Genomic DNA, 71,030 nt, shown 5'->3' with positions numbered 1-71,030 from the left:
TCAGGCCAAAGTGAAGATGGATGATGGACATCGGGATATGGAAACAACCGCATCTAAAAGGGGAAGAAATCTCCAAGAGCTGGCTGCACGCGCGTTGGAGGAACCGGACCAGCTCCACCCCAGAGTCAGGGAAGAAATGGCCATGAAATAGTAAATTCCACAGCAAATATTTGAAATTAATCATCTGTGGCGGTTTAGAAGTGATGCTGGAAAACAGCAATTTAAAGGCAAGATTAAGATGCCCTGGGCAACTGCTCTGCTTGTCTGTGGTACGTCTGCCAAACGAAATACTTGCCAGAGAATTCTGCAAGCTTTCCTGAATAACTGAATTTCTGGGTAAAGGAGAGGCATTCAGTCATGTCTCACCAGATGTTAGTGCTTTTTTTTTGTAACGGTGTTCCATGTGAAATTAATAGTTAAAATGGAGAACACGATACCTGGGGAGGAAACTGTGAGAGGAGTAACAGATGGACTAAAGGAGATCCCAGTGCTCTCTCTCAGGGAGGAGTTTCTCAGGCTACAAGGGACATCACTCCTGGAGATACTCACATTTCAGTCTTGGTGCTCATTTAGTATTTCTGGCTTTTCAGCTCTGGGATTTGCTGCTCTTAGAGAAAACACCATGGGAGTACATTTTCTCCCAGCGTTTCCAGCTGCAAATACCCTGGCTCTCTCCTGGGACCATCCTGGCCAGGATGTCCCTGGGCTCAGGAGGGGACCAGACAGTGAATAACCGAGCACCAATCCACAGTGGGGAGCCAACACGATGGAAACCAGCCCTAAACGGATGGAAAACACCAAAAGGCTGTTTAAACAAAATTGCTTTTCCCTCTCTACTTTGAAGTGAGAAGGTGTTGAATAACCACACCTTGGGGTGCTCGATTCCACCCTCCCTGGGTGGACACTGCTGCAGTGGTCAGCAGGTCCCAGGGTGGTGGAGCAGGAGATGGTGCTTTGCTGGGCTCCTTCCAGAAGGCTCTGAGGGGATTTGGGCAAAATATGCTGCAAACCAGAAACCCCAGGAGAGCTGTGGGTGGGTGCAATGACTTCTGACCCCACCTGGGCAGCCTGAGCCTGCCGGGCATTTGGAATGAGGGAGCAAGAGCCACATGTGAGCCACATCTGTCTTTTAAGGATGAATAACCTTACCGTTAGAGGGGAAAGAAAATTGCTTAATGGTCAACAGGAAAACGATCAAAAATGAAAGCTTATGAGGCCAAAGTCCACCCCCCACCCCAGTCACTGGGCACTCTTCCTCAAAAATGAACTTCTTCTGACACCTATTATTAATTGTTAATTATTATTTGGCAGCTTGCCATGGCCTGGACGCAGAGCCCACAAGAAGGCACCTCTCCCACCACGCACCTGCAGCACCGAGCCATGGGCTTTGATGAGCTCCCCGAAACACTAGATAGCAATGAGGACCAAGAGTATCATGAAATAACTGAAACGGGGTCACCCAGAAACCACGACATCCAACGCCACGAGTCACTTCCGCACAGCTCAGCCCACCCGAAGACGCTTTCTGCCGAAACCCTCTGCTTTGCATGTCAGGCAGCAATGGTCAGGAGCTGGTGAGTGGGAACCTCACCAAGCAGCACCGTCCCCGGGGACCGGCAGCACGTCACACAGCCTGAGCATCGGTGACATGCTGCACTCTCCAACTGCCCCGGACACGCTGACACGCATGTATTTTTTTTTTTTCCAGGAAAAAAGGATTCCCTACTGATGCAGCAGGTCTCTTCCCACCAGGTCCCTGCCAAGAAAAGCAGTCGGTTAAGCAAGAGGAATGAAAGCAGATCTGCTGTGACCTCCGTCCCTTTGCCCCGGGCTGCTGTGCCCTGAGGCTTGCGGAGGTGACGCTGCTTTTGAATTGCGTACCACAGCACCCCTAACCAAAAATAGTTGCTGCAAGGCCCCCAAAGCTGTAAATAATAGTGGCAGTAGTAAGAGTAATAGCAATAATAATTATCATACTATCAACCAAGCTTACATATCCACCAGCAAACCCATCCGTTTGTGGCAGCTCACTTATTTCCAACCAGGAGACGTTGCTATAGGCAACATGGCAACGCGATCTGCTGTCTGGCAGAGCAGAATTGAAAAGGGAGTTGCACACGTGTCATGGCACGTAACGTTTCCACAGCAAAAAATCCACCTAGCGATCACCGAGCACTTCCCCGGGGCAAAGGGACCTGCCTCTGCGGCACCCTGGAGACAGCTGCCGTCCAGCCCCAGGGAGGGAGGTGCGCTGAGACAAGACCCTTAGACCCCCGTTGTCCCCTGGAAGGTGTAAAATTGGTCCTGGCTCCTGCCAGTACACCTACAGGCCTCGGGGCAGCCAGCAAGGCTGGAAGCAAGCCCACCACTTGAGTGGAATTCCTTGCTGTCCTTGAGACTGGCCCAAAGCACCTCCTCAGCTCAGCAGGGAGCTGGAGGGGGATCGGCCCTTCAGCTTGCCTTAGGCTATGGATAAATCACAAACCTTTTATTTTTCATCCACAGAGCCATAAAATTAATCCCTGAAGAGCAAGTGGAGGACCCTGGAGAGGTTCTGGGTTTGGGACCCTCCTTTTCACTCACTTCTTGGTGTCCCCCAGCCACCTCACACCAGGCACTGCCTGGGGGACCTCATCCCACCAAGACCTCCAAACCAGCTGCAGGAGGTACCTCTGCACCAGAGGAGCAGGCAGGTACCTGACCACCAGCTGGGCGAAAATGTTAAACAGCCTCACCTGGGGTGCTACACCCTCAAAAAAAAGAAAAGGGCAAGGGGGTAAGCTCAAACGCTGGACCTCTGGTTGCCCACAGCACGAAATTATTTGCCTGTTGGCCCTCTGCTCCAGCCAGCTCTGGCCAGGGTGAAACCAGAGCCCAGCTCTGGGCACACTCCGGGGGCCGTGTATGAAAGGCACAGGGACAGATCGGCACAGCCTGGCTCCTCCTGCCCTGCGGGCTCCTCCAGCGCTATCCCAGCAGATTTCATGCTCTCAGACACCCACGTGTTCTCGTGAGCCACCACCCAGACACCCAACACTCCTCGGCTTTGTGCATGGAAAACCCCAGACCAGCAGGTTAAGGCACAGCCCTCACTTTATGGTGGAAACTTGAATAAAAATTAAAAAAACCCACCAGTCAAACTAACGATAATGCCTGTGAGCCCCAGGAGCGCTGTGAGGAAGAACTGGCCCAAGCACTAGGTGGTGGGGACGTGGCTGTATGGGAGGGAGCAGCCCTGGGAGTGGTGGCATCTACAACGCCTGTCCCCTTTTTCTGGGTCCCACAGCCATCCCCCCGCATCCCAGACACACGTCTTCACCTGGCACAGCCACCAGGGAGGAGTCATCTCCTGCTAAGCTAGGCTGGCAGGATCCATCCATCCCATAGCACTGGTCCAGCCTTACCATCTTGGCTGGGAAATATGGTGGGAAGCAGGTGCTGAACGTTACATGGGAGGTGCACACTCAAGACACATTTCCCCAGGTCCAGGAGCACCAGCACATGTTGGCATTTGCATAAGGTGATTTTGGAACAGCAGTGCCAAAAATAGGGGTGATGGATGCTGCTGAAGTCAGCAAAGACCAAATCAAGGTCACAGAACCACAGAATGACAGGGGTTGGAAGGGACCTCTGGAGATCATCTAGTCCAACCCCCTGCCAGAGCAGGGTCACCCAGAGCAGGTTGCACAGGAACGCGTCCAGGTGGGTTTTGACTGTCTCCAGAGACGGAGACTCCACCACCTCTCTGGGCAGCCTGTGCCAGGGCTCTGCCACCCTCAAAGTAAAGAAGTTCCTCCTCAGGTTTAGGTGGAACTTCCGATGCTCAAGTTTGTGCCCATTACCTCTTGTCCTGTCACTGGGCACCTCTGAAAAGAGCCTGGCCCCATCCTCCTGACACCCACCCTTCCTCGGGGTTGGAGTCAGACATGGAGAAGGCCGAATCAAGGTCTTCAGGGTTGGACCCAGCGGTGGAGTATGGCCACGGCTGCATGGTATTATTCCTTCCCATCAGTGATGCTGAGCCAGAGCATCCCAGCACAGGGCGACATTACCCATGGAGCTGGGACAGAGCTGTCCCCTGTGGGCAGGGAGGGACTTTGGCGTGGGATGGGGTCTGAGGGGGCAGAAAGCTGCCTCTGGAAGAACCACGGTGATTCCTGGGTGAGACGCCAGGGCTGCCAGGAGGCCCTTCGTCTCCAAAAACTGCTTATTGTTTCCAAAAGCCAACAAAGCAAATCTTCCCTCCGGTTTAGCTGTCCTGCGCTGGGATGCTCAACTCCAGGGAGTGATCAAAGGGAAGCGGGGAGAGGAAATGAGTCAGGAAAAGAACATTTCTTTGGCACGGGGAGTAACGGGAAGGGTTTGCACCGGGCATGGGCTAGTGCAATGGGACAATGGTTGCCCTGCTCGCTGCCCCTTCAGCCCTTAGCCACTCCAAAGCCAAGAAGAGTAATAGAACTGGTCATTCTTGTATAAATAACAGCTTTTTCACTTTTCTTCTGGTTTTCCAAAGAAAGAGGGTTCTATTCCTGGAAAAGATATTGACTTAATAGAAAGTGACCTTCATGTAAAACACAACTTCTGTATAAACAGAGATTATCCTAAATATTATTAAAATATTAGTCTGTGTTATCATGACCCAGCGTTTTTCATAAATACCAGACAGCAGTTTCAATAGAAGCTGAAAGCTTGCCTCTTCTTTGTCTCCTGAAGATGGGTTTTCTTTGACCCTTCTGAATCAGCGAGTTGAAATGTTTTACTTGACTCAATGTTTTATTTTCCCCCAAACTTTTAAAATACTTGGAGGCACGTGGAAAGGGAGCAGGGTGCCGTACCCTTGCCTCAGTCGCTTTTGAGCCGTTTGCTCAATCATTTTAAAAGGAAAACACAAGCAAAAGGCACTGTTTAAACAAGGCACCGAAAAATCTGATGCTGCCCTTCGTTGCTAATGAGAGTTGTCCTCTGCCAGATAAACACTGCTCATCAGAGAGGAGTCAAAAAACGCAGCGTGTAAATTGAGCAGGGACAAGAAAACAGATCGTTTATATTAAAGGAGCTTGTTTTCATTTCTTTCCCTTGGGATCTCTGGCCTTGCCATGACCCGTCGGGCTGTGTCTTACAGCCTGGAACGTGGAAGAGCCCCCTGGGCTGGAACAACAAAGAGGCCGTTGCAAGAGATATCCCTGATGGGGTTGTTTTGTCTTGCCGTGATCCCTGCATCATATCAGGGTAGCATTGAAGGATTGCAAAGATGCAGCCGAGCGAGCCCGAGGCTTGGCTTTGGGATCTGAATGCTTCAAAGCAAGGAAAAAAATTTGGGGGGTGTTTTCATGAGCATCGGACTCCTTCCACCTGCCTGGCATTGAGGAGAAGGAGTGACCCTGTGTTTCCAGGCAGGCTTGTGCCCTCCCAGCTGCACCCCGGTGAGTCCTGCTGACGGTGGGAGCCTTGTGAGAACGAGCTTTTGGCTAACGGAAACCCAGCAGGTAGCCCTGGGTGAAAATGCTTTCAGAGAAACAAGGTATTGGCATAACATCACTCCAATCTTCAAAAAAGGCAAGAAGGAGGACCCAGGGAACTACAGACCAGTTAGTCTCACCTCCGTCCCTGGGAAGGTAATGGAGCGACTCATTCTGGATGTCATCTCCAAACACGTTGAGGAACAGGAAGTTATCAGAAGTGCTCAACATGGATTTACCAAGGGTAAATCATGGTTGGCCAATCTGATAGCTTTCTATGATGTTATAACTGGTTCGCTGGATGAGGGGAGAGCCGTAGATGTCATCTACCTTGACTTTAGCAAGGCTTTTGACACTGTCTCCCATAACATCCTCCTTAGGAAGCTGAGGAAATATGGGCTAGATGAGGTGACAGTGAGGTGGATGGAGACCTGGCTGAGTGACAGAACTCAGAGGGTTGTGATCAGCGGCATAGAGTCTAGTTGGAGGCCTGTAACCAGTGGTGTCCCCCAGGGGTCAATACTCGGTCCAATTTTGTTCCGTATATTCATTAATGACCTGGATGATGGGACAGAGTGTATCCTCAGCAAGTTTGCTGATGATACCAAACTGGGAGGGGTGGCTGACACTCCGGAGGGCCGTGCTGCCATCCAGCGTGACCTGGACAGGCTGGAGAGCTGGGCAGAGAAGAATCTAATGAGGTTCAACAAAAGCAAGTGCAAGGTCCTGCACCTGGGGAAGAAGAATGCTAAGCACCAGTATAGGTTAGGGGTGGACCTGCTGGGAAGTAGTTCTGAGGAGAAGGATCTGGGGGTCCTGGTAGACAGTAAATTATCCATGAGCCAACAATGTGCCCTTGTTGCCAAAAAGGCCAATGGAATCCTGGGCTGCACAGGGAAGAGTGTGGCCAGCAGGTCGAAGGAGGTCATTCTCCCCCTCTACTCTGCACTGGTGAGGCCACAACTGGAGTACTGCGTCCAGTTTTGGGCTCCCCAGTTCAAGAGAGACAGGGGACTACTGGAGAGAGTCCAGCATAGGGCAACTAAGATGATGGAGGGACAGGAGCATCTCCCTTATGAGGAAAGGCTGAGAGAGCTGGCACTCTTTAGCCTGGAGAAGAGAAGGCTGAGGGGAGACCTTATTATGGCATACAAGTATCTAAAGGGTGGGTTGAAGGAGGATGGTGCCAGACTCTTTTCAATGGTTCCCAGTGACAGGACGAGGGGCAATGGGCACAAGCTGGAACATAGGAAGTTACGTTCAAATACACGGAAAAACTTCATTACGGTGAGGGTGACAGAGCACTGGAACAGGCTGCCCAGGGAGGTTGTGGAGTCCCCTACTCTGGAGACTTTCAAGACCCACCTGGATGCAGTCCTGAGTAATGTGCTCTGGGCAATCCTGCTCTAGCAGGGGAGTTGGACTAGATGATCTCTAGAGGTCCCTTCCAACTCTGAAGATTCTGTGTGTGTGATAACGACAAACACATGGACCTGGGGGAATTCAAACCGCACAGCTCGAAACGTTAAAATGTCATAAGTAAGTGAGCAGGAGAAAATAAACGAGAAGGCTTCAAGGTGACTTCTTGGAAATGAGTTTTTGCGGTGGGTGGGGAGCCGGGGTCTGCAGGGCTGGTTGCAGTGTGCTGGGTTTCCCCACCACACCGTCCCCATGCTGGAGGGCTTCCGCACACGTCCCCTAGGGAACGGCATTGTCCCCTGTGGTACAGGGTGTCCTGGAAAGCGGCTTGGTCGGCCTCTCCTCTCAGTGCTGAAGTGAAGACTCAAAGGTCTCAGCGGAGAGGAGCACAGCCACGCTTTCTCTTCTCTTTTCACATCCCCTTTTTCGGGTGTTGTCTTCAGCTTTCCATCCCTGCGAGAGCTGCTTAACTCCCCTAAAAGAAACCCAGCGAAGCAGAGGAGAACGTATGCGCGTGTTCTATGGGTGCTCTCCTCCTTCCCCAGAGGTGCAGTGTTTGAAACTCTCATTCTGCACCCAAATCACAACTGCTGCACCTTCTGCTGCCTCCAAGAACAACTATGAAGAGGTATGGCAGAGCCGTGAGTGCTTTCTGTCACTCTCTAGTACCACCGTATCGGTAGCCACGGAGAGAGAGAATGAAAGCAACCCACGCAGATCTGCAGGGCCACCCCAGCCCACAGCGACTCCCCGTCCAGCGCGCTCTAACGCCTGTACATCAGTTGTCACAAGGTCTGAACATTTGACCCGACTAAAACATCACTGCAGTCAAATCATACCCATTTTGCCAGATCACGAGTGTGGAGGGGTACCCTGTCTTGCTCCTCAGGCAGAGCACACGCCGACCAGAAAGCTTAGCGATATGGTTTAGTGATGGGTTTTGTCAGAGTTAGGTCGATGGTTGGACTCGATGATCTGAAAGGTCCCTTCCAACCTAGGCAGTTCTATGAGTCTGTGATTCTAAGAACCCCAAGCTCCCTTTTCTGCTCTACCAGCTGAAGCAACCATGATCCCTTCACAACACAGCTGTCACATACTCCTTGCTTTTGAAGGCAACCAAAAAGTTTTATTGTTATCCTCCACCCTTTTTGCAGAGACAGGAGGAGCCAATTTCAGCTCCTCTGGCCATTTATCCTTCATGAAAAACTAGCTCTTGGGAGAGCTGGCTTTTAGTGCTGCATTAACGTAAACCTCCAAGGAGGTGTGAAGCCAATGGTGTTGCCCTACCAATGCGTCAATGAGTGTCCCAGCAGTTCGCAGAGGCTCTGTGAGGACCAGGCCCACATTGTATAGATGTTCCTGCCTCTGAGGCTTAAGCTCACAGGATAAAGCAGCTACCTTGTCCTGCCTGTCACTCACTAACGTTCGCCAGTGATGCACCCACGCTCCTGAGGAGCTACAGGCGTCCTGGTCAGGAACGTGTCCTGGGCTCTGTTTGTGAGCTTCCTCACCATGGAAAGGTGAACACACTTGTAAAATTCCACATCGTGGTCACTGGGATGAGTGAGGGGGTGCTTACAGGTATTTTAGAGGACCGGATTAGATTTCAGCATAATCCTGGTAAACGGGGAAGTCTCCTCCGCCCCGACCTGAAGACAGCCTTAAAAGACAACTACAATGTTGGAGAGGCCCAGCCGAAGGCAGAAAAATCCATCCAGGAACAAGCAGCCCTTGATGGGGCTGTGGCTACATGGCAGCACAGAGTAGTGGCAACCGAACCGCCGTGCAAGGCAGCCATCACCTCGAGTCACATCCACACGCACCGCTCCACCGCCCCGGTGCTCCGCGGACGGGCTCAGGGCCTCGAATTGTGAGAGTTTCATTTTTCCTCCTCGTTCCTCCCCTCCAACTGTGCCTTCAACGGCAGCGGTGTGCAAGCACCGAGGGCAAAGGAAACATCTGCTACAGGAGTGACAGGTACGAGCTGGAGCCACCATTCCTAACGCATCTGTCATGGTCGGCGCGCGAGCATTAATTGTTACGGCAAAGGTCTCCCCAGCCGTGGTGCCCCATGCCAAGCCACATCGGCGTGCACAAGGCAGCGCCTGCAGATGGCCAGCCTTGCTCAGTTCCCAGCTCAGAATAAAAAGGCAGAGGAAGCTTTGGGAGTATCTTCACACTTTCTGAGCCACCTGGATATTGCTTTAAAACGACCAGCTATGTTCTGTCCTACTGAATGCTGGATTTTTAAAAAAAAAAAAAAAAAAAAAGTCTCTGCTGCTTTGTATTTCTGTAAAATTTAGGCATTACAGGGGAAAGAAGAGAATTTAACGCCAGGAGTAAAAACCAAGCCCTGGACTCGCTCCTCTGCTGGCAGGAATTGGTTTAGCTGAAGCCCTAGTGCTGGTCCCACCATGTCCTTCACACCCCCACCCTGCTCCCCCCACGTCTCCGCTGTTTCTGCTGCATCGGGGAAGAAAACCTGCGGGGAGTTTTTAACCTGCTTTCCTCAGGAAGAGCAGCCACTGGGTTAGTCCCATATTGATGCCATTCGGCATCACCCCCTCCCTCCAGAGCCCAGCTGCCACCTCTGGTTTGCAGCTGGTGCCCTCAGACACTCCATTATTCCCCGTCCCTGCGGCTGGCGGGGGCGGCTCGTCCCACCAGACTCCCCTCGCTCGGCAGGAAAAGACGCGGCTGACTCTTAGGATGTTCAGGATATTCCAAAAAAAGTCTTTGGTTTATTGTTATTTCCACTTCGAAAACACATTTCACTAAAAAAAGAATTCCAAGTATTTAGAAACAACTTGGTCTCGCTCTCCCATTGACAGCGGCGAGGACCAAGAATAACTCCACCGCAGCCAGCGGTGTAACGCTGGGATAAAACCGGAGCCCTGCCAGTCACGGGATTAATGTCTCAGAGCTCTGGTTTTCGAGCATCCTGGGACAGAAATTAGATCTTCAAAAGCTCCCTTTCAGACACTTCTTAACTGACCACAATTTCAGACGTTGCTCAGCATTTCCCCGCAGATGTTGAGTGCTTTGGAAACCTGTTGACAGGCCCCTGAACTGGTTGTCAACAGAGCAACAATCTGTGCCGAAGCTCTGGATGAAACTCATCCTTTGTGGCAGCTGAAACAAGTTCTGCTGAGCTGTCGAGAGCGGACAAACAAGTCCATCTGGTCCTAGTTATCACCTCTTCCGCTAAGGCACATTACAGGAGTGGGAAGAGCTTCTCCCTGTCTATATTTCTCTGCTCATCTTTCCTGCTCATCCGTCCCACTCCTTCCCATCCCTTGATTTCTTCCCTTTACTTCTTTTCACATTTTCCTTATTCCTTTTCTTTAAGTTTCTGCATCTGCTAGTTCTGCACCATGTCCGCCTCCAGTTAGCATGGTCCGAATGCCCTCCAGGTCTTCTGTCAAGTCCCCCCTTGTACCAAAGCGCCCGGTGGCATCTCTCCGTTTTCTTGCAACACGCTTACCCCAGTTCTCAGATTTGATATTTTTGGCAAGGAGCAACTATCGGGGAAAAAATGGATAAAATTAAATAACAAACCCACTCCAAACCAACAAACGCTGTGAGGAGACAGCCAGCCAGGCTGCAGCAGCATGACAAGGAAAGGCTTTATCCATAAACGCTCCCATCTGGAACCATCGCTTGCTGGTAGCTTTCTATTAAAAGGAAGAGCAAAATTAAAAGTATGTTTCTGAGACAGATCTCTGCTAATTGACCAAAAATGTTGCCATTGACAATGCGTAATTTTAATAAAGTCTTAATGCTAAAGGCTGGAACTCCCAATGCTGACCTCCTGCAGGAGTTTGACCTGGAAAGCAGAAGCCCAGGCAGGCCAGTGCCACCCCAGGCATGTCCCTGAGGGTGGTCGCATCCCCCCGCCGTGCCCACCGCCCACCGCAGCGTGGGGCAGCCTCTGCCTGCTCCAACACACGCCTTTTCTGCACCGTTTCCTTCATCTCGCTTCAACGCTCCACCCAGACTGACAGAACACATCGCCGCCCAGGTCCTGCCACAGGACCACGGCTGGCCAATAGTCTCCACACTGAGGGGCCCACGGGTGTGTAAGCCATGAACTCGCCCAAGGGACCAACGCTGAGCTCCCTCTATCCCCTGCCCCCAGCAATATTAATTCAAACCTCCTGCATCCCTGCTGTGACCGCCGAGGCCATCAGATGCCCTAAGCTGGGTCCTCGCCTTGTTCCCCATGGTTCAGCGCTGGAGGGGTGAAGGTGCACCCCTTAATGGAGCCGGTCGGAGCTGGGATGCCAGCACCTTGTTCTCTGCTCCAGGGGAGCCAGGGTTTGGACTGGAAGGGTTTACACGCCTCAGCCACTCCTGCAAATTCACACAAAGCGAACCCTGCTCTCCTCACGTCTCAGAGCAGGGCCGAAATCATTGCTTCACCCCTTAGCTTCACGCCTGACTCCACAAATATAACAAGATCCGCAGCAGAAGTCCATCAAGGGGAATGAAAACCAGGCCACCATCCTGGAAATAGACTCCAGGAGTCCTGGTTACCATCCCCTGCTCTAACGCCTACGTAACACCATCTTGCTTTTATCCTTTATTGGAACAAATGGTAGAAAGGGGTATTACATAAAGAAGGACTTTAATTTGCCTTTTTTTTATTTCTTTGGCTCTGGAATTTTCTAAAGTCATTCCTTCTCTCACTGTCTGCACTGAAAGAGAGAATATACATTTTTAAAAAGCCATTATCTGAAGAGGAAGCATAAATTAAAGTAGGAGGTGAGCAAAAAACAGCTATAGATTTCAACGTCTATGAATAATTTCTAAAGCTCTCAGAAAACATGATTCATTATTGTCACCATCAGCTTACCTGTGCCTCCAACTGAAATTAATTCAGCCCTAAAAGTCTGAAACCAGAAAGCGAGTCCAATGAAGCATCATCCTCCAAACCAAACCCCAACGTTCACCGTCTTTGCTGCACTGCCCAAAACAAGTCTTCCAGTAAGAAACATGATGAACCCATATATTGCTACCAGAATATCACACACCAGGCTGGAGGGCTGGTAAACAGCACCCAAGAGCATCAGCCTTTGCAAACTAGGTCATGAGTTTGGCTACCTGACTGGTTTTATTCAAGACCATTGTCGTCCAAAGGGACCATGACATTTTCGTGACGTTGGTCTACACCAGAAGGACAAATTCAGCCATGACACCAAGACAGCACATCTGGGGCTCCTACCAGGCGCATGGGAATGCAGGACATCCAGGGTGCATGAAGACCAGAGGAAGGATTCATGGGGATTTCAGTCAGAACAGACTTTTCTTTCAGAGAGTTAATTTATCCTGCAGTGAGAATATCCAACAGCTTAGCCCCAGGATTCAATCATCCACCCAAGTGATGGTTCAGGAATTGATGCTTCAGCAGAGCGCACCGTCCACGCACCCCACCAATCCCAACAACTCATAGAATCATAGAATCTTCATGGTTGGAAAGGACCTTTGAGATCATCGAGTTCAACCATACACACACAAAAAAAAAAAAAAAAAAACAAACAAAAAAACAAAAAACAAAACCCCAAAAAAAACCCAAAAAAAACCCCTCAAAAGCCCCAAAACACACAACCAACAATCTCTGCCCTTCAGAGCATGCCCTGAAGTGCCACATCTAGACGTTTCTTAAACACCTCTAGGGATGGTGACTCAACCACCTCCCTGGGCAGGCTGTTCCAGTGCCTGACCACTCTTTCAGTGAAGTCATTCTTCCTAATATCCAATCTAAACCTCCCCTGCCGCAACTTCAGACCATTTCCTCTGGTCCTGTCATTATTCACCTGGGAAAAGAGGCCAACACCCACCTCTCTCCAACCTCCTTTCAGGGAGTTGTAGAGGGCAATGAGGTCTCCCCTCAGCCTCCTCTTCTCCAAGCTAAACATGCCCAGCTCCCTCAGCCTCTCCTCACATGACCTGGTCTCCAGACCCCTCATCACTGGTAGCTCATGTGCCACCAAGTCCAACTGGGCCACCCCAAAGGACGGAGGTCCACCCCTGGGGACCCCATCTAAAAGCAAGCAGGCCAACTGGCGGATCTATCCTCCACCAGATCGAACTTACAGCTTGTTCTCCTGGTGCAGTAAAAATAACCCTTTTCCACTGGAGGACCACCAGCTGCTTGAAATCCTGTCCGCTGGAAATAACTCGGTTCAGAAATGAAGCAGAGGCAGAGCTGTAGGCAAGGCAGCGGGCGGGTACCGAGGGGAGAAGGGCTCACCCCTTGGCTCCCAAATACAATTTTTTGTGGGACTGAATGGTCCATCTCTATCCTGCCCTTCACCCAAACTTCTGAGCATTTAGGCTTCAGAACACAGCCTGCCGTACAGCCTCCGTGCGCATAAAACCTATCATAACAGATCTTGATGGTCAGCTACAAAATTATATTATAGCGTGATTTAGAAATCATCGTCTTTTCCTACCCAGATGCTACTGATTTCAACAGAGAGCCATCAGACTTACCCACTTTCCCGGTTTCACTTTTCTGCCTCCTGTACAGTGCCCCTTCCCTCCGCTGCAGAAGGCATTTCTCAGCCTTGGTGGCAAACTGGGATTTGGATTAGGAGATACGATTTGCTTAGATCTAGACGACTCTTCCGTCTGGTTAGAGCTGCACTAGGAACATTAGAATTCCCAGTGGTTTTATGCATGTGATTTTTTTTTTTTTTTTTTTTTAGATCACCAAGCCGCAGTTCCCACTTGAAAGATCAAATTTTGATACGATCAGCGACATTAATCTTATGCTCCTGAACCGCAGGTCAGAGGTTGCAAAGGGGGGAAAAACCCCCTCCTACTGCACATATATGTGTTTATTGTATCTCTTTGAACTGAAGCAATTTAAGAACTAGATATAGTCACTGTTTAATTTTCAGTCTTATTTCCCTGCCAGTCACAGTATCATGGTCATTCTTCTTCAATTACATGCCATGATATTCCCCCCCTTGGAAAAGAAAGCAAAGTCAAGCCTGAAATTCCTAAAAGCCAACCTGTATTATCTTAGTCAAAGGAAGAAAGCAGCGCAACGGTAAAATGTATCTGTGATTAAGCAACATACGGATTCGTGCTTATTTATTTATTCATTTGAAATGAGTGACTTGGACACCTATGGAAACATCATTCTACTTTCTGCTTATCCCCAATTCCAAAAAAATGAGCTGAGAGGAGCCTTTCTTAGGAAACATGACTTTTCCAAACACGCCTATCTGTGCTCTGCTTGAGCCACATCTTGGGGGACGTAAAGTATGGTAATGACGCTGTGTTTGCTTTTATGGTTAAATGTGACAACGTGTCAGTCTGCCAAGGGAAAAAGTAGCTGAACTCACAACAAAATATACATTTTCTTTCTTTGGAAAAAGCATCCCAAAATTGTTCTCCCAAACAAGCAAGACAAAATGTGGCAGGAAGTTTTGCTCTCGACCAACAACTAACTAAATTCCATTCTAAAAGCTGACAGGAGACGGAAGGAGGACTTCCATGGATGGAAAAATTTCTGTGGGTGTTTTCTTTCCCCTGGCCCTGAATCTCTATTGCAGAGCACCAGGCACTGAGAAAGAAAGAAAACCAGAGAAGCTCGTACATGCATTTCTGACTTTCCTTAGAAGAGAATTAAGGCTTCAGGCACGAAGTAGCTGGGACTGCAGACAGGAATAAACACTTGAGCCTGAAGCACTTTCTAAGCATCAGCAGGTCCCTTCAAGGCTTCAGTCCTACAGATCATCCTTTGAAGTGAAGCGCTTCAAGGCAACATCCCCCGTCCATTTGATGGTTTGACCCTGTGCTCAGATCTCTCCTCCAGCATGAAAGACTTTAAGGTATTTGTGGCTGTAGGAAAAAGCAGAGAGAAATTTCAGGAGTTCCGTGGGAACCGACCCAGGCACGGCTGACAGGAGACACCGGGCTGTCACCACACCGAGCACCAGCTCGGCTGCTCACCAGGCACCCAAAGGTAAATCGAGCAAGTATCAGGTCACCTCCGCCCCAGGATTTTATTTCAAACAAAATCCAAGTTAACAAAGGAACCGGAACTCACCAGAATGGCTTTTTTTAAATAATAATAAAAAAATATTAAAAATTCATAGGATGACTACATGGTATCTATGGCTATGTAAAATCCTGAAAAATGCAGATAATAATTTTGCTGGTTGCAATATGAAGCCTTTAATAAGCCGTCTACTTCAGGGAGAGAAATACATGCTAAACATTTTAGAACCTCGTATATACGCACAGAGCAATTATTTCCAGCTGCAGGCCTATCATTAAGCTTTATTCCTCATACTATTAATCCCTTTAGAATTATAAAACATATTCCAAGACAAAATTTGAAAGACAGGGCTTTTAAAAAAAAGCCTTAGAGGTTTAACCGTTAGTCCCTATGGAAAATAGATCCCGGTTTTCAGTTCCAATGCTACACCGAAGATAACTATAAACAAGGGGAAACCTGTTTATAAAGCAAGCGGCTTTGCTTCAAGCCACTAGTTGGAGTGAGTTCAGGCGTTCCTTGCAAAAAACACAGGATTAAACAATCCTGATTGCGAGGAACTGTAAAATACCGCATTCCTTGAAGTGCTAAATGTTAAAACTTTCTTCCACTTCTCCTCCCGGAACAGCTGCATTGCCAGCTCTGCTGCCTTTGTTGAAAGTTATTTGTCAGACTGAACAGAGATTCCTGGAAAAAACTATGCTGGGGAGGTGCAGAACATCTCAGTCTGGTTTTTTTTTTTTTCTTTAAGAACTCAGTCACCGCAGTTTTACAAAAAACAAATGATCCACTTGTCTTTTCCTGGATGAGTACAAGAAGCACAGTAGAAAATTAAACACCAATGCAGCATCTACAAGCACAGAGCGCTTTACAGTTTTCTAGTATCGGTGAAGAAAATTCAGTAGTTAATGATGCAAAACCCACCAAGAGATAAGGCTTGAGATTCCTTAATTATCAAACTGTGCTTGTGTGTTGCTGAGTCCTGAGATTGTGGCTCAGCTTACACCGCAGGAGGCTAAAATACAAAAGCTTTGAGGGGGGAGGTTAGAGATAGGATCTGCAAATTCTGTGGTTGAGCTGAACAATGACGCCAACAAAAACCCTCAAATAAAGCTGAAGCCTGGAGCCATATGGTCCCTACAGCTCTTTCTCCAGGACCAGGCAGGGAGAGAGCTACTGGAAAAAAACAACCAAGTACACCTGGGCATTATGCAAAAGTTTAAGAAAGGGATGTTCCTCCAGGTGTGGGGAACAACTGCCCGCATAGCTGCGGAAGAGCCCATCCAACCCCGGCCAACTGACTTCTTAGAAGTATTATTTTCTGTAAGAAACGAGTTATGTTACTTCAAGAACACAAACGATGGCATTACGCGCTTACGATTTCCATGAAGGCACTGAACTGGCTTTTCAACTATGTCTCCCCCTCTCCAATAACACCGTACGCTCACTTTGGCACAGTGATTATATCTCGTAATACTGCGAGACCAATGTATTTTTTGTTGTTGCCATGACAACTATGCCGTTAAGCCAGACCTAAAGCAGCAGCTGCCTTCTCCACTGCCAGACTCTGACAAGCACAGCTCTTAACTCTTCTTTTTTTCCTCCTAAATATGTTGCCTAGATGCCAAGATTTTAGTAGGTTTAAATTAAAGAGAATTACAGACAACACCCATTTTTCTGCTGCCCCAGAATCATCACTACCATGAGGCAGGTCGCAGGAGCAGCGCAAACACATATTCCCCCAGCAGCTGTAGGAGCTCACATGATCTTGAGCACGCTGAAAATCTCGCTTCCAAGTAAATACGGGTACTAGCTGCTGGCACTGGTACACTACGCACAGCTTAACGAAAGGGTGGAAAATACAGCTAAAGCTAATGAAACATTTTACAGGATACTAGAGTCATGCCCAACAACAACCTAAAACATTGTGCTCTGTATTTGCCCTCTTAAAAAGAAAACCAGATATTTTCAAATTAAGAGCTCGAAAAGAGCATTATTATGAAACAGCGTCTGTAAGAATAAACTAGACTGAGCATAACACAGGCAAGGAAAAGGGCAAGAACTTTACATAAAGAGAGATATCTGAGTTTTGCCACTGTAGCCTTCTAGGTAGAGAGGTAACTACTACATTTTGCAAACATTAGGTTCATATCCAGTGCATCCCTCAGCCAAGATTTCAAACGCAACCGAGACGGCAGAAGGAGGGGGGGAAACCCCTCCACAACTAGAGATTTTTTTCATTCATTCCTATTATATACTGTCCTATTAAATGCTAAAATGGACATTTAAGAAGTAAACGAAGTGTACTATGGCATCTTGAGGAGATCATACATTTAATGAAGAGACTCACTTGACAGTTTCTGACAACACTATTACTACCGAGCCACGCACACACAGCCTGAGCCTTGCGGCCACGTGGTTGAGGCACTGAGCACTGCAATGGTTTATTAAGAAGGAAAAAAACCGCCACGGTTCCACAGAGCATTTCCCTCTCAGTGCTCCCCCAAGCATTACACAGTATCACCCCATACGCGCAGAGCCGAGAGAGCCCAGAAAGCAGGGCTCCTAAGAACTTGGAGCCACCCCACCAAACCGTAACTGGGTTGACAGTAAGAAACTAAAATGGAAGATTATTAACTAACTATTAACTAGTTAGAAACTAGCTATTAAGAGAAAGTATGTCCAGTTTGCTACAAGTACAGCTCTTTTCAGGTCACAGTGCTTACCATACTCAGCTATTTGATAATACTGACATTTATACAGGTTGTGTAAGTTACAAACCACCATCACTACAAATACAGGTTGTTCTAGAAAGCAATTTCGACAATTAGAAGTATTTATTGCAAACCAGCTTCTCTCTTCCACCATTCACAAGGCAGCCAGCAAAAGAAAATGCACGTGAACAGAAAAACATTCATGAAACACAAACTGATTTAATTAAAACTGAAAAGGAAAACATGCTGCAGGAATAAAAACTCCAGATACATAAGCAATTACTAATTATGAAGCTGTTGATGATCTTGATAAAGCATTTGGGAATTCATGACCAAGGATTCAGCCTTGAATTCTGAGGGAGAGGGAGGGAACAACCATGACCTTCCAAGTCCTTCAGCACCACCGCACATAAAACTGTACTACTTGATATATTTTTCCATGAACTTTTTGTGAAATTCTGATCGCAGAGTATCATTCACGAATCTTTTGTCCTTTTTTGTTTCGTCTAACCCCTTGGCACAATTCTTGAAGACAACATCATCATCCCATCTGAAAAGAAAAGGTTTTAACTTCAGTAAGCTTGCATGAAAATCAGGTGCAATTTACAGAAAATATATAAATGAAGTTTGGCTCTCCTATTCAAATGTACTAAGAACTTAATCTTTAGGAAAAAAAGATGTATTTTTCTAATCCAAGCCATCTCCTACGTGCTTCCAAGTTAGAAGTGAGATGAGTATCAGTAGATTAAAGGTTATTTTATCTCTACAGAAAATAACAACCATTTGAACAGAGCAGAAAAAACCTTGAATGTAACGGCCCTAAGCACAACAGTAATTGTAATAGTCGCAAACAAGAACTGTATTGAGAAAAGGCTGTTATTTATCATTCTAGTTACACTAAAAAAACAAGTAAAAAAACCAGCTAGGTTTTAAAGGGCAGCAAAACATCAAGTTTCTTGAGGAACTTTGGTCCTGTTACTTTTTTTATCATTGCGAACAATGCCAGACAAACGCAATTCTCAATCTTCTTCTCTCTTTTTTAAACACAAAATAGCGGGATGATTTGTTCTAGAGAAATGCACACGACAATCACTACGTGCATCCATGTCCCAGTTCTACATTACACTGCTTGTGACAAGATCCGAGGAAGGAAATAAAACCTGAGGGCAGTGATGACATTTTCAGACTCTGAGTAACAAGAGGGAGCAAGGGGGTGGATATCAGAGTAGAGACGGCACGGTACCTCCTCTTCACTTTGAAGTTTGCTTGAGGCTGTGCTGGGCCAGTGAGGTTCAGCAGTGGGTTACCACTCAGAATGTTCTCCATCCGAATTCTTTCTTCTTCAGCCTTTTGCTCTTGTTCCTGAGAGCCAGAAATGGATAACATTACTTTTCTGGGCCATTTTTCTCATCCAGCTGGTAGAGACAAACATTATTTAGCTGCGATCACCCACACAGACAGAGCTTTAATTCCTAGCTCAGACTTTTCAGAGCATTTGACACCTGCGTATGAGCAGAATAAGGATAGAAGCAGAGACACTCTAAAGAGCTTAACATTGCTAATAAACTGTCACTCTAGCAACACTCATATCTGCTCTACTTACCTCTGATGTTCCATCAAATATTCAGTTAAATTCTAGCTTTACCATTTACATATTTATTATATTAAAAATTCTATACAGATTAAAAGATTTTCTTTATCCTCATGAGAAAAAAGAGCACATTATACAATATTCATTAGGTGGAAGAAACCTTACAGCATGTTGAAACTTCTCTGTCTTCAGCAATCTGCTTGGGTTTTACAACTACAACTTCCCTAGGGACCAATTAAAAAGAATATTGGGAAATTGAAGGTGAAACTGAGCAGGGGATGTCATAAGACTATTTAAGATTCCCAATATTAAGGAGCAGAAAAAATTTCTTCTGCTTGTACCATCAAAAGCGTGTAACTCAAGCCTAAGTGAAGCGCTGCACTACAGGCAACACAAAGTAGATTTCACTGCCCACGCTTCCAAGCTGTATTAACATATTTAGTGACTTAAATGTTCACAGATTTCAAAATGAATACGTAATACTCATTTTACATCAACTTATTTTTCCACAACCTTTCAAACGTATTACAAGGACTGCTCTTTGATGAAAGTACCAGAAGGAAAAAAAATAAATAATAATAATAAAAAAAATCTTTAATTTGGGTGACTAACTAGGTTTCCTGCTCCCTGTATGCTGAAAGGTGGTCTGAAGATATTCTACTTAAAAAATGCACTGAAGTCTCATTAGCAGTGCAGAGACTCAACTATGGCTTTTAGAAATGATATAAACTAGAGACAAAGAGATCACAAGGTTGTGTGTTTTGTTTGGTTTTTTTTTTTTTTTTTTTTTTTTTTTTTTTTTTTTACAAACTGCAGAAAATTCATGGCTGAGGGCTGCTACAGAATCCCAAAAGAGGAAATGTTTTTCTTGATGACAGCGTTTACAAAGTTTAAGTGCTAAACTTGAACGCTGATGCTAGCCAGAGTTCTCCAGCTTCAAACATTTAATCAATACTAAGTGATATATGACTAAAGCTATCCACAATTTACAATGCTTTTTAATTGGACTGATCAGGTATGTGGACTATTCCTATAAAACACCCCAACCCTCTTAAGAACAATACCAACTTAACATACGTATGAACACCAGATAATTCAGGATCACTAGTAAATATTTTATCTTTCAAAATCGACCCAAGTTTTAGTTAAACACCTGCCATTACACTGCTTTTGATAAATAAAATTTACAACCAGCTGCAATTAATTGCCAGTGGCATGGGAAAAGCTCCTCAAAAGGGCACACTGCTTAAAAGCATGGCACAGCCCTGTAATGCCCTTATTAAAACATGTGTGCAGGCAAAACTTGCCCTTGCTGCCGTATCCATGGAGCTTTAACACAAACCGCAGCAGCTAAGAGTTATCAACACAAATAAACTAAAGTTTTGCATTTTCAAACACAGCCCTAAATCCAGCATTTGCATTCCAACTTCAGTTGTCATTACCACCCCAGTAAATAAGGAAACACAGAGAGCAAAAATATTTGATAAGGAACAGCGATTTCCCCCATATTAGAAATACAAATTCAAATTATACATTTATTTCCTCTGTGAATTACACACATGAAATGTATGCAGCTTCTTCTGTACAGTATGCCAACCTCTGATTTACCATCTTCTTTCCCCATAACATGGAGAAGCCAACAGCATTGAAATCCCATTTACTGCAGTCCGGGTTGCGTTCCCACCAGAAGTCAAGCAGCTCTCAGACTACCTCTCTCAGCACATGCATGCAAAGAACTAATTTTAAACTAAGCAAAATCTAAGATACTGGTACAAGCTAAAAAAAAAATAAAAAAAATCAGTATTGATTTTCAGGTACCTCCCGAGAGGTGATCAGATTCTGTTTAAGCCCATTAGGCAAATTTACAACAGGATGCAAGCATGTGAAGTGCTCTCTGTGTTGTGCAAAATGAGGTGGGCTCTGCCTCATTAAATTTAATCTCTGACGCTCCATTAAAAGTGAGACTTCGAAAATGCAAGAGGTCTGGGACAAATCTTAAAAGCAAATAAAAATGCTACAAACCAAAAATTCATACTGGACCATACTCGAGAAGGCAGCACTAATAAGAGCATTGTAAGAAATTAATACTCCCCAGCTGCCAAATGCTTCTGTAGAGAGAACTTCTTCCAAGTTCTACATATGCAAACAGACACGGCAGTTTTCCATTTTAGAGCTGAACTGCAGGGAAACTCTTCTCAAGGTGGCACACGGAGCATGGCACGGTCTCGCCCTCCGATTTCTAAGACATTAACCTCCACCATGATCCAAAGTTACTGAACCCGTGCATCACGCACCGCTCCCTCTGGGGGACGCATACGTATCTTAAGCTGTTTATTTCTGATGCATGAAAATGCATCCACACACCACTGACAAATGCCAACACACAGGGTTTATTTGATGTTCAAAAGTCCGCTGGAATCAGTCAGCAGCTTTTTTGGGGAGGAATTACAGTTCTTCTCCCCTCTCTTCCCCCGTTTCAGATTTAATCTCAACAGCTCCTAAAAAGCTGATTGTTCGGCATTCTCTACTATGCATGAAGAGAAGTGAAAAGCACTCAGTCACTCAAATTACTAGACGGAGATAAAGTCAATATTAGAAATCATTAAAAAAATATGCACGTGGCAGTAACTACTGCACATTTCATTTTTCTATAAGGTTTTAAAAAGGCATGTTAGGCATCATCCTAACTTTTAACCCATGTCATATCCTTCAGCCTCAATTAGCCTGACACAGTTCACTTTCTGATATGAAAAAAGCATTATCAAACTGAAACGTTAAAATGTGGTGATAAGAAAAAAGAAAAAAAGAAAATCAAAACTGAATAACATTTTTAAAAAGCACTACATTAGAAGCTGTTGTATAAGACTAAGAGCAGGATTCAGCTCCAGATTAAGACACCTACATCTAGATATCTGCTTGTGGGCATCTGAGCTCACATATCAGCAAAGATCTAGAGAATAAATGAAAGAGGCGAGACAGCTCTTCTGCTCTGCTCACGCTAAATTACACGCACCAGAGACCAGCCACCTCCAGGCTCCGCTGACTGCACCTCCACTGCACCACCACGGAAGCTGGGATACAGAACCTGTACACTGACCCCAACAACTTGGCATTTCAAGCTCGACTGAATTCTGTTTAAAACTGCTAATTGCTAACAAAAAGCTACATTGACACCAATCAACTCCAACTCCAGAGGACTGGGAGGTAGTAAAAACTGCACTGTAATCAAAAGAAATGGTAGGGACCATCTTGGGAATTTCAAATGGTTGTATTTTACTTTCGCACCTATTAAATTATTAAAAACAAGTATAAACACAACACTAACAGAAGCTGTCAAACCTTCTTTTATAGTGACAGCAGTTACAGAAAACATCCATGAGTCTTATTTACAAAGCTTGATTTTTCCCTATCGCCTGTCAGAGACGCTGCAGAGCCCCTGGGCACTTGTGTGGCCGTTGGCTGTTTCTCGGCTCTGTTCCCAAACAGAACTCTGCTGTTTTTCAGACCCGCAGGGGCAGCACGACTAGGAGTAGTTATGAACTGCATAAACTTATCTTTAGTGACAAAGATCAACAGATTAGAGTCTGAGAGCAAGCAGGGAACAGATCTGTTGAGTAAGGCATTGCCAGTTTTAGTCACTTCACAAAGAAGACCTGGCACACATGGTCATTTATTTATGGAATACAGTCCCTCAAAGCTGTTCTAGGCTGAATGACATTTCAACATATTTGCTACGGGTTTTTAGGGAGCAGGCTAATTCTGAATATTAGTCTTGAAGATTTTTTTTGTATTATTTAGCTTCACTAAAACTTTCCAACGAAGGTATTCAAGATTTAAAAAAAAAAAAAAAGGTAATTAGTATACTAAGTTTTGTAGCTTAGAGACACAACATGGAGGAAATACTAGGTGTAATTCACAGTGCTGTAAAGTTGACATTTATGCTTAAGCTAAGTTATACATTTTGGCCAGAGCTGCAGGATCCCTCATCTCCAGCCAAATGAGGTTTTCATTATGTCTCAGAATTTTCCACATAAATCTTCCATTGCCCACTCCTCCACTGAAAGCCGGGACGCTCCAGGAGATGGAGCATGGGTTGTATCAAATCAAACAGACCAGACATAACCTTCATCGCTGTCTGAGCTTCGCACCTCTGAGGCACGATCAAGCACAGCTGTTCACAAAATAAGCGTCTCGGGTTGCTCCAAAGCCTACATTGTTCTTTTGTGTGGCGGAACAAAGGCTTATTAAGCTAAAACACTATGGGTACAACAAACCCACAACAGAAGAAAAGCCTAAGGGGGGGGGGGGGGGGGAAATATATTTCTCTAGTCACTCCACCTTTTCTAAAATAATGCCTCTTTGCCTGCCTTTCTGCTCGGAAAGACGAGATATACAACTCTTTCTAAGCCATTTTAGCAAAAAAAAAAAAAAAAAAAAAAAAGCTACAGATTATTTCATCACTAGACAGCAGCGTTGTGCTTTTCAAGGGCAGCGTGTTGCACCAACTATCTGCAGTGATGAATCAGAAGTCAACCATGTTGTAACCACCGCATTAGAAGCGGAGGCAATAGAACAGGAGTATTACAGTGTGGTGAATAAGACTGGGCTGGCAGAGGGCGTCCTGTACCCCGAGGAAGCAGATGGAGACGCTGCCACGTAAATTAGATCTCAAAGCAGGCCTCCACCATACAACTGAACTCACCATGTGGCATCACAGCTGGGGAAAAAAAGAAGCGGACAAAACTATATTAACCTCAACTAAACAATTATTCCTTATCTTGCTGTAAGAATAACAGTCCCTTGGCATATTTGTTTCTGTCCGCAAAGGAAAGAAAAACATTATTGTTACCATGGATTTTTTTTTTTTTATAGTTCCTACCCTTAGCACAGAGCAAGATTACTTTTACAGAAAGTGCTGAAATTCTTGAAATGACTCCATTGTATTAAAGTAAGTTATCCTACTCAGTTTTTATAGATGTTGAGTAGCTGAAGGAAAACTTGAAACATTCACACTTCATTGAAGGCTGAAAAAAATAATCACATAACCTTATTTAAATGCTAATTTTTGAATGACAAACTATGACAGCACTGCCTTTAGGAGCAGGGAACAAAACTTAACGCAGAGATTGACCCCAGTTATTTGATCCTTTGCAAAGTACTAACTCTATGCAACACCGCGATTCAACTGATTGAAACATCAAAAAACACGAGCACAGAATAAACACAACTGCAGTGTCTATACACAGATTTGTTGTCATTTTACCCACAAGGGAGGGGACATCATCATTAGTTCTTGGCAAGGGTAAGTATTACAAGCATGTCTCAAACATCTAATGAGGAAACATACTCTGCCATCTGCTTTTGCCTCTTTACTTAAACTCTTTCTTAATCGCTGATTTGATATTCTAGTTTTAGCTAGGCTCTTAAAATTTGAGTGAAAAGGTTAATACCTATCAAGATGCATTTTCTGATGGAACTCTGTGACACAGCTAAAACACGGGACAGAGCTAAGATCTATTTTGACCATCGGTAAAGCAACATAATCAGTTATAGAGAAACACCTGGTGAAATAAAACTGTTAAGAAAAGAAACCAAAAACTTTAAGTCTGTTCTCAGATAGATAAGGATAAAATTACTGGGTGTTAAAATAGCTTTGCTGGAACTGCACGCGTGCAGTCAGCTGCTCACTGGATTGAGGTTTGTTTTTAATTATTTCAATTTACCTTTTAAGGATGTGCTTGAAAATCAAGAGCATTGTAATGCTTGGTTTGGAACGTTGAAGTGCTTCCATGAAACCTATCCATGGATAGTTCACACAGAGAGCAGACCTAGCATTTGTAGTTTCAGACAGACCCAGAATTATTCCACAGAAAAAGGCTTTCAAAACTAAAATTTCCTGGTTAGCTTAGTGTCTACTAGAAAAAACCTGAGAGATTAAAATTGTGGAGGGCGTGAGAAAAGTCAGGAGGACTCCCATGCTCAACCAGTGTTTCAAAACATTTGTAATATTTATTCAATGATTTTACAGAATTCAAGTGAATTTAAGCATTTTGAGAAGTTAACAAGCATTGACAGCAATTGCTAATTTGGTTGACAAACTATTTGCTTCACAGATTAAAGGGAAGTATCAGTGTGAAGGAAGTTAGAACCTCTTACCACTAATATTCGTCAAAATTAGATTTAGAAGATTTATACGGAAAGTGATATTACCACATAAGGGAACTTAACAGAGAGCACGATGATCTGAAAACCCACAGATGTCTCCTCTTTTGTTTTTAACTGCTCTCTCACCAAAGATGCATTTTAAAGGAGTCATTGTTCTTTCATGGCAACCTAAATACTGGACACCAAAGCGATGAGTCAAAGCAGTTAACAAACATACACTTGACTTTAAAGTCTCAGAAATAATTGGACTAGCCTTTTAATAAATCAAAATAAAGAAAGTATCAGGAAAAAAATTACATATGGCATACATTTTGGATATATTACTGTATTTTACCCACTTCATCTTTTAAGACCTTGGAATGCTTCAAGAAGATGCAGAGACACGTTAATCTGTCCGTATAACAACAAAGAGATTTGAGAACGACGTGCAGAAGAGTGAAAAGGCATTCACTCTGCAGTTCCCCTTCGCCTTGCCACTGGTTTACCCAGTACGGACAGCAGCATTTCAGCAGATAAACCACCCCTGTATGTGGATTAGGACTAATAGCGACTACACAATTAAGACTTTACATGAGATGTTATTCTGAAGTCATCTGGATGACTAATAGAAGGTTACTTACTAAATTAGGTTTAAATTACAGTTTGCAATACATAATAATATGAAATCCCACATATCTGAAGGGAAAAGGGACTTAGACAAAATGGCTACAAACCGCTTTGCCAGTAACACCTTATTTCAAAGCCATGGAAAACAAGGTATACTCTAAACAGAATGCACCCCTAAAACTGATATACCTAAGTGATCTTTCCTAAGGAGACCCTTACCCCTGAAGGCTCTTCCAAGGTTGCGCCCCGCCCTGGTTTTTACTTTTTCCATCAATGTAGTTTTAGTTTCCTCCTCTCAAAAAACCCCAAGAAAATAAAATTCCAAGTACCTGTAGAGCACCCACTACTTACTGAAGATGCTAATTTTTAAGAGAGTCTATCAGCCACCAACCAGTGAAAGTATGCACAGAGTAGGTAGTGAACATGAAACAGTGTGCACTATTGCAAATAAATAACTAAAAGTTAAAGCAAGTGTATACATTTGCAATAAGTGTTCACGTATTCAGTATGCACGTAGCTTTGGACATTATAAACCCTGCTTCTGGAGGAAGAAGAACATCCATGAAGGTAAAAAATAATAGCAGTTAAGAGACAGCAAAATAAAGCAAGAGATATACTAAATACTCCATAGCTTTTAGCACCCTCTAGTGACAAAATAAGAATTTCATAGAGATTGTAACATTCCTGCTTTCTACACATGAAGAGAAGCACACATTTGGTTGTCTATGCTGCAATTTACTACCATTATTTTCCGAATGTGAGTTTTCTACACTGAAATGTGACAGTATAATTATATATACTGTTTAATCTAGATGCGTAATTTCAACTCTCAGGCAAAGTGAAAAATCCATACAGATCTAAGCTTTCATTTTAAGCACTGTGCAAGAACAGCTGAAGTAGAAGCCTTTCCTACACACTGCCACCCTTAATTTGTGGTTTAGTACATTTCACACAGGAATACATGGAAGAATTGTTGCCAGCATTTTCAAGTATTTTCACCAGGTTATTACTGCAGAACACAATTTCACTGCTGTGTGATGTGCTTCAAATGCCTTAAAGAGATGAGAAATGCTTTCAGACACACTTTAATGTAAAAGACCACTTGTCACTTGTAGGCCAGATAGAGAATCAAGTATCAACAGTCTTCTACAGCAAAATTTCTGCACTGAAGCAGCATGGTACAGCTTTTAGCCTTCCAAAGTACTTAACTCCAAAATTGCAGAGCTTATTGGTTTTACAGGCCTTGTTGATTCTAAAGAGAAATTTCTATATGGTTAGCCAAGGGTGGTCAAGCACTACAGTGTTTAAAGTATTATTTTCTCCTAGTTGTTCCTAGCGTCTTCTAGATGCTACGCCCTGTTCGCTGCCAGCTGACTACTGGAGAGCATTTGTGAAAAACATGAAATTAGAAGCATGTGTGTTAAGCTCTGATAAGGTTATTAGTAGTACAGAGGCGCCAAAACATTAAGTTGTCACAGCAGCGAAGATCCCAATCAGTATTTAATGTGTTTATTTAGCATGTTCTAAAAACATCTCAGATTACCTTATACAAAGATGACAAGGTTGTTTCTTTGTTTTGTTTTGTTTATTTGGTTGTTGGGGTTTTTTACACTAATGTAGAATCTATGTATAACAACACACAAAACTATTCAAACTTAAGCATGCAACATTTTTGAAAAGCACTAAAATGATTTACGCCCTACTCAAAAAAAAAAGAGCTTACTAAAAGCAGAAGGAATGCTGCACGTATCGAGCACTTCTGTTGCACCACCAGAGGCGGAGCGATTCAGTAGTGCAGATGAAATATCTGGACTCCCAAATTCTGTTGCGATACAATATTAGAGCCAGTACAGTTCATCCTAAATCCTGATCAGTTTGATAACAGACTATTCCCAAAAACAGTCCCTAGAAGTCCATTCATCAATAAACGATTTCGCTAATGCACTCCATCCCAACAATCTCTTTTACACCAAGGAGGTGTGTGAACCAACAGCATATGGTTTGATCCCACTCACAGGAAAACAATCTCTAACTACAGGGACTTCCCTCCCCTTTCAAGGGCAGAACGTGGTGTTTCTATTCTATCTGTAGCGAGAGAGATTATAGGGAGGTATGAAGGCTACAAGAAGAACAAATCCATCAGACTCTACTTGAGAAAAGTTTTGAAGGGCACTTACTTTGTTTACCAGTTCTCACTCATCCTAAGTCCTTTAGGCACGCTAGTTTTAATAAACACCAGTTTGCAAAAAACAGATGCTTTTTAATGGGTGAGATTTTACCTTTCGAGCCTGTTCCTCAGCTCGTTCTTTCTTGATTTTTTCCAGTTCAGCAAGAAGAGCTGCAGTGTCATCATCATCACTGTCTTCCAAGTCCTCATCTTCATCATCTTCCTAATAGCAATAAATGGAAACAAGAAGCAGCTCATTCATTTCATTTAATAAAACCAGTCCCGGTCTGCCCGGTTAAGGCTACGATTTGCTGCTGGCTAATTTCGTACTTGGGTGCTTGCATCAGCAGCAAATACAATACAAATGGTTTAGTTGCTCTTGTACAGTAAAGTCAAGACAAAAACATGTTTGTGCTTTTTGGATGACCACAATTAATTTTTTTATAATTCAAATGCTATGTAGCTGACAGATTTCTAGAGAATGACCGTCCCCAATGACTCTCTAATCATTGTAACCGAAGTCATTATAACAGTGTGCCCGAAAACCCTATCCAATATTGCTGGGACCAAATACAGCAGGATTAAAAAACCCTCAGCTTACTGTCAAGCCTTAGACCTAACTCCTAGACTTCAGCATGAGGAGAGGAGCCAAGAGGAAGAATCCATTCCTCATGCAGACAGTCAGTGTACCTCAACCTTAGGGGAATTTTAACCTAGTAGTTGGCTGAGTCTAAAAAGTCACTCATTCCCCGTACTTCGAGTGGTATTTTCGGTTCCCTAGTTTTTGTGGGCTTTCCAAGAACACCATTACAGCATGGACCAGAATCCTCTGAACGACTCTGGACTTCCACCACAGCAGAGTAACTGTAAAAGGAAGATATGTTGGAACCCGTGTTAAGCCTTTAGCAGATCTAAAAGTATATAATCCATTAACACCAAAATCCTGAACCAGGACAATGAAAGAAAAAAGACAGGAAAGAGATACATACATCAGTAAGCGGATCATCTGCATCAAGATTTGCTGCAGGAATCTGGTCTAGCCGAGGCTTCTTAGACACAGAAGATGATGTTGTGTGTTCTATGGCATAAGATTTAAAAAGAAAAGAGTGACTAAGTTACTTCATTTAACAGCATCTAATGTCAGAAAGCAAAAATCTTCACAAAGATTGCATTAGAGTAAGAGATAAAAGCTTATGCTTACATTTTCATCACTCAGTCTTAATGAATATGTTTATTACTCCCCTTTATGTATCCCTCAAGGGAAGCAATAACATCCCCAAAATTAAAATTTGACCTCAAAAAGTTTTTGAGGTCATTATTTCAAGAAGAACGAACAGCAAGAGAAAACTCTGTGCAGAAATATCCTTAGTCTATGTATCCAAGTGGAAGGTTCCCATTGGAGACCACCCCAAAGCATTACTGTTGGTCCAAACCACATCTGCTTTCGTCTGTGAACTTGAAAGCCCCACAATATACCTCTGTACATTTCACATCTAAACCTAAAGTACCTAAATTCTGTCAAGGTTGATATTATAAGTGACTACTTCTCAAAAAACACACCTTTGGCTCATTTTAATTATCACTTCACTATATCTAAACAGAATCGCATACTTTAAAAACAGACTTATTGTTATACTGGTGCTGCAACACTACAAGATAAGTCATTCCCCTTCTCCTTCCTGTCTTGCTTGTCCAAGTACAGAAAAAGCCCTTTATATAGCTGTACACACTTGTTGCCAATTCATTACAATCATACCGTACCAACTGGCCTGCATGATGGCCTATGCTTTTCTACTGGCTGGCCTAGATTTTTTGCTAGTATGAAGCCAGTGTGAAAGCCAGCGGACATTCCCTTGCAGGTCAACAGCTCTGAACTATATCAGACCAATACCCTAAATTCTACTCTCATGACATGCTGTCTGCAACCTCCAAACTTCCTACAACACCAAGTTCTGTGCAAGAGCAATGCCATGCGAAGTTGTTTTTGTTTTTTTTTTTTACCTCTGGTTGGTCTGTCTCTATTCTTTTCTCTTGCAGCAACCCGTTCTCTCTCCTCCAGCTCCCTTCTGAAATCACGGTTACGCACCTCTTCAGGAGCATCCTGAGTGGTCTGTCTGAAACAATATGAGGGGAGGGGAAAAAAAGCTGGAGTTGACAAGTCTGCATCCGGGAACAATTTTTTCAAGGAGGCAAGTAAATCCTGGGGTGAACAGGTATGTGTAGAGAATAGGACTGGGCACCATGTAGACATAAGTTTCTTCATCAACCCCCTTCTCTGTACGCATTACGCATACTGGCATGCAATGCCACACACACACGTTCCTTCCAGCGGCCCGCAAATGAATCAAAAGAGCTTACATAAACTCCTACAAACACAGAACAACAACATCTACCTCTTGTAGCTATGTCTAAATTTCCTTTTCTCCAGCAGTCCAAGCCCAGTGTCCTAGCAGACATCCACCAGCACTGCAGCCAACCTTCCTCACCGCTTTATTATCCCAAATTGCTGCTGCAAACACAGTCTCTAAGGCTTACAGATAAGACCAAGACTAGAATATGCTTTTCATAAACCTTTTTCCCTCCAAGAGACATAGGAGACAATCTCCCATGACCATTAAAAAAAAAAGTTGGGAGAACAGGCAAAACACTAGCTTTAGTGAAACATATTGCAAATACATGTTTTTGCCTCTTTCATGTAACACATGCTGTCCAAAAGCAACAGATTATTTATATTTGAGTCACACTAAGTTCCACCTAGAGAGCATCGAATTTTCTGTGGAAATCTTGAAAAGAACTAATGAATACAACCAAGCAGCAATTCCTTTCACCTTTCTGTGAACCCAGTGCTGGAAATAAGAGTGCCTGGAAGAAACCCAGACTTGAGCCATTATAAACACATTGTGTGCACAGCCTGTCTTCCTGATGAAGTATTTCATTTGCTTTTGTAATTAAAAACCTGAACTTGGAATTCCTGATATAGCTGCAAAATCCCCCCAAGCCCTGTGTCACTCAAGCGAACATGAGTGGAACTGAAACACTGAACTTTTCCTGCAATGATGCAGTCCTGGCAGTTTAACAAAGACAACTTTGTATTAGGTATTTGGGAGAAAGAACAGAAGACACTTAATGCCCTCCCCATCTCTCTCTCTCACTCACATGGTGGGATTTGTTCAAACATACACTGTATATTCCTGTACATATTTCTCCCCACACACTTCTTTCAAAGTAACAGACTGGTTGCAAACAACAGACCCCAGAGCAAGAGACCCTATTTTGTTTAAAGAAACAAACCACCAGCAATTTTCCCATAACAACAAAATCCATTTGACGGCGCTTCTTGTGCTGTTGATTTTGGTATTCTCCAAAACACTCCAACTCCCTTATGCATACGTATTCTTCAAAACCAAAGAGGCAGGAGAGAAGAGCTGAAAGGGTAAGCTTCTGCACAAAAAGGTGGAAACATAAAACTTCAACAGTAATATCACTGACAAGAGTAACATCAGTTAGATAGAAAAAAAAACAAAACACATTTTTAGGTTGACACATTTCATTTAAATTCTAGGTACCCATATCATATTGACTCCAGATTTCACTTTATCTTTTAAAAGGATAACGAAGATTTATTATGCATTTCAAACAGAGGAAAATATTCCTAAGATACCATTATCTTTCTCATTGATTAAAGCAATGTCCTTTCCCAGGACCTGCACGAACCACCTGCAGTGTTTAACATCAGCTCTTCCAGCATGTACTACTCCCTGAGTGCTATTCCATGATTTCCATGCCTCTTCTTAATGCCCTTCCCCAGTGGTCCTCTGCCAAATACATGATGCATTTTTCCTGCTTTGAAGACACGCTCAACTTCGCTCCTCTTATCCCATCTTGCTCTGGAAGTGACAGCACCCTCCGTGGCTCAGCCAGCTCCTGCTGTACCCAATGACAACTTTCTTTCCACTCCATCGCCTGAAATGCTTGGTCTCCAAAGCTTACCTTCTTCTGACAATTCACTTCCATAAGCAGTAGTAATAAATACCACTAAAATTAAACCTCTCCAATTACGTGCAATGCGTTCAATGTGGGTTTTTTTGAGACTCTGCTTTTGAGACTTCCACTTTTAGCCCACTCATTCAGCACCACTGTATAATCTCTGGTGTCTGCTCAGTGTCAAGCGCGTGAACATCTACCGTGAAAAATTTCAGAGTACTGCTCATTAACAAAAAAATCACTCCTGGCCTGTTTTGCCGTAAGACAAAAAGAAGCCAATACTAACCTGTATTTGATTTTAGTATGGGAAGGAAGGTCTCTGCTGGAGTACTGTTTGGATAGCTGACTTAAGTCTCCTTCACCTTTTCCTCTTCCTCCTCTTGCAGGTTCAAACGTTGGCCTCGCTGCTGTCGTCATTTTAAACTACTACAGAATCAAGGATAAAAACCAGTTGTTACTAAAACTTACAGTGAAAGACATTCACCTGAAGCTACTTTGTTCCTGGAATTGTAGTGGCAATGTCAAGTCCCACTACACAACACCAGGTATCACTTGCCACATGATCCTCAAAATTGAAGGAGCTTTTTATTGACAGACTTGACAGAATCTATGCAGATTTTCAAAAGAAAGTCTATTCTAACATGTTTGAAAGATGATACACAGCCTCTAACAGGAATATGAAGCTAAGTTTATAAAGTAAATAAAACCATCCAGGAGCTGGTCTCCTATCCTTAAGGCGAGTGGTACAGTCTTGCAACTAAACTCTTTCCCCTCCTGAAAAATGACAGCCAAAAATGACTGCCTCCTGGGAATGACCCCTCCATTATTCCCCAAATCATATCTAGGTACCATCACCAGCAACGCTGGTTGACACAGACCACACCATGTCTAGGATGGTATTCATAATTAAATACTGATGAAGTTCACGCAACTTGAACTCTCCAGCCCTTGTCATGGCCCTATTCAGTTATCTAGTACAGGCACAGCACCGTCCTTAATACTGCAGCACAGTCCTTTGGGACTGACCTGCACAGAGCTCCAGATGGCCAGCAAAACCTTCTGAAAGGTTACAGTTAATGTTTCCCCGGTAGCACAAGCCTGACAGCTTTATCCTTATGCAAGCAAAGTACAATTAAAAAAGCTTGGACAAATGCAGAAGTTTTCACCAGCTCTCAATTAGAAACTGCATACCACCAGCATGTCCAAAAAATTAACTACCTGATGCTCAAAATTGCTACAATCAATCCTTCTGTGGCAAAGACTCCAATCAAACAGACTCCAACCAGCCTCAGTCATGCAGACACTGTGTAAGCATGCACTGCGCTCAGCGCTGCCAGGGACGAGCTGCATACCCTGCAATCCCAAACCACCATGCCAAGAGTTTCAGATCGTCAACCAATGTCAAAAAACCCTGAACAATCGAACAGCGCCATCTTAAATGTGAAACTATGCTCCTTCCTGCTTCACCAAGACACATGCATCCATTAACCACAGACTAAAGATATGTAAAGCACAAGTGAGATACATCTGCAGAGATACATAAAGGCACCAGTGCTACCAATCAGAAAGTTGGATGTTAAAGGATGACAGGGAAACATTTTAAAGCATATTAAAAACCAGTAGAAAAAATATGATATTGTTTCATATGCTTCTGTAATATCACAAATGAAAGCTATCTATTTATGCTCTGCTTGCATTATTTGTTATTGTTTCACTTTTAATAAGATCACAAAACACATGACTTTGGTGTTAAAATAATAAACTAGATTGGCTGCTCACAGTAACATCCCACCAGGTAGAACACAGTTACTGCCACTGAACTAGTACTCAGAAAACAGAGTTCATACACAGAAACACCTTTAAAAAGAAGTGAGACAGTAACTAGCCTTAGCTCGTTGACCAAGGATTGCTGATGCTTTTCAGTGACACTGTGCAAGTCAGCTGGAGCTCAGCACGACATTTTAGCTTTGTCTTAGCACCAACTCTGCCAAACCCATGATCCAAGAGAGCCACTTGCTCCTAAAACTTATCTATGCTGATTACACATAGCGAAGGGATCCATGAATTCAGGTGAAGAACCAGATCCAGTGTGGCTGCATAGTTAACAAATCCCTGGAAACCGTTCCTGTTTCTTTTTTAAGTCAGTATAAGGCTTGGACCCAAGTACAAGAGCCCAAATTCAATCTGAAACGACTCAGAGACTGTCACACTGACCTCTAAGTTTCAGATATACAGCCCTAGAGAAGCCCCTTCAGCACTACGCGAAGACAGGGGTTATTGGCCACGAGAAAGTGACCGGGCTCGGCCTGGAGCTGAGCTGCCCCCGCCACGCAGTGCTACACATCGCCTCTGGACCCCTCCCGACCGCCTCCGCGAGGTACCGCAACCTCGAGCACCGGGCCCAGCCCGGGCATCACCCGCGGAAACCCAGACCGGCGGCAGGAGCAAGGCCGGAGCCCCCCGCCGCTCCCGCCGGCCCCCGGCCGGCTCCCTCACACCTGGAGCTCCGCCCTGAGGCCCGCCGGCCGCCCCCTCACCCCCCAACCCCACCGCCGGCCGCTGTCCTCCTCAGAAACGCTCCCGCCCCAGTTCCCCCAGGGCTCCCTCCGCGCCACGGCCACACACAGGCGCCCCTCCGGCACTCCCTGCCTTAAGGCCGCCTTTTTCCCCCCTCAGAGAGCCCACTACAGCCCTCCCGGGCACCTCCGCCCACCCCCGGTACTTACACCACAGCCTCCCCTCACCCTGCGCAACCAGGCCCTAAGCCGCCGCCATAATTCCGCCAAGCGCCCACAAGGCACCGCGCGGCGACCATAGACACAGCGCGGCGGAAACCGGCGCGAAAGGAGGCCTTACCATAGAGAGGACGGGCAGGACTGTCACGTGAGGGAGGTGAGACTGTCTGCCATGGTGGCTACCGAGGCGGAAGCGGGCGCTGTGGTGGTGGTGTTGCCTGCCTAGCAATGGCAGCCGTCTCCTTGTCCTCTTCCTCCTCCTCAGACCAGGGTTGGGCGAGCCCAGCTCGGAACAGGGGAGGCACCCGTCCTGCGGGCCCAGGGTTGCCCTGGAGGGGGACCTCGCCCTGAGGTGCTACCAGGCTGTCACCCTGCGCTGGTTTGGCTCAGGCAAGGCCTCCCCTCAGCAGCCTGTGCAGGCCGTGGGGCTCTCGCCTGTGTGGTGGGGGGGAAACCAGGGGGCAGGTAGGCAGAGAGAGAGGGCCTCAGGACATATCGCAAGGATAACTGGAGCCTACTGCTGAGCCACTGTTGGGTCTTCTGTCACAAATAGACTTGCAAGTTGCGTATCTCAGAGGATTCTGCCCAGAGGCTGCTCGCTTGACATAGGAGGCTTGGAAAAGAGCAGTGTGAAACAGCACTTCATGGCTTTAAAGTGCTCACCCTGGGTGTCAATGCAAGGCAGGCTGGAATGATGAGGGAGCAGCCATGGAAGAGGGAAGGGATTAAGGAGATAGGGTTGGGATCCTCGTGGGGGAAGACGGGGAAGGACAGAAAGAGAGGAGCAGGAGAAAGAGGGAATAGCTCTCAGTCATTCTCTTTGCTCAGAGGTGTGTATTAGCAATGCTAGCCCAAGCCCAACTGTCAGTCAGCAACCTCCCCTCCCCGCCCCTTGCAAAGAATTCCTTTACATGATGTATATGCATTGCTATCTCTGTAAATAAGCCAAAGTGTAAATGAGCATCACTCGGGCATTAAATTCCCCCTCTTAAAATGCAGTTTCTCACTTGTGTTTGCTTCTGATTTCAGATGCATCTTATCAAACTTTTGTGAATCCACATGAAATAAAAAGTTCTTTGATGAATCTTTAAATTAAGATGGAAACGTTTTCCTGGGCATGCAGTTTAGAAGAGAGCCCACAAGAGGTCCCCAAAGATACTGCTATCCAGAGAGCTACGACAACAATGTAAATTAGACCCTTTGGGTCAGCCAACCATCAGAGAAAGCCCTTGGAAGGTGGGCCCTTAGTATACAAAGAAACCGGTTATTTTAAGCAACTCGCCATAAATGTTAAGCTTCACTCAGAAGTCAGGTAAATACTAACAATAATTACGGTGTCATTTCCTAAGAACTACACCTTTTGGTTACCAAGCATCCACTATTGCATTTTCTTATCTGCATGCCTCAGTCCACACCCTATGAAATGGGTTTATGATTTCTTTCAGTACAGGCAGTTTAGATTCAAGATCAAACCTCGCAGAGGAGTCCGGCCTCCCAGCTGGGCGGTTGGGAATTCAGTATTGTTGGGCTACAGATCACTGCAGCCTGAAATCAGTGCATCACCCTGTGGTGGTGGGTGTTAGTCATAGATTATAAATCTGTGGACTTTAAATCAGGAGGATCTGTTACGCTAATTTGACTGTCGTGGTGCAGCAGAATGTTGTGTTTTGCTCAGTAACCTGTCCTGAGGGCAGTGCCCACTGTTCAGTTTTAATATCCATCTGGCAGAAGGTATCAAGTCTTGATTAAAGACCTTAAGAACTAGAGACTTCTGCTGTTGCGTTGGAGTAAATGGCAAACATTCCCTGTGTGGAGGATTACTTGAAGATGAGAGGTAAAAAAACAAGCACAGTGCCTGCTCTGAACAGATATAATGATTCTTCAAATAATGGCTTAGTGTCTTTGGCCAAAATTGTTCCCTACAACGCCAGGTGCTTCCCTTCCCCCAGCTTGTGTGTATCAATGTGAAGTACAAATAGCTACATACATGTTTTATGGTCTAAGGTTTGGATTCCTTAGAAGACTTGGACCACTCAGTGGATAAGGAACTGGCTAGATGGCTGCACTCAAGGGGTTGCGGTCAATGGCTCAATGTCCAAGTGGAAACCAGTAACGAGTGGAGTTCCTCAGCGGTCAGTACTGGGACCAGTGCTGTTTAACATCTTTGTCAGCGACAGAGACAGTGGGACTGAGTGCACCCTCAGCAAGTTTGCAAATGACACCAAGCTGTGTGTCACAGTCAACACGCTGGAGGGAAGGGATGCCATCCAGAGGGACCTTGACAGGCTTGAGAGGTGAGCCTGTGCGAACCTCATGAAGTTCAACCAGGCCAAGTGCAAGGTCCTGCACCTGGGTCATGGCAATCCCAGGCACAAATACAGGCTGGGCGGAGAATGGCTTGAGAGCAGCCAGGGCAGAGGCCAGGGGAGGTGATTCTACCCCTCTACTCTGCTCTGGGAAGACTCCACCTGGAGTACTGCGTGTGGCTCTGGAGTCCTCAACACAAGAAGGACATGGACCTGTTGGAACAGGTCCAGAGGAGGGCCACAAAGATGATCAGAGGGCTGGAGCACCTCTCCTATGAAGGCAGGCTGAGAGTTGGGGTTGTTCAGCCTGGAGAAGAGAAAGCTCCAGGGAGACCTTATAGCAGCCTTCCAGTACCTAAAGGGGGCCTACAGGAAGGATGGGGAGGGACCCTTTATCAGGGAGTGTAGTGATAGGATGAGGGGTAATGGTTTCAAACTGAAGGGGTGTAGATTTAGATGAGATATTAGGAAAAAATTCTTTACTGTGAGGGTGGTGAGGCAGTGGAACAGGTTGCCCAGGGAAGCTGTGGATGCCCCAAGTGTTCAAGGCCAGGCTGGATGGGGCTTTGAGCAGCCTGGTCTAGTGGGAGGTGTCCCTGACCAGGGCAGGGGGTTGGAACTAGATGATCTTCAAGGTCCCTTCCAACCCAAACCATTCTGTGATTCTATGATTCTATGACACTAAAGAAGGGTACTGGTGGAGTGGAGGTGCCTGAGTCTAGACTCACGAAAATCCTTGTTCGATCTTGTTGCAGAGGCACCTAACCTTCACAGTTCCACAACTTTTGGGTTTAAAGATCTCTAAACATACAGAGTTTTGCCCAGTCTTGAACTTGTTTAGACTCAGTTTAGGTCTAAAACATTTAGCATCATGCTCTTACTGGGGCCTAATAGATACATCCCCAAGCTCAAGACTTCAGAGAGTTTTCATCCAATAATTATCCTCAGAGCATCTCCAGGACTCATGGATATTGTGATCAGCCTCTCAGCCCCCTCAGGGAACATCCTATAGTTCTTTCCCAAGCAGGGCTGACCGCACATTTAGAAAATCATTGACCCATCAGTCAGGCAGCTCTAGGCTGCTTTGATATTTACGGACGTTCTCCCTGTGTTTTTGAAGCTGACAAGCTGAGCGTAAGGGAAGGAATTTAAGATTCATTGAGAAAGAGTCCACGTAAGTAGAAGGAAGCAGCAGTCAAGTTCAATGGTATGGGCGACAAGTGGGTATTCCTGGATTCCACGATTATGCATTAAAATGTCATCAGGTAATGTAAGCAACCAGACAGTGACAAAACTGCAGGTCTTCCCGCTTCCTATGGCTGCTCTAATCACAAACCAGCTCATGGCTGAAGACTTCTTTCTTCCTGCGGTGCAGTAAGCCTTGGATCTCTTCGCACACAGTAATTGGCACCAAGGATTCACCCTCAGTTATTCCTCTGCTGAGCAATTTGGCTGTGGCAGCCCTTAGGAAGGTATTGTCTACTGCGTGGAAAACATGAAAAGCAGGAGAAGTCACCACTTCCCTTGATCATTTCCTCCAGTGATTAATTATCCTCACAGTTTAAAACTGCACCTTATTTTTAATTTCAGTTGGCTTTATTCCCAAACACGGGTGCCTGTTGTGCCTTTCTCCAGTAATTTTAAAAGCCTATTTTCTCAACAGATATTATACTTTGTAATCTATTCTTGCAGCTGCCTTTGGATAAGGTAAGCAGACTGGGTTCTTCTAGTCTCTTAGAACTGTTTCCTTCCTCCCACCAATTACTTGAGGGCTTTTTCTTGCTCTCTGTCCAATTTAACAACCTCAAAAACATAAGAACTGTTTCAGCATCAGCTCCACTAACGTGAGCCAGAGAGAGAAAATCACTTTCCTCCGCCAACTTTCTACGTGGTTGTTTATCTATCTGAGGATCACACTGGCCTTTTCACCCACAGCACGACACTGGGTGCTTGAGTCCAGGTGCGTGTCCACACTGACTCTTGAATCCTTCTCAGGGTTGTTGCTTTCTGGATTAGAAAATTCCATGTGGTCTTTGAGCTGAGAAGAATAAACATGTTTGGCTGTGTTAAAGGCATCTGTCTTGAAAAGAAATCTCTCGCTGGTGTCGCTGGCATGGCCTCTTAGTTATCATGCCAAATTCTTTATGGTACCTGTATACATTCTCAGTGCAATTTTATATTTGCTTGTGGATCACACCAGCAGGCCAATATTCTTAGGTCTTAATATTCTATAGGATGCAGGTGTCTCCTAAGTGCTGATCTTTCTCTGAGATTATTGCAACACTGCAAAAGGCATCGCATCCTGAAGGAAAACAGAAACATTTATAGAAACCTTGTGCCTGTTTAGAACCTTGTTAATGTTTTTTCTCATCTGCTTCTTGGCCTGTAGCATTATGAAGATTGCTTATGTTCCTAATGAACTTTATAAACTCCCTTTTAGCTTTGCCAATGCAGTGATTTTTCCTTCAATTTCCTGTGTCATTTTTCTGTTCTTTAAAGTTTCTCCTGTATGCTCTTTGCTCTCTGGTTACCCTTTCTCCCATCTGTAACTTTAGTCTTAGTTGTTGTTTTTCACTGATTTCTTCTAAATCTGGATGGGAATGTAGTCAAGGCAATTTGCTTTCCTGAATTTTTGGGTTTCCCTCTGTAGACTCCGGGGTTATCTTCTGCCCACCCTTAAAGTACAGCACCAGGGCATGCAATCTCCTCTTTCAAAGCAGTGTGGTACCGTGAATATGATCATTTTCCTTGAGCAGGGCAGAGGCTCAGTGCCAGAATGGAAATCTCTCAGCTCAAATTTTCCCCTTTCCTCCCTTCCTGTAAGAGCCTGTCTTTTGCCGTCCAGGACACAGCTTGCATGGGTCGAGCAGCAGTAAATCCCGTTCCTGCTTAGGAGAGTCTGCAGCACGTTTCCTCCCTCGGGACACCACATGCTTTGAAGGATCATGCCTCATGCTGGGTTACCGACAGGGAAGGGCACAGGGGATTGTCAAGAGTAGAGGCTTGGTGCAGGAATGCTCAGCATCCAAACAGCAGCCTTAAAAGAAGTTTGTGGGAATTTGCTGTTTCCTTGATTGGGAAAAGAATAGAGGCTGGGCAGGGCTGTGACTCAGCCGGTGAGTCAGCCTGGGGCTGCTTTCCGATGAGGCCATCCCGCGCTGTTTAGCTCCAGTCACACCCATGGGGCAGTAAAACCCTTGTGCTGCTCCTTCTCCCTGCTCACAAAAATCGCCCTGGCCCTTAACCTCTTCCCTGCTGCCTCCCACTGCACCCTCTCTCCAACTTTCTGCTTCTGTTTCCATCCCATCCCTGAGCTGCTGTCTCCCTTCATGCCTTCAGTGCTGGATGGATTTAGTGGATGTGAACTCCTGCTTTGCGGCAAGGGAGAGACCTTGTAACCTATTCACCATGGAGGGAAAATCCTGGGACTCAGCAGGACTTCCCTGGAAGAAAAGGCGTAGCATGAGGACCTGATCTGGATCCTGCCCGAGGCAGTGATGACCTTCATCAGACACCGCAGACTGCAGTTCCTTTGCCAGCCATTGAACGGGCTGGACCAGTGCTGCAGGTCCGACATACTGGTTTTGAATGCATGTTCTGTTTACTGTGTCTTTCACCGTCTGCTTCCCCATGCGCGCAGCTCTGCTGAGATCCCAGTGCTCTTTCAACGTGAGACGTGATGTCAACTGAAAGGCACTCGGGGACATGAGGAGGGAGGGTGCTGGAGGAACGAGTGACGGCCCAGGACGCACACAGCTCACGCTTCCTGGCCTGGATGCATGCTCAGCTCCATGGAGGCTCTCTTGTTTCTACCAAATTGCTTTTTTTTTGAGCTTGGACAAAGCAAATAATTTTAACCATGCAGTATTTACATCCAGGCAAGCAGCCAGGACATACTTCTGTCTATGTTTGCATCCACTGTTAAGCAAAAGTGTCCTACTGTTTTATTTATTAGCCAAGCATTTCTACTAATAGCTAAGCTAATTTTATCCTTTTCTTAATGCTGGCTGACGATGACTCAGTCTGGCTGGGAGGAGTCTCAGTAGCACAGTGCCCAGACTCTGAAAAAACGGCATTATATGGCAGGAAGGGCCGGCTGTCCACACACCACAGCAGCTCTGACTTTGGACTTGTTTTCCCACTGTCTTTGTGCAGATGTGGAACAAAGAAACCAGTGAGCTTATTGGTTGGGGTGGAGTGGAGATGCACTTGTGTCTGTAAGAGCCAGCTGCAGCTGAAACTTTTAGCAATAGCATCAGGAGCTGGTACCTATACTGATCTACAAATTTTTTCTCTTTTAGCTCTTTGTCAACATTTTCTGTCTGAGTCAGTCCTCAATTTATGTTCTGCTCTCCCTTAACTTTAGGATTACTCTCACAGGGCTCCAGGTAAGTGAGGTATCTAGTCTAGGCAAATCTTTAAGGCTCCTTTTCTGTTCAGTGGACATTGACAGGTTCATCTAGGAGGTGACTCACTCACTTGTCTTGGGCAATCTCAGAAAGTCCTGCCCTGTATTTCATTAGTGTGTTACAAAGGCAGGCCGAAGGTATTGAGGTTCCAAGGTAAAACAATATAAGCAGATTTGTTCCAAAGATGAGATTGGGCTAGATGAGATCCATGTGGATTTAACATTTTTGTTGCTGAAAACTTCAAGATGCAGCTAAGTACTTTTTATAAATGAGGCTGTAAGGAGTAGAGCAGACAGTGTGAAAACACAGACTCTCCTAAGTCATCTCGAGTCTCCAAACCAGGAATACAAGAAAGAGTTTCTAAGAAGAGTAAACCAGCTAAGCAGCATCCTGACCAAGTTAAAGCCTAACTCAGGTTCCAGTCCAGCAACATCTCGGGAGTCCTCAAACTCGTTGAAAAGAAGGTCAGTCATGGGATCAGTCCCCACCTTCTGCAAAGGTGCCATATGAATAGATCATGTTTTCCTGCCTAAGAGGATTCTGGCTGGTACCAGCCAGCGGTGTGCTCCCAACCACTGTGATAACCTTTAGTTATTCCTAGTTACCCTTTAGATGGTTTATCCTTAGTAACCTTTAGTTATCCTTTAGTTACTGAACTAGCACACTGTGCAAAGGGTTCGCCCAGTAGCGAGGCAATGCTGGCTTTGGAAGAGTCTTAACCATTCGCATTGTTTCCTTCAGACGTGGGCAGAAGCGAGTTTACTCTGATTCAGATGAAAACAAAGAACAACAGCTTGGGAAGTAATGAACTCTTGACACACAAGTGAGATCAACCAGGTTGATTCCCCCTTAGCTCTTGATTGCAAATTCATAGTATTTTAGCTGCTGAGGCTTCGAGGGAGCCTTTTGCTGACGCGGGACTGTGTCAGTGCAGAGGGCTGGCACTCAGATATTTTCTTCCCAGCACTGCCACTAGCCTGGGGACCTTGAAAAAGTAACCTCCTCTCCCCATGTCCTGTGCGTTTCTTTCTTTATAAAACCACCGATAATGGACCAAAGGCTTTTGCTCTGTGATCTGTAGATACAATATCCCATGTAAAAGCAGGGAGCAAAATTTGATTTCCTGTATTATGAAGCCCAGGGGGCTTTGCCATGTAATTTTACCATCAAACCATCACCTCTCTTTGAGCTAGACTTGTACACAGAGTCCGCTGTGGGGCACAGACTAGGGATGGGGCAGGCTTCTCCTACAAGATCAGTTATTAACCATGACTGAAGCCTTTCCTGTCTGAGCTGAGCCTGCCAAAATTTGTTTCCTTCCTGGTATTTTTTTGAGCTTTGGGGTTTGGTCAGAGGGGCAGGAGGTGTTCAGCTGAAGTTTAAGCTGTTTGTGCTGGTTAGGAGTACTGAAACCCAATTAGCAGAGTTGGTTGGTTCAGGATTTGTGGTGGATGGTGCCTTCAGCTGAATGTGGAGCTCCGCGGCAGGTGTGAGCAAAGCCCTACCTGCAGAAGCAGGAGGTCTTCTGAACAGGGCGTTGCGTGCTCCCCTGCAGACTCAGGACACAGCCAGAAGGTGTGGGCTGCAAACGCGTCTGCAGACATGCCTCGTCTTGGCAAGACTCTGCCTGTTTCTGTATCATTGCTGCTGAGGATTAGTAACTGAAACCGAACTTTGCGTCCCCCTCCCTCCCTTCCCTGTGCTCCCTGGCCTGTCGCCTGCCATAAGCACGGTACAAGCAGCCACGTCTCACGTCTGTCCCTGCAGCTCATGCTGCTCACATGCAAAAAAGCGCTCATGAAACAGCTTGACCTCATCATTCCTATCCAGTACTACCTTAGTGAGCCCTTTGGAACTTTGTTTTGCCATCCTCGCAGGTAAAATTTTAAGCCAGAATAGACGGAGGAGCCCCGGTCCTGCACAAGGTGCTGCGTCCCACTGGTGGGGAGTCCCACCACAGCACAGAGGTTGGATGAGCAGCTGCAGAGGGAAGCGCCGATGGAGCTGGTGCCCGTGGGGGTAGGGCTTGCACAGGAATGTTTGGCGTGCAATGAATGCGCTTTTTGCACTTTTCACATCTCTTCCCCCTTCAAGTTTTCATTGTGTTCAGCCTGCCTATTCCAACAACTCCAACTCCTGCAGTCTTCACCAGCTATGAGCACTACAGTCTGCGCTAGGCAGGCTTCCCCATCAGGTGTAAGGATGTTCAGCTGGAAACACGTGGAGTGGTAATGGACTGCCTTGTGCTGGGGGCAAAGCAGGGGGCCTCAGGGGGTTCCTGTTCATTTGGGTGCTGCACAGAGGAGATTGAGAGCATGGTGGTGTGGCACAGGCACAGGGGCTGCTGCTCAGAGGGACTGTGAGCAGCATGGTCCAGGCTGGACCACAAGTCTCTCGCTCGTGTGCTTTCGCTACAGAACTAAAGGGCAGGAGGTGTTTTGCCTTCTGACTTTCTGAATAGGTGAATATTTGTGCAGAGTCCAATAGCAACAGCTCAGGGCAGCAGGACAGGGACTGGAGCACTGTTATGAGAGACAGTTGACCTCAAACCTCTCCTGCCGCCTGATGGAGGTAAGACTAAAACCTCCATCTCCTAGATGCTGATACTGAGCTTAAGAGAGAGAGAACAAAGTTACCTTTCCTTGGCTGCCTGTAGACAGGAGAGGATTCATGGCTACAGATCTTGAGGCTATGCAGGCTTTTTATTCTCTTTGCAAAGCAGAGGTGAAGCCTTGTATTTTGTCATCAGTTCCTGTGTAGCTTATGAGGTCCCTGTGCAATGTGCCGCCTTCAATGGATTCTATTCTTCCGCTGCATCCTCTGGGGAGCTGTAAAGGCTGCCTTGAGATCTTGAGATTTACTGTGGGGAAGGAGATGTAGACATGAGACACTACAGCACTGAAGCTGAGTGCACCTGAATATCACTTGATGAACCATGTGTTTGGGGACTGGCTGGTCCTCAGCCCAGTATTATGACAAGTGTTACACAGCCACAAACAAGTTAATACCATCTCCCAAGAAGGTCAGGTCAGACAGTTACGCAGCAGACCCCAGCAGAGACACGGCAAAGTCCGACTTGTCTCTTCTTCTGAGCTGTTTTCGAAATCAGGAGGCTCCCAGGTCTGCTCTCCAGATGCTTTGGGTTTTGCACTTGTAATTTAGCCTGCAGTCCCAACCAGCCACCCCTTTATTTAAAGCACCAATTTCAGGGCAGTACTTCCTTCCACCCTCCTGTCAGTTAGTGTGACTAAAGGCACTGCTGCTTTTGTTTTCTAGAGGAAATACTTTGTCCTGGCTGTCGTACACCGATGCTATTCTGTGAACTCTGAGGGCAGAAGCCATACACTGTACTCATGGCAGTGACGGGATCCCGGGACTAGTGATTGTGTTTTCCACATTGGAACCTTTCCCCAGGCAGTACTGGCCAAGAAGCAATGTACATGGAAAACCTGATATTACATTTACGCCTAGCAGCAGTTGCAATATTTATTTCACTAACAAGGCCAAGGACTGAAAAGAGCATGGAGAAAGACCTGCTCGCTCTTCCCTTGCACAGCCAGCACATTCTGTTTTCCAAGGGCTGAATCCCTGTGGTGGCAGGAGTATGTTAGGCCCTGCCCAAGGTTTTTCTGACCAGCTGTGGGCACCCTGGGCTCGCTTTACCGCCAGTGCAGAGACAGAAGGATGTCTGGAGGATGCCATCTCATCCTCCACTGGCCATGTAGGATGATGTGAGTCGCACTCTCGCGGTGCCTGCTTCTCTGCTTTGGCTGTCAATATGACTGGGATCCATGTGGGTATCTCCACTGCTGATCTGAGTGACATGAAGGGTGTTGGAGCCAGGGGGCATGGTTGGAACCTCACCTCCATCTATCGGGTCTGGCCAAACCCTTAATGCAGAACATCTCACTCCTCCTCCCACTCCTTGGTTCCAAAACACAGTGGTATTACTGGAGACAGGCAGTCCTGGGTGTGGCTGCTATCTTGCCTCTTGATTAAAGCTTCTGGATCTTGCCAGCAGGTTTAGCTTTCTCAAGGATTATGGCTTTCTCATGCCCTCTTCTGAGATGATGCAAGCCTAACAAGTCTGTACCTCTAATTTTGTTCCCACCCAGCAGTCTCCTGTCAATGCAGGCTGTCAGGAGCTGTCTCACACCTTGTTTCCAAACACCACCTAGCAGGGCGAGCTCTCAGCATTTTCCTAAACCACAGCACAATTTTGAAAAAATAAAATGTAACAAACAAATAAAAAAATTCAGTAACAATGCCTAGAAGAAAAGCATGCAAATGGGTAACTTTCCTGTCCAAAACAGATTTGAAGTGTGAAAGAACATTTTAAGGCCTTTGACACGACACCCCCCAACATCCTTCTCTTTAAATTGGAGAGGCATGCATTTGATGGGTGGACTGTTTGGTGGATGAGGAATGGGTTGGATGGTCGCACCCAGAGGGTGGTGGTCAACAGTTCAATGTCCAGATGAAGATCAGTGACAAGTGCTGTCCTTCAGAAGTCCGTAGCGGAACCACTACTGTTCAATATCTTCATCAATGACACAGACAGTGGTATTGACTGCACCCTCAGCAAGTCTGCTGAAGACACCAAGCTGAGTGGTGTGGTTGACAGTCCTGAGGGATGGCATGTCATCCAGAGGGACTTGGACAAGCTCGAGAAGTGGGCCCATGTGAACCTCATGAGGTTCAACAAGAGCAAGTGCAGAGTCCTGCACCTGGGTCACGGCAACCCCCAGCATCAATACAGGCTGAGGGATGAAGGGATTGAGAGCAGCCATGCCGAGAAGGATTTGGGGGTACTGGTGGATGAAAAGCTGGACATGAGCCGGCAATGTGCACTCACAGCCCAGAAGGGCAACCATGTTCTGGGCTGCATCAAAAGAAGAGTCTCCAGCAGGTGGAGGGAGGTGATTCTGCCCCTCTACGCCGCTCTGATGAGACCCCACCTGGAGTTCTGTGTCCAGCTCAGGAGTCCTCAGCACAGGAAAGACATGGACCTGTTGGAGTGGGTCCAGAGGAGGGCTGTGAGGATGACCAGAGGGCTGGAGCACCTCTCCTGGGAGGAAAGGTTGAGAGAGCTGGGGTTCTTCAGGCTGGAGAAGAGAAGGCTGCAGGAAGACCTTATTGTGGTCTTTCAGTGCTTAAAGGGAGCCTACAGGAAAGATGGGGACAAACTTTTTAATAGGGCCTGTTGTGGTAGGACAAGGGGTAATGGTTTTAAACTAAAAGAGGGGAGATTCAGACTAGATATAAGGAATACTGTTTTATGATGAGGGTGGTGAAACACTGGCACAGGTTGCCCAGAGTGGTGGTAGATGCCCCATCCCTGGAAACATTCCAGATCAGGCTGGACGGGGCTCTGAGCAACCTGATCTAGTTGAAGATGTCCCTGCTCATTGCAGGGGGGTTGGACTGGATGACTTTTAAAGGTCCCTTCCAACCTGAACTGTTTGTGACAGAGAGAAAAAGACTTCACTGAGAGGTTCCAATGAACAATTTATTTGGACTTCACTCACAGGTCCGATATGCCACTATTGCAAGTTCTTATGGATACAACGGAAGAATGCACTATTGCAATGTACGGGGAAAAGAACAAAACAATTCACAGAATACGCCATTATCACCTAACAAGTGATCCCGAAAAGTAACAACACAAATCACCAGCGCGCTAGATATGAATACCTTAAACGAGTGCACAATCGTTTGTGATGTTTTAATAACATCATACGTACATTATTAAATCACTTACACTCTCTCAGGTAAGGCCACTCAGTCCCGGGAAGTTACCTTGCACAGAGTCCTGGACAAGGTGGGGAAGAATCTCCTACAGGCCAGCTGTATCTTTGGAAGATTCCCCCTTTTTCTCCCCAAAACTTCGGATTTAAATATCCTTTTTCCGGGACCGTGCTTGAATGGATTACACTATCCGGGATGGTTATCTCCGGTGGTTTGATGGCCCCTCTGATAGCAATGTTTATTTTGTGATGTCTGCTCTCACACACACTGAATACTGGTGGGACTTGACTCAGGGCGTTTTGTTTGTTAAAGGCACCATTCGGGTTTCAGTTCTGGTTTCAGCTCTTATTGTAACGCAGTGCTGAGACCACCCCGGGCTGAGCCATCTCCACAGCTCCCCCCAGGTTATCTCTGCATAGATAGGGATCGATAAGCGTCTGCCGAGGGGAGATGGAGCTGAGTCGAATGACAACTCCCTGCATCTCACCTTTTGTGTTCTGAAACCGGTTTCACCAGGTGCTCCCATTCACTCTTCTGTGATTCTATGATTCTCCGAGAACTGTTGTGGCTTTGACCAACTGACAATCTGTAAAACAAAGGCCATTACATTTGAAGTATCAATTCTTTTATCATAGTTGTTATTGTGTTAAAAAGCGTGTCGTGTCTCGATTTAAAGAATGAAAGTGTTGGAGCTTTCAGCACATCTCTAAATAACTCATTCTGATAGTTAATCATCTGCACTATTACAACTATTGCCATGTACCGCTATTCTGACTCTCTCCTCCTTCTGCTGCTGTTGTGCTTGTTTCTAACAGCCTGAAGATTATCAGAGATCTCTTGAATCTGAAGGCTGTGATAAAGTAGCAAAGGATGTAACCTCTGGATTTTATTAATTTAATTCAGTATTTATGCAATGCATTGGTACTTTCTGGTTTGCGAGGTCCCTGTCAGACTTCCGCTGTGCAAGTTTTTGTACAAACCCAGAACCATTCCCTGTCCCAATGGTGTTACTGCCCAGGGAGCAGTATGTTTGGGTGCTTTACCATTCACAGTCATCACCCTCTGCCTGTGATTGTGCACCACAGACAACCTCCTCCATCATTTTACGTCACTGTCCATTCTTAATCCTCCCCATCTTTTTTCCCTCTGATTTCAGCTGTGACACCTCCCAGAGGCAGGCACCCACCGGTTGCTGTGTTTGGACACTGTGAGTGCAGCCAGGAGGAAAGCCAAGTGAGGGAGGAGAGCACCCAGATGAGCATCTCTGGCAGTTTGAGGTGGTTAGCGGCCTCTTGCTGGCCCACCCTTGCTTATGAGCATCACGGCAGAAGGTAAGCAACGGACCAGTATCATCAATGGTGGACCATTCCTCACCAGCATTGAGGGGCACCACGGGGAAGCTGTGAAGACATATGTGTAACCACCTAACAAGCAGGCAGTAGACTGGCAGGAAGACCTGGTTTAAGGTGGGAATCAAAATCCCAGTGCATGTTGCTAAGCTCTTCCCTGAAGAGTTTATTGTCTTTCTGCCCTCCTGGCCCTTGAATCTCTTTGTTTTAGCAGGAAAATTGTTTCACTCATGCTTTTCTCCCTAGCTCAGCACTGGGCTCCTTTCCCAGACCAACTTTTTAAGCTAATTTTAAAAAGAAACTCTTTCCCCATGAGACAGTGAGGAGGCAGATGTGCTTTCTGACATGCCATGGCGTGTCTGCTGGCACTGCCGTGCTCCAAGCCCAGACTTCGGTATCTCCACTGAATCAGATGGTGTCTCTCCATTGGGACTGCTTGCCCTTGGAGACACTTTCTTTTTCCTTTCCTTCTCAGAAGAATGGGAGAGTCACATACTGCACTGCGGTCCCACTCCGAGGTCGTGGTAGGAGGCAGGAGATCCGGCCTGGAAAACTATTTGGAGTCAAGAATGTTTTGAAAGACTAAGCTAGAGGGGTCAGGCATGCGAGGAGAAAGAATTGCTATTTGTAGCAAATCCAGTGTCAGCCGTGTGAACAGAGAGACAGGGCTGGAGGCACAGTGTGGGAAAGCAAGCAAACAAGCCCAGCAGCTTCTCCTGGCTACAGGGTTTGGATGCTGGTATGCTTTTCAGGTTGGTTTTGCAGAGAGGTATTCTTTTCTTTGAGACTTTGGTCTTGTCTTGGTGCTTTTGAGCCTTGAGGAAGAGGAGGACTGGTCATCCACGGTGGGTCCATGAAGATGGATGAAAACCTGCTTTCATTCTCTTTTCTCTTTCCTCCTCCTCATGTTTTCTGCTCATTTTCTTATCACAGAAGGAGACAGCTTTCCTCAGCTCGCTCTCATCTCCTCACTTGACCCTGACTTTCCTCACACCTGTTTCCATTCATTTTCCTTCTTAACCTTTCCTTAACACATCGGTTTTTAAGGAACGCAGATCCCCCCTCAGCTCTAATTTTTGCCCCGATCTCCTCCTTTTCATCCTGGTCAGTACCATTTTCTAGATCCTTACCTCGTTTCTTGTCCTTTTCTCTCTCCAATCTCTCTGTCTTTAATCTGTTTTCCCCAACGCGCTCTATTTCTTGTGTGCCTTGCAAAGTCTGTGTCCATGCACTCTCTTGCCTACATCCTCTCCTGTCCACCCACCCACCTCTGCCTCCCACTGAGAGACGACTTTATTTATGTGTCCCTTTGACCACATCGCCTGTCTCTCTGCATCTTCCCTGGGCTGCCTCTCCTCCATCATGTCAAATATCAGGTCCTTGCCTGCACCGCTGGCATGGCTAGGCTTGTTGCCCTCTCACCCCTCGGTGGGTTTGGAGGCAGCCCTGGTTCCTGCGAGGCCACCCTGCCACGGCCAGCTCATGCTACTGCATACTCGTGCTACTGCAGCACTGAGTTTTCAAAACCTCTGACCAACTCCGTCTCACTGGGTTTGACTCTTCTGTCTGTCTGTGATCTGTTGGCTGAGAGCGTGATCTTCCCAGGGCAGGGCAGTCCTTTGGCCTTTATCTTCTCAGCACAGCGAGTGCCACACCATGATGATGGCACTAGCCTCTTCAGTAATAGTGATGTTAGCAAGAACAGAAAAAAATATACAGCTCCACGTTCAAGGATTGCAACAGCTATCTTAAATTGGATAGAAACTGGAGAGGGGCCTTGCATGGAAAGAAAATGGGATTGGGAGTAAGGGAGCGGAGCTCCATGCTGGCTTTCACACCGATGCTCTTCATGGGAGATGAGAGCCTGAGGCTCTTGCTCTTCAGGTTGAGTCAAGCGTTATCCATTTGCTGGTAAATACAGAGGTGAATAGGCAGGCAGGTCCCAGCCTCACCGCCTGAAAGGAAAGAGCTGCTCAGAGTTCCCAAAAAGCAGATAAGAAGCCCGTGAGGCTCAGAAGACAGCTTGGGGCTGTGTGTCCCAGAGAGACAGAGGTGCTGCAGGAGGTTGATGTGCAGGTCCAGGGCAGAGCCAGGATGTCCGTGTTTCCTGGTAGAAGTCATCGATCTGCTCAGCGTGCTGGTCACTGTCATGCCCATCCTTAAGAGACCTCATGCTGCCTTTACGTTGGATTGGGACCATGCCTATCCTGGGGTAATGCGGGTCAGTCTTGGAGCGGGGTCTTTAAAGGCATCACCTGGCCTAGGTTTCCCTGGGGACCAGGGCTTACCGCGCTTGTGAAAATACTTTCCTCTGCTGCCTAGGTAATTGCAAGCCTGGGATGAGACAAATATCTAATAGCTAAGGTTTGGCTTCAGTTCTTGATTTCCCAGGAGCCTTTTTACATCCAGGAAAATGAAATTTTAAGCCTGTCTTTTGGAGCTGCTGTCTTCAGGTCATGCCGTATCTGTGCTTTAATTTCCATAGTTTTTCCTGAACGTGACTAACTCTTTCTGGCAGGGCTGGGCGACCGGGCATCTGCCTGGACCCAAGCCAAGTCCACTTATTACATTTCCTGTTGTTCCCCAGCCTGGCCAGCCCGCCTCTGTCTCCCTGAGTTGCTAACACCCCACCAAGAGGTGCTGAGGTATTTCCTTGCCTTGCTACTTCTACAAGTCATTCCTGCGTAGAGGAATGATCGTCTTAGAGTCCAGTCTATTTTTAGTGCTTTTACAGGCTACTTCTCTGACCTTTAGCCACCCGCTGTCCCATTTCGTCATTTGCAATATAGACTACTCCTACCCTGTCTGCAAAGCATTTGTGAGTTGGTGGCACTTGGAGTTTTTTCCTCGGAAATTATAAAAGGGACCTGTGCCTTACTGGCACCCAGGATTTTTTTCAGTTTTTGGCAACACAGCTGATCATATCTAACTCTTGGGTGGGAACATGCACATTTTCTTGAGTCTGAGACACTGCTCTGTAGTCTCCTTTCCATCCCCTCTCTTCTGAAAACATTAATTTTCCTAAGCACTGAAGGAACACAGCCTTTTTACCCAGCAGTAGCTGGGACATCATAGCCGACTGTTCACCGGGCAGATGGTCGCTCTGCTAATCATAAACTCAGAGGAGCAGTTTCATTCCCTTTAGCTAGATTTTCTTCATTATTATTGTTAATTTTTTTGGCCAGTTCTATAGGTTTGGTCAAAATATTCAGAAGTGGGAGTTAATTAGGGGTACGTGATCCGAGGGTCTTCATCCTTCTGCCTCTTATCAGTCTCTCCTGAGGAAGAGTCTGCCAAGGTGGGGTGATACTGCTCCACAGCAGGGTTTTGGATGCCCATTATACTCCGAGAGAGATGGGAGAGTACCTTTCCCAGGCACTTTAGCAGCACGTGGCTAACAGCACCAGTGGTGACAGACCCCCTAAAAAAGGGGCGAAGTGGGTTCCCAGCAGTTCCAACATCCTGCCACCTCTCTTCTTCCTCTCCCTCAGCCAGGCTCGCAGCTGGGCAGGGCAGCTAACACCTTCTTCGGTGTGGTGAATCTGACTTTGCAGCATCCCCCCTGGCAGCCCCAGGAAGATTTCTGGCTGCGTCAGCCAAAATTCCTGCCGGGGACTCTGCTGCAATGCAGCACACCACACCCCCGCCGGCGCGGAGCCCCAGCCCGGGCGGCCGATGCTGCTCAGCTCCAGCCCCGCACCGCCCTAGGCCTCCCTCCTCCTCCTCCTCCTCTTCCCAACGAGCCCTGATGATTCCAGGTTGCTCGGCATTATCTCCTGCGGGCAGCTGGCGTCCGCAGCCCGTGTCAGCGCAGCCCGGCGCACGTTCGGTCCCTCAAGGCGCTGCGGGCGGAACGCGCTGGCTCCCGGAGGGATCGGCTGCGGTTTCGTATTTCATTTCCCTCGCACGCTACACCCGAATTCCAGACGCTTTCTGGCTTCGCTGCTGCATGGACTCAGAGCACAGGTCCTTTGCCGGACCCAGCGGAGGCAGACGGGGCTTCCCTCAGCTCCAGGGAGTGGACCATGAAGACGTCAATTGTATTTTTGCTTTGCATCTCAGTTTTCCCAGGCTTTTCCCAGGGCAGAGTTGTTGGAGAGGATGAAACTGGTTTTGCTGAGTGTAATGTGTTCTTCCCTGGACAAGTTCCACCCGAAGGGTTTACGGAGCCTTTCCACGTGAAAATCTGTCAGCAGTACAACAAGGAGCCACGCTTTGCAACCCTCTACAGTACTAAGGACAAAATCCCTCTTTATTCAGCTTTTAAGTATACAAAGCCAGCCCAAAATGAGGAGGAGAGCTGGCTGGTCGAACCGCAGGTAGGTCAGCCTTTCCTTCACTGTAAAGCAAATGTTCCTGGAGAACGTTTCCTTTGGGGGGGGGGGGGGGGAAGCTGGGGATAGGATTTTCTAAAGGGGGCAGGAGCTTTGTTGAACTTTTTTGGTTTTCAGTTTAGCACAAGCGGAACTTACTTTTGTGCTTGGAACCGAGCAAACAAATATTTCCTTGTCCCGTGGGGGCTTATTAATGAAAGCTAGGAGAGGAGAAAAAGTCATCTTTGACACCGGCTGATGCATCTGTCCTGCCCAGCCGGCTCTCGCGGGGGGGGGGCGCTGCCGGTGGGTTGCGGGGTTAAAACACCGCGGTGTCAAGTTGAAGTTTGTTCTGTTGCCAGCGTGATCACAGTGTTGATAAAAACTCTTCAGCTTCGCTGCGCAGGGATAAAACATCCCTTTGCGGTTCACCAAGTTGGCTGCTGCAGCTTTTTGTTGTGTCCGTGTTGCAGACGCCAGCAGGGAAATGAGTTGCCGTGTTCTGGAGCGTGTGGGCTCCAGTTGGGTCAGAAGTGTGTAGTATAAAATGAATTTTGCCAGAGCCTCAGTGGTTTGTGTCTCCGTTGACACTTGGCATGTTTAAGCAAGTCTTTCAGGCTATTATATTTAGAGGAAATCCTTGAAAAATTGCTGGTGAAACAAGTACTCTTTACCTCTTTTTTTTCTCCCCCCCCGCCCCGCTTCAGGTCTTTCACGAGTAATAATGGTGAATTTTGTAGCAAACACCAAGCTACCCCCGACTGTTGAGCTGAGGAGAGATGGGCAGGGTGCGAGGGTGCTTCGTCAGGTCAGGGATGGCTGCAGCATCCGCGCAGCGTGGTGGGAGCAGGGCCCTCGGGTGCCGGAGCCAGAATCAAAGCTCACCCCTGTCCCAGGAGAGCGGCTGCCGTGTTAATTTTCCTCCTGTGGGGTAATGAGATACTAAGACCACAAGGTCACAGGCAGTGAAGACAGGAGATCCTACGTCCCCATCCTCACCTCGGACTGTCTGCCTGATCTCTGGGCTGGGTTTTGAGTTGCAGAAGTTCCCAAGGGCCTTTCGATCTGCCCTCCTTCCACTTCACAGATGGCTGGGGAAGTGTCTGCCTGCCCTTTTAAAACAGAGGGAAGCTTTTTACAGACTCTGCCATTATGGTGTTGAGGAAGGGTGATGAATTTTTAAAGCACAAAGAGGATCTAGGAGAGTGAGAATCTGCTGTCAGTGCCATGGAGGCAAAGAGGCAGAGATGAGATCCTTTCCCATTTCCCTCAGCCGCTGATGCCCTTCATCACTTCTAGCCACCATATCTCCTCCTGTTCCTTGTGGTCTGACTCACCAAGACCTGCCCGGGCAGGCTCGAAAGCCATTCCTGCCATGGAGCAGCAGGCAGCCCCTCCACAGCAGCTTTGGAGCACCTCCCTCCAGCTGGCTCTCCTACCTTCCCTGCTCCATGCCTCTTCGCCCCTCACCTTATCATCACCCCTACCAGCACTCCAGAGCCCCCAAACCTTGTGTCTCCTGCCTCCAAACTGTACCGCAGCCCCAGAAATAATTGGCCAGGCACTACCTTTAGCTGTTCTGCTTCTCCAGAGCATCCCCATAGATTGCTGTGTGTCTGTTCTTAGTTTACACTGATGCTAAAATGCAGGTGTCTCGGAGGTGGGAGGTAGCAGCTCTGCAGTTCACTGGAGGAAACTCAGTCCAAGACAGGAAAATAGTAGGAAAAAAAACTGGCAGAAGAATCTGTAAGGGGAAGATATCAGGACTATAAAAAATTTCTGTAACTCAAGGAATAAGCACCACCACGCTGGATCTGAGAGAAAATGGGGAAGAGATGTCACGTCATACACATTATGCGTGTTCCTATCAAGGCTAGGTCAGATGGTTAGGAAAGGTCAGACGTCTGCTGAAGGGAACCCTTAGCAATACCTGCTCTGCAGCGTAGCCCCATGAGGTTATATCTTGCCTATCTTCTGGGTAATTCCTCACCAAGACAGGGTATGAGCAGGCTCAGCTGCACTGTGGCATGCGCTTACGCCTGTGTGCATGCAGACGCACGTGCAGAGGCACAGCAAGCAATCACTGTAAAAATGCTCTCTGCTCTCTGGTGAGGGCCTCAGGGTTGTCACATGCCTTTTTTTTTTTGGGTAATGATGTAAGTGGTGAGGGCACCCTCTCACTCCCTGCATGCCTAGCCTCCTCAGGAATGTCTGCCTGAGAAACAAGTGCCAAGTGTAGCACAGAAGCAGTAATTGGGTGAGAAGTGCGAGGAATGTCAGTGCCACCCACTGCCGATTGGCAGCTGGAAAACAGCGAATTAATTCAGCAATTAGTGAAAAATTAGAGAGCAGGAAGGGTAGGCTGATGAGCAGGGTCCTGGTGGGACTCCCCCAGGCTCAGGTCTGGAAACATGCTCTGCCACAGGTTGTCTAGGGGTTGAGAGCAAGTTACGTAGGTGGCTTTCACCTCCTCTTGTTTCAGTGGTCTGAAAATCTGCGGGTTTGTCTCTTTCTATAGCTTAGAGAGAGATGGAAAACTCTGGAGTTGCTTTTTCTGTCCCAACGTACGACAGACTGGATGAATCACCTTGTGTTTTCATTTGGTTGATGACTACCACCAGCCAGATGACCAAGGTGGGGTTTGCATCACCCAGCTATAGCCTCCCCTGAGCTGCCCTTGCCACCTCTCTTGCTAGACAGTCAAGAGAAACAGGTACTTCTAGAGCCACTCATGTGACCATCCTACGACAGAAACCTTGGTGTAAGACGCACCATGCCTCCTCCCTGAGAAACAAGTCTCACACTAAGGTTGGACGAAATATTTCCACTGCGATCAAAGGCAGGAGCGTGCCTGAGGCAGCAGCGAGGGGGGTGGGATGCTGAAGTTCGGCTGGGATGGTATTGGGCTGGGGAAGGTGGGAGGTAACAGTGTCCTACGCTGTTAAATGGCCAAACTTGGTGGAAGCTGCCGGCTCTAATAGCTGTGTGTTGCCACACTTTTAATCCCCCTCTGCCTCCGCCCCTTCTGTGAAACTGCAACTCCCACTTTATGAAACATAGAAGTATTTTTAGGTGCTCACATCCATACAGGTGTTCAGATGCATAATTCATTTTTAAATCCCCGTCCTCTGAGTGAGGTGTTTACCTGTCTGCTTGGATCTTGCCCTTAGATATTCCAGGTTATTTGGACAGATGGCTTCGTGGCTGGCTCCGTGGATGCAGATATGCTTTGGCGGTGACACAAACCAAAAGCTTTTTGAAGGAGTGAGGAAAGGCAGCTTGCAATGCAGATTAGATGCAGTGCTGGAGACAGCTTGCCGTTTGGGCTGAGCTGGAGGAGGCATGAAAACCTCAGTTACACATGGGTTATTACAAACCATAATATGAGTTATTATAAGCATAACTCAGTGATGTCAGAACCTTACGCATAAACAGCACACGGCCGCATTTTTATCATGTTCTTTTTTAATTGCACCTAAACAATCCCAGTGGTATGTGCAAAAGCCTGCAGCTGAATAGGTAACCAGAGACATATTTTCGTGATCGGCACCTCAAGGTTTGCATGCCTCGGCTCATAAGGAGAGAAAATTAAGTTTATACCGTCTGCTTCATGTAGGCTGGGAATCTCTGCCAGGAGACAGAGCTGACCCGCCTTGGGTCTACGTGTCCTTGTCGTACGGCAGCACTGCCATGGGAGCGAGAGGGGATGGGTGTCTCTGCAAGGGTGTCAGGCTCAAAAGGGCCATACCATGGGGGGCAGTTCCCAGGCACAGCCTTGCCCACCTACCCACTCCCTCCTCACCTGTACTATGGGATTAAACACATCGGGAGTGTGTCCTTTGTTCCATCGCACAACACCGTCATTGCATCAGGACAAGGAGAATGAGCTGGGGGGGGCAGGACGGGACAGTGATTTTGTGGACTGCAGCCCTTGAGTTTGGGGTGTCTGAGCAAGAGGAGCAGAAGGCAGCAGCAGAAGTGCAGGATAAGTCTTTTTTAAGTGGTGTATTTAGAAATAGCTACAACTCGTGCGTCAGTACGAAGGACTCGCTGTGCTGCTTTTGGTCCTGAAGCAATAACCATCAGATGCTTCGAAACGAAGCGCAAGAAACCTCCTAGCAGGAGATGGGGGTAATGCAGCTCTCCGCAACCGCCAGCGTTGGCACTGTGACCAGCCTTGGTGCAGAGGGAGCCCTGAGCCTGGACCACAGGGGCCTGGCTGATGCAGGAGGCTGGCCAGAGCTCAGTTCCTATGGCGAGGGTGATGGATAGCTGCTGACACTCACTGCTGATGGCACTTCCACCCCGTCTCTCAGCGCAGGTAGACGCAGCGCTGCAAGGGGGGGGATGCGGCACGAAGAGGATGCCAACTCTAAGGTTGCAAAGACGTAGTTGTACGTCTGTCCAAGTGCACGGCAGGATGGCCAAGGGACAAGAAAAGGACGACTGGGGAGTGACTCAAGGTAGACTATGAACTGTCTGCCATAAATGTCTCCAAAGTACGTATTATACAGTGCAGTAAACAGCCTGTAGGCCAGGAGCAAAGACAGCAGGTTTAATTGGGCCAGCACAGTGCTGGGAGCTGAGGCCACAGCCTCTGAAGCAGTGACTGCAGGAGGCAGCGACTGCCAGAGACAGTCTGCCACCCCCGAGCTTCTACCAACATGCTCACCCTCTAATTTGGGGAAGAAAATGACAATCTGGCAACCCCCCCAGAGCGGCTGTAGGCAGTGACGGTAGGAGTGACTAAGGAGCAGACAGAGCTGCGGCCACCCGAGAAAGACCTGAGCATGCCCTGACATTCAGTGCTCCTGCTCCCACTGCTCGTTACCTCCCCGTGCGTGGCTCCGTGCATGGCCCCAGGATGTATTCCCGTTGCAGCAGACATGAGCAGGTAACACAGATTCCATTGAGGACCTGCGGTGATGGCATCCTCTCCCACGTGATGCCAGGAGTTGTGCGGTCATTAAGGATGAGGTTCGGACAATTAATGACATGAGGTTCAAACTACTAATGACCAGCCCTGAGACAGCCCTAGGAGCTCAGTGCCGTGTCTGTGTTCAAGGCAGGGAAATTCAGGTCACCTGCCATGGTGCCTAGCTTCATTCTGCCTTCTGACACAATCGGTGGTGAGAGGTAAATGCCTTCTCTAGGCATCTTATGTACCATGGGGTTTTTTTTCTTCATGGCTTGAATTTGATGGTTCAGAGGGACTGAATTAAGGTGCCATGGTAGCTGCTTGAGTGAACTGGAGGTACCAGGTACCACCACCATAGGAGGTGAGAACAAGGCCCTAAATCAAGCCAGCTATTGGTCTTAAAAAATCTCTTCTAGAAAAAAAAACACAAGTGAGAGGCTTGGTGCGGGGTGGCTGCTGAGATTCTGGAGGCTGTGTTGTGCTGTGGACCAAACTGGAGAGCTGCAAGCATCCCTTGCAGCCTAAACTGATGTGCTTGGGCAGGCAGCTCAGTAGAGCATACACTCCTCTGAAGCACTGCAAGGAAAATAAGGAGGGAGCACAGCATGTGGTCTGAGGCACCGCATGTAGTAGTAGTCGTAACGGCAAATACACTTCAAGGCCCATTTTACACGTTGCCTTCTAGAAAGGGAAATTGCATCCAGTAACTCTCCTCTCTACTATTTCAGATAGACGATCCAGAAAATGACCTGCATGAGATGGTGCATGAAGCTGATGTCATTGGCACTGTGGCCAGCCTTGGTGCAAATCAAGCCCTGACCTCAGACTACGTGGGCTCCGGTTATGAGAGAGGGCTGCTCAATCCCAGCTTGCTCAATGAGGAGGATTTCCAGATGGCCACTTACACGCTCACGAACGCCGTCCCTCTGAGCCCATCTCTGAGCAAAAGCTGGCACAGAGACATTGGGAGGGTAGTGGAAGAAGCTCTGGTCCCTCACTGCTCCAAGAAGGATCATCTGTATCTCCTTGCAGGCGCAATTCCTTCCAGTGTCCGAGTTAAAGGGAAGGTGTCAGTGCCAGAGAGCCTCTGGCTGGCAGCCTGCTGTGATGCTCCAGAGGGATGGTCCCTGGGACTGGTCAAAAAAATTAATGATGAAAACAGCTTAGCAGACCTCACGGTGGGAGAGCTGGAGAAGCAGCTTCTAGCAGGAGTTCACTTGTTTAAGGGCAGCTGTGGGGAAGACAACCCAAGCCAGGAGAAAATAGAAGCAATACTGCAGGCTGTCAGTCAGATCCGCTCTGGAGAGCAAGTAGAAACAAGTGACAACCAGGAGGCCAAAGACAGTGGCTTGGTGAGGAAAGTGGCTGGTGTCATTGCTACCCCTTTCATCAAACTTCTGGAACTCCTCATCTATGTGTTTGTGGAGCTGGTGAAATTTGTGTTTTATTTTCTGTGGCTTGTTATCAAGCGGGTTGGTGGTGCAGTTCTGGATGGAGTCTACAGCCTGTGGAACGGGGTGGTGTCCTACCTTAAAGCCATAAGCATGGTGCTCATCAGCATCCCCTATGATGTGGGGAGGGTCATCGTCAACATCTTCCTGGGCTTCCTGGAAATTGTTCAAGATGTGGCATCCCTCACCTACAGGATTCTGCGCATCCCTGTGGGGTTTGTCCTTCACCTCGCTGCTTTCCCTTACCACTCCATCTGTGCCATTCCCTCCGTCCTCACAGACATGGCCACCGGGATTGGGGGCACCTTCTCGCTCATCATCGATGCCACAGCCGCACTTCTGCATGGCTTTTATTACTTGGCTGGTCACATAGTCAAACGGTTTGTCCCTAAAGGCTCCTCTGATGACTGATAGGGATGGAAACCAAGGCTGCAAAGACACGGAGTGAAGGAGGAGTGGGGCGATGCTTTAAGATACATGGCCAAACGCCGTCAATTTTGTTCTGGTATTTATTGTAGTGACATTAATAATGATGAACTGATGGGGGAGTAACAGAGAAGGCTGAGGTAATGTTGCCAGGGGACGCCACCAGTTCTGCTGTTGTAAAGTGTTCGGGTTTTATTGGTGCAAGCCACAAAGTTCCTGTGATTTGCAGATGTCGAGATGCTTCCTCTGGAAGACACGTGGTAAATGTGGTATGGGGTTATTTCTTTCCAGCAAAGATAAAACTGAGATCTACTCACTGTCAGAGAGCTCCACAGAAGCCCATCCCTGCTGGAGAAGAGGTGACGGTCGGGGCAGGATTTTAGTTACAGAGAAGGAAGTGAGGGTGCAAGGATTTGGGGCTGGGAAATGATGGGGAACGAGGAGGGATGGGGGTGAAGTCCTACTGTTGGTTTCAGTGCTCATTGTGGAGGGGATGTGACCTGGTGTACCTCATAGTCCTCAGGCCTTTCCAGGCAGCTGAAATCACATGGATCTTGTTGTGAGGAAAGACCTGCTGCCTGTTCTTTCTCATGGTGGGAAAACGTTCTCCTTTAGCCATACGAAAGTCATCTTCCCTCAGCCCTTCCATGCTCTTTGGTAACCACTGAAAGTCTAAGCCCTGAAGCTTCAAGACATGGCATTCCATGATGGTCTAAGCCCCTGAAGGTCTCAGCCCTGAAGCCCTTGTGCCTGCTCTGAAGCCCAGCAGTGCCCGGGAGTCACGCTTTTGGCTTTGAATCCGCTGCCACCCGCCCTGCCTCCCTTGAGAGCCGACAGTTCCCCAGGCACACAGCGGTATTGATGAGCCTGGGGTCTCCACAAGACGGTGCCCAGGCTGGGGATGGGTAGCACCACGACTGTCCTTCTGGTGCTTGTTTTGAAAGCCCAGCTCACAGGGGGAAAATTATCCTCCTGGATTTCCCTCTAGGGCAAAAGAAAAGCAGCTCTGCCCTTCCCACCGGTCTGGGTCAGCGGCAGGGACATCCTTACAGGATGCCCTTACGGGACAGGAGATGCATGGGGAACTGGGGGATTTTGCTGCCTTTGCATGAGGTGATTTGGTGTTTTCATAGCTCCTACCCAGTGGTAGGGTCAGAGCGGGGCTGGAGCCAGCCCCGGGCAGGGCAGCAGTATCCCCTCGGTGCTGTGCTGGCAGTGAAGCTAGCCAGAGGGATGTCAAGGAATGGAGTCCTGCAAATGCGATGGAAGAGGCAGAGGGAATGGGACACTTGTGGTGAGTTGCTTACACTTGGAGGTCCTGGCAGGACTCATGGCAGGGGCCTCTGCTGCTGGGAGAGGAGGAGAGGTCCGCGTGGCTGTTGCAGCTGCAGGGACCAGCGTGGCCAAGCTCAACATGAGCCCTAACAGCAAAGGCTTTTGCTGGGCATTTCCCTTCCTTAGCCAATTTCAGAAACCTGGAGGGGGGAAAAAGCGGTTGCGTTCCCCCTTTCTCCTGTGGGGACTATGGGCTGCCAGGTGGGGGGAGAGGCGGGGGGATGATCTGAGGCACAGCGTTTGTTTCGCTGTGAAATACCCAGCTGGTGAGCCGGCGCGGTGCCAGGCACGCTTCTGCGGGAAGGGGACCCAACCCCTATTCTGCACCGCTCGTCCTCCCTGCTTGCTCTTCTTCACCCCTCCTCCTCACCAGCGTGAGCCAGGACCCACAACGTCTGGCACACCGGAGCCGGCGGGGTGCACGCAGGAGCTTTGCAGGGAACCATCAGGAGTTTGCAGCTGGACAAGGGGCGCAGGGACGCCCGCCACTGCTGGAGGAGGGCACAGGGGCGCTGCCCTTCCACGGGGCTTGACTCATGAGGGGCTTTGGATCTCTTGGTTCGGCTGCCAGCAGGAGAAATGTTCTTAGTCTCAACAGCGTTTGCTCTGGCTGGACTCCCAGAGGCATTTGGGAGTCCTACAAGGATGGATCCTGCCCTTCACCCCCACCTCTGTCCCTCCCTCCAGCGCCAGGTTGGTTGTGGACCCTTGATCTGCCATAGCATAAAGAGTCCCAGGGGTGTGCAAGCCGGTGCTGCCATCCCTTTGGGGACCCAGTGGTGCTGTGTTGCTGGTGGCCAGTCCTGGGCTGAAGAAAGCCCAGTTACTCCATGCAGCAGCTTTCCTGCCTCACACGGCCCATGGTGGGGCTGAGCTGGCGGGAGATAGATTTGGGGGGCTACATAAGATTCGTCTGTTTCATGGCAGTGACAGAGGGCTGTTTCCGTAGCTCAGGGGCTGCGTTCAACGCAACCAGCTGTGCCTGCACATCCCTGACCAGCTGGCATCCCGTTCAGCAGTGACGCTAATGGCGTTGGTGAGGATGCCAACAGTGCGGATGAAGTGGGGAGGTGGTGGGCTGAGCAGGGACAGAGGACAACTCGTATCACCTTTTGTGGGCCACGGCTGGTTCATGGAGAAAGAGAGGCCACCCGGCAAGCAGCGCCGGCTTGGTTCCAAAGGAAAGGCAGCGTTTGTGTGCCAATAGGAGTCTAATTGGGTGAAGTCAGCAGCATTTTGCAAATCCCTCCTTTGCCTTGGAGCTGTTGGTACGGGGATTTTGGGTGCAAGAGGCAAGGTCCAGGTCACTGCTCCCAGCAGGCAGAGAGCAGCCTGCGGATGCTCTCCAAACGAAACTTTGCATCTTTTTCTACTCAAATGTGCCTTCCCCGCTGCAGAGCCGGATGGGGAATTGGTTCCTTGCTCCTCTCGCAACCCCAGTACTCCTCTTGGGCTGTCAAGGCATGAAAGCAGCCAGCTCAGGCCCCAGGAGCTGCCAGGGTGCAGTGACAGGGGCACCAGCCTGGTGGACCCAGGGTCCCCAGCAGCCTCTGAAGGCACATGTGGTGGCAGCCGCTCCCCAGTGCAGCCTGAGCATCGAGAAGAAGGCAGCTGCCCCCCAGAGCTGCCCGTCTCGTGCCTTCTGCCTGGCCTTGTCTCTGACCCACCTGAGCAGACGGCGAGGCACTTCTCGGGGCTCCTGCGCCCACAGCAGCTTCCCCACACCTTCACCCAGCAGCCCCCGCATCCTGGCTCCCACCAGTGCACCCCCCGGCCGCAGTGACGTGGGGGCTCATGTGCCGAGAGGCAGCAAAGCTGAGACACCTCGGGAGGTCCGTCACCATCCCTGCCCAGCCTAGCTCGGGTCAGGCCAGCAGGTCCCTGTGCTGTGACCGTGTCTTCTGACCGCAAGTGGAGAGACCTTGAAATCTAAGGGGCCGCAGCACTGAGGGATTTGGGCAGATGTGGAGCGGTATTATTAAAAATTGTCTTAACGTGCTCGGATTTCAAACGCTAAGGACTGCAACCGGCACGGGGCGTTGGTCTTCAGTGCTGCGTGTCTGAGCGGGCAATGGGAAATCTGCCTCGAACGCTCAGCAATTATCACAGAACAAGCAACATCCTGCTGCAAACTAATTACTGTTTGAGATTATTCTTATGTGGGCATGATTTATGGCTTGTGAGCTTTGCTCGATCCTTGGAAACGTATGGCTTCAACAAAATAAAAGTTACTTTTCCAGAGAGGGGCTGGTATCGTGTTTCTGTCACCGTTGCAAAGGAGATAATGCAACCCGGGGTGCCCTGGCTAATCAAGAAAGCACCAGCAGCACAGTTGTTCTTTGTTACGGTTTGACATCCGATATTAATGGCCCTTTTGTGCTTTTAAAACACCTTTCTTCTCTCCGAGCACTTTACAAGAGTCAATTCATTAAGCTGCGGAACCCGTAGGTAAAAGCTGGGGGGTTGCAGGCGGATTGAGCTCTGTGTGTGCCAGGAGAGAGAGAGAGAGGGAGAGGGGACCTTTTATTCTTGTGGGATGTGGTGAAATGCACCTGGGGTGCAGCGCGATGGCCAGTTTGGATACAGAAAAACCACATCACGGCTGGATGATTCTTCGCAGCCGACAGGGAGAGGCTCCCTCTTGTGCGATGCCGTTCCCTTGACTGGTTTTATCTTTTTAGAAGGAGAACAAGCAGTGCCTAAAAGTGGCCATTTTCCTCCACTGACAGTACGGAGATCCTGGGATGAATAAACCAGATGTTGGCACCTGCGTTTTGCAGGTACCTCTGTTAATCTGCCTCTGGGCAGATGAATCCATCCAGTGGGGTCTGCATTCCTCTCGGGTCTTCAGGAACTGGGGAGACACTGGCACAGGTTGCCCAGAGCAGCTGTGGACGCCCCATCCCTGGAAGTGGTCGAGGTCAGGTTGGATGGGGCTTTGAGCAGCCTGGTCTAGTGGAAGATGTCCCTCCCTCATCCAGATCACCCGGCCCTTCTACCCAGGGGTCTCTCTGCACCTCAAGATGATCCTTGTGTCTGCTGCATCCACCCTGGGGCTGGGCACGGACAATGGCAGAGGGACTCAGCACGGCCCCTCGGTCACAGCCTGGGCTACGTCCTCTGGGTCACACTTTGGCTGCCGTTGCACGTTTCAGAAGCCGTTCACCTCTGCGTGGAGCTCCATGACCAGCTCGGCACCTCTCTCCGGCCAGGGAGCTGCTCCGGTTTGGAAGGGAATTGAGCCATGCTTGTTCCCGGGTTATGTCTTAGTCGTGGAAAAGGAAAAGAAAAGAGAAAGTGGAAAAGGAAAAGAAAAGAGAAAATGGAAAAGGTGTTGTAAAATAAATACCAGTGTATCTCGTTTGGCTGGGAAGGATTTCCCGGGAGCAAGGAACGTGTCCGGGGTTTGCGTGTTAGCAGGGCTGCAGTCCCGCGGGACGATTCCTCTTCGCTCCACAGTCTCCCGGGCTGTTGGACTTACTCCGGTTTGGGACTGGATCTCACGCTGGGTAACATCTGCCATTGATTTCCACAGAACTGGTGTTTCCAGCCAAGCAGAAAGGCCTACAGACTTTCCAGCAGTGTTAGTGTTACAGCTGCTTGGAAAATCTCCAAGGAAGTAAATATATCCTGTCAGAACAGGGTGATTTATCAAATGTGGTGGGTTGTTTTTTTTTTTTCATGGCAATTTGCCATTTTTAGTGGAAAAGATTTTTTGGGTCCAGGCTGAAGCAAGGACCAGAATTATCCAAGAGCAGCCCGTGGTCTGGTTTAGAGGTTTCGACGTGGATATTCAGCACTCGCTGCTAAGCCAAGCCTGGCACGTGAACGTATCTCTCTCCACCTCAGAGGAGGGCCAGGGCCTTGGTAGCCATGGCCCATCTTAGCTGACGTCTCATCTTCTCCCATTTCTAAGGGTGAAAGAAACCCTTTTTCCTTCCAAAACCACTGAAACCGTGACCATTTTCCTGGGAGGTAGAAGCTGTTTTCCACTGAGCCAGCAGCACCACCTGCAGAGCTGAAGCAGGGGCTTCAGATCCCCCCGAAGTATCATCTTTATTAATAACTTGATGCCTTAAAATAATTTTACATGGTGGAGGGCGGACATTTGGAGCAGATGTCACTGCATGTTTACTGCTGTGATATCGTGGATTTTGCCAAACCTCCCGATGTCTGCCGGTGGAAGGTGGTTATGGACCAAAGCCAGGAGCTGCAGCAGGTGGGCAGGATGGTGCTAGAGGGCAGGGGAGGAACCACGGGAGCTCCTCAGTGGTGGGAGAAGAGCAGCAGATGGATGGGAAGTTTCAAACCAAGTGGCTAAATAGTGAACAGTAATGGCTGCAAAGTGCTCCGTCCTGACACCAACAAGCTGCTGAGATGAGTGGAGCAGCTCCAGAGGGGTGATACAATAGACCCAGGGAGACATCACTACCTGGATTTATGCCACCCAAGTGTGGACATTTAAAATCTGTTCTCTGCATGCACTGGAGTCCCTCCATTCAATATAAATATCTCCCTGGCCTTTCACCTGGGCACCTCAGCTGGATGCCTGAAGCTGGGGCCAATGAAGCTTAGCTGGGGTTGGTGGCTGATGGGGCTTGTCCCACCCATGGACGCCATTGACGTAGGTCACCCAGATGATTGTACAGGTGAGATGGTCTTTCCTACAGCCCCTTGGAAGACTTTTGGGTCACTAAGTCCTTCCATGCAGCTAGGAATGATACCAGGGGCTGATGCCTCCTGAGTGCTGCTGGAAACGACTCCCAGCGCTCTCAGCCACGTTTGGGCAGTGGTGGGGATTTGTGCATGGTCCTGCCGCAACAGATGGCATTAACTACCACGTGCACCTCAAACCCTACGATTTGCCCTGACCTGTGTGGAGTCATCCCATCCCTTAAAGAACTTGGCCCACAATTTTTTGAGTTCATAGAAAACATGCATATTTGTGGGGTGGCTGAGTGCATCCTTCACCCTCAGGCATCCATGGGGTGGGACTATACACCTGTGCACGGTAGGTGACAGCCTGCACTCGGAAAAAACATTGCATTCCACAAAATTGAGATGAGTTATTTCATGTGGGGCTGCCTTCTCAAGGATCTGTGAGACCACAGACCCGCTGGCTGCAGAAGAGGTTTGAATGGTGACAATGAGAGAGGTGTCAATGATCTCTGGGGGTCATCGTCCCACCAGTAGACAGCTCAGGAAAAAGGGTGGCTGCTCAGATGCCGGGTGTCATCAAGAACCAGGGGAGAGGCACACGGGCTCCAGCAATGGAGGATAATTTTGTCCATCCCCACATCCTGTAATGCCACGGCTCATCCCCCCCAAGCCCCATCAGAGGGGGGTTTGGTGGAGCGGGATGTATCTGGGAACCTGGTACCTGTCCTTTGTTCCTCTCAGGAGCATATTCAGGGTCTCACTCTTTCTCCATCACCTGCTCCCAGCTGTGAGCAGATGTGGGTGCTTGGCACTGAGCACATTCCCGCAAGGTGGCCTGCTGGCACCGCTGGGACGCCTGGGGACACAGCACCAAGGCTCTGGATCTCTGCGGTGGGGGGAATTTGCACTCAGGTCTACTAATTACAGCGGGTAAGGATGCCTCCGGCTGAACTTCTGTTCCTCTTTTCTGTAAAATTGCATTTTTCTTGGTTTGTTTGTCTTTTTCGGCGTGAAAAATGAAAGAAAAAACCCTAGGGGTTAGCTTAAATCTAATAAAAAAGATGTTTTCGGCTGATCTTTTCGGTACGGCGGTGCTGTATGGCAGTTCTGCGCTGGAGTTCGGTCTCCTGGGAGCTGAGCGCTGCAGCCCAACCGTGTCTGCCCTGCCGCGGAGGGAGGAGGCGCGTCAGGCTCCCCCGGGAGATGATTCAGGGCAGGTGTCACCCTCTGGTGGAGTCTCTCCACCGGTTGCCGAGGAAGCCAAGAGAGCTCAGCTAGGTAATTTAGCAAGACAAATTAGAAGTCAGTATTCAGGCAGCGTCATCTCCCCAGCCCAGCTCTTCTCCTGCTGGAGCTTTCGGTGCCTGACGAGGGGCACCAGGCCATGAGGACAATGGGGGAGAGGCGGGCTGAAGCTGCCGGGGAACTCATTCGCGGCCAAGTCAACACTGAACGTTGCGGGTCATGGCAGCTAAAACACTTCGGTTTTGACCAAAATCGCTTGGTTTGTTGCATTTCCTGTATCCGGTTTTTTGGAAACATTTTGTTCCCTGGGCACGTTGCTGCTCTGAACACCAGCTCCAGGCAGGCAGAGAAGGAGAGCTTCTCTTCTGCAAAAGCACTTTCCTGCAGGTCGGAAACATTCAAGTTTTGCTCCAAGGACAAAAAGCACATGCTGAGGACACAGCGGGTAGGTTTTAATTTAGCAGGAAATACAAATCCAGGCGTTATCTTCTTTTATACACTGAAAAGCTTACAAAAATCAATGGCACTTACATGAACTCATTAGCGTGATGAGTGATGTTATTTATAACATCTGTAATTGTAGCTTGGATTTGTAGAGCCCCTGCTCTGCTGTCCAGGTGCCTCGCCAGATGATTGCTCCGTCATGATCAAATTAGAAGCTATTGGGGGGAATTTGCATGTTTCCACGCGGCTTATAATTTGGGCTATTTTAGTGTGCCGCGTCGAAATCAGGTGATGCGCTGGTGGGTGCACGGCAGCAGCGATTAATGCAAACGCTTGGCAGAGAGGATCCATTAGTTGCCCTGTACGGGGGCCTGGGGGTGGTCACCGTTTCTTCCCAGTGCCACGGCACGAGGAGCCTGAGGAGATGCTGGGAAGAGGCTAAGGAGACACCAGTACAAGCTGAAATCCAACCCTAGAGATGTGGGCTTGCTCAGGCCATGAGCCACCTGATCTCCGCTGCTGGCCACCCTGATGCTGCTCATGGCTTTTCAGCTCCATCCAGGAGGCTGGGGGTGGCCACGCTCCCAGCTGGTGCCGGTCTTGGGGCACACTGGGGTGTCTCCTCGTGCTCTGTGAGGCTGGGGAGGGACCTGGAGGGGCTCGGGAGACTTCCCAACGACACGCCGCCCGTGCGGGGTTGGCTGCCCACCCTTACCCTGGGAATGGCCCTTTCCCAGATCCCGGGGGGCATCCCACGGGGTCACCTATGGGCCGCAGGGAGACTGTCCCACGGCCACCTGGTGTGGGCATCTCTGTGACACGGTCCCTGGTCTCCACCACCCGCGGGTCTCTGGGTTTCTCCGTCCACAGGCTGGTTTCGGGGTGAGACGGTGCGGGAGCGGGAGGCGGTGAGCGTGTGGCCAGGTGGCAACTGAGCCATAGTAGCCGGGGGGGGGACGACGGTCAAGGGGAAAGATTGGGGAATCACCAACACACACAAATGGTTTTGGCTTTGGTTTTCCAGGGGGAACCGGCCAGGGGTGAGGACGGGCTGCAGGGCAAGCCCGGGGTTGCCGGGGAGCGGGGGTGTCCTCTGCCCACGCCGGGTGCCCCCGTCCGAGCGCTGACACACCGGGGGAAGGGGCAGGGACTAACGTCAGGGCTGGGCTCGCTTGAGGAGGGCACCGTCCTGCCCTGCCGCTCACCCGTTCCGTGGGACCTTTAGGACGTAACGCGGGATCTCCACAGCAGCCTTTGGGTTTTGAGGAATATTGCAAGTTTTTTAACTTTTTCACAACGGTGCTGGTGACATGGTCGCCCCCCGCCTTCAGTCCGGCACTGTTGCCTGGAGGTGACAGCCACAGCACCCATAAGGGGACGGGAAGCTCTGCCTGGACCCAAGAGGATAGATATCTTCAGTATTTTGAAACTGCCACTGAAAGCAAATAAATAAGCACTTTATGTATTTACAGATCTACTTTTTTTTATTGTGACAAGTGTATTTTTCAGGGCAGGATGAAGCTGAACCAGCCGAAGATGCCAGTAGGTAATGGCCATGCTGGGACAGCTCTCTGTCACAGCCCACCTCAGGGCACATACTACCTCTTAACAGAACTAGAAATGGGTTTTTAGGGTTTTTTGGGGGGGTTATTTCCATTGCAGAGTGAGACGAGGGCAGGCCAGTGAGCATCCAGCAGCTGGAGGACAAGATACACCCACAACACCCCAGGCTTGTGTGATGCCCCATCCCTGGAAGTGTTCAAGGCCAGGCTGGATGGGGCTTTGAGCAGCCTGGTCTAGTGGGAGGTGTCCCTGCCCGGGGCAGGGGGTTGGAACTAGATATCTTTAAGGTCCCTTCCAACCCAAATCATTCTGGGATTCTGAGATGAGCATCTCTCCAGGACAAACCCCTTGGTGATCCTTCGGCCACCCTTCCCTGGGGGCTGGATGGGGCGGATGGCAGGACTGCGGGGGTCAGGGACAATCTGGCTGCAGACGAGCTTGGCATTGCCCCGAGCCAGCGCCCTCGGCATGCGTTACCTCCCTCCTGCGTGTTTCCTTCATGGTTTTGTGGCTCTTACCCACGCCTGCACCGGGGCTCGCTCAGGGCTCCCTGGAAGAGGGAGGGAGCAGCTCCGGGTGCATCCCACTGCCCGTGGCTTTCACGGCACAAATTTCTAAGAGGAAGGTGACGAGTCCTGTACCAACAGCGAACACCACGATGCCCATCGCCCCATCCCTCGTCACGGACAACTGCCAATTTAAAAGACATCCCCTTCGGCAAGCGCTATAAATTTATCAGGATCTATGTTCGCATAGATTTAATGGAATTATTACCTATATCTACCTATATATAAATAACCTATATATTAAATAATACATAGATTAAAAACCAGGACAACGGCATGGAGGGGAAGGACACTTCCCCAGGACTGGATCTCACCACAAAACACGGGATGCTCTGCTCCAGAAACGTGTTCCCCAGCACATGGCAAATGATGGATCGAACAGGAGACGGGTTTTATCCATTTTATTTAACCAATGAAATTCCTACTGATAACAATGAAAGTAATTTCAGCAAGTATAAATGCGATACAGTTTTAAACAAACCCCATTGTTCCGTACCTATAAATAGATTTTTCAAAACCTCATAAAAAGTGCAGATTTATGAATTGCTGTTAAAATGTTAATACATGATTCCTTTGTTTAAAAATGCGTTTTTGTCTCTTAACTCACCAAAAAAAAAAAAAAAAGTTCCTTCTGCATCTGTTCAGAGAAATTCAAGTTGGGTAACTTAAAAACTAACAAAAGTCACACACACGAAAAAAAATAATCCATCCCACTAGGTCAGTCTGTCCTCTGCAAAAAAAAAACCAAAAAAACAAAAAAAAAACCCAACAAAAAAAAACCCCCAACCAGCAACAACAGAAAAAAATAACTGGTAAAAGCTGCTGTGAAACCCACAGTGAGTTCCTAGCAGCTGCCTCAACCTTGCAGGCAAACCCCCCGTGAAAGCATGGAGCCCGTGGCATCTCTGGAGCTCGGGGCCGGTGGTGGCCCCGGAGGCAGGACAGGTGAAGTGCCACCCGCCCACGGGATGCTGCAGGGACGGTGGGACACACAGAGCCACCACGGTGTCCCGTTCCGTGCTGGTGGTGGGAGCAGCAGGATCAGAGCTTTGTCCTTAATCCTCCATCCCGAACCACCTGCGCGGCCGTGGCGGGAGGAGGCGAGAAGCTGAGAGCCGCCGGGCTGGGGCTGGGTACAGCTGGTCCCCCGTGCAGGGCGAGAGGTGGGAGATGCGGTGGAATGTCACCCCCGGGCGCTGCCCTGCCAGGGGGCTCAGACCCACAGCCGCCCACGGGCCGCCAGCGCCGCTCCTTACCCCCGACACGCCGGGCTCCGCAGACGGCAAATCAAGGGCTAATTTTTGCACTCGCGAGAGGCTGGGAAGCTTTTCGGCTGCAGAAACACCGTGCCCACGTTTTCGGTCCAGCAGCTGGTCCGTCCATCCCTCCCGCCCTGGCAAGACTCACGTTTTGCCCCCCCCGCGCTGGCGAGCAGACGGCGGGGGTC

At 47.9% G+C, this 71,030-nt stretch overlaps 2 protein-coding genes across 3 annotated transcripts; one reads left to right on the top strand and one right to left on the bottom strand.

The window, feature by feature from the left end:
• Window positions 1–17,802: 17,802 nt before the first annotated feature.
• On the bottom strand, window positions 17,803–34,965 carry CWC15 (CWC15 spliceosome associated protein homolog). Of its 2 annotated transcripts, none has more exons than XM_074571206.1 (7): window positions 34,843–34,965; window positions 32,403–32,542; window positions 30,134–30,246; window positions 29,122–29,210; window positions 28,245–28,355; window positions 18,847–18,965; window positions 17,803–18,153 (listed from the first exon to the last, which is right to left on the bottom strand). In XM_074571206.1, exons 2-7 carry the CDS (start codon window positions 32,531–32,533, stop codon window positions 18,024–18,026), a joined length of 693 nt encoding a protein of 230 aa, XP_074427307.1. In that variant the 5' UTR covers window positions 32,534–32,542; window positions 34,843–34,965; the 3' UTR covers window positions 17,803–18,023. The 2 variants fall into 2 exon arrangements, with proteins under 2 accessions (XP_074427307.1, XP_074427315.1); XM_074571214.1 differs by having other exon boundaries at window positions 34,861–34,952.
• A 17,339-nt stretch (window positions 34,966–52,304) lies between these two features.
• ENDOD1 (endonuclease domain containing 1) lies at window positions 52,305–63,349 on the top strand. Its single transcript, XM_074571203.1, has 2 exons — window positions 52,305–52,982; window positions 58,623–63,349. The coding sequence occupies exons 1-2, from the start codon at window positions 52,689–52,691 to the stop codon at window positions 59,754–59,756; spliced, it is 1,428 nt and encodes a 475-aa protein (XP_074427304.1). The 5' UTR covers window positions 52,305–52,688; the 3' UTR covers window positions 59,757–63,349.
• Window positions 63,350–71,030: the final 7,681 nt, after the last annotated feature.

The sequence above is a fragment of the Larus michahellis genome, chromosome 1 (assembly GCF_964199755.1).
Source record: "Larus michahellis chromosome 1, bLarMic1.1, whole genome shotgun sequence".
NCBI lineage: Eukaryota > Metazoa > Chordata > Aves > Charadriiformes > Laridae > Larus > Larus michahellis.
Note: the sequence above shows the minus strand (reverse complement) of the source record. Positions and strands in the feature narration are given on the sequence as shown.

Bases quoted from the DNA above. Each gene is read 5' to 3' on its own strand.
- CWC15 (XM_074571206.1), bottom strand. From the start codon at position 32,533: ATGACGACAGCAGCGAGGCCAACGTTTGAACCTGCAAGAGGAGGAAGA. The intron at 29,211-30,133 runs GTAAAAAAAAAA...CTTATGCCATAG, and splicing joins TAGAGACAGACCAACCAGAG to AACACACAACATCATCTTCT. The intron at 18,966-28,244 runs GTAAAATCTCAC...TCTGGCTCTCAG, and splicing joins CTGAGGAACAGGCTCGAAAG to GAACAAGAGCAAAAGGCTGA.
- ENDOD1 (XM_074571203.1), top strand. From the start codon at position 52,689: ATGAAGACGTCAATTGTATTTTTGCTTTGCATCTCAGTTTTCCCAGGC. The intron at 52,983-58,622 runs GTAGGTCAGCCT...CTACTATTTCAG, and splicing joins GCTGGCTGGTCGAACCGCAG to ATAGACGATCCAGAAAATGA.